The sequence below is a fragment of the Homarus americanus genome, unplaced genomic scaffold, assembly GCF_018991925.1.
Source record: "Homarus americanus isolate GMGI-L3 unplaced genomic scaffold, GMGI_Hamer_2.0 scaffold22960, whole genome shotgun sequence".
NCBI classification, from domain to species: Eukaryota; Metazoa; Arthropoda; class Malacostraca; order Decapoda; family Nephropidae; genus Homarus; species Homarus americanus.
This window is the reverse complement of record NW_024717471.1, coordinates 392900-464633: the sequence shown is the minus strand read 5'-3', so window position 1 is coordinate 464633 and position 71734 is coordinate 392900. Positions and strand designations below refer to the sequence as shown.

The 71734-nt window shown below is 40.1% G+C and overlaps 5 protein-coding genes across 6 annotated transcripts; all 5 read right to left on the bottom strand.

Moving 5' to 3' along the window:
* Positions 1–1585: 1585 nt before the first annotated feature.
* LOC121858889 (DNA-directed RNA polymerase I subunit RPA1-like) lies at positions 1586–7647 on the bottom strand. The gene is made up of 3 exons (XM_042355540.1): positions 7183–7647; positions 6483–6648; positions 1586–1824 (listed from the first exon to the last, which is right to left on the bottom strand). Exons 1-3 carry the CDS (start codon positions 7645–7647, stop codon positions 1586–1588), a joined length of 870 nt encoding a protein of 289 aa, XP_042211474.1.
* Positions 7648–9999: 2352 nt separating this feature from the next.
* Positions 10000–15893, bottom strand: LOC121858888 (DNA-directed RNA polymerase I subunit RPA1-like). The gene is made up of 3 exons (XM_042355538.1): positions 15429–15893; positions 14723–14888; positions 10000–10238 (listed from the first exon to the last, which is right to left on the bottom strand). Exons 1-3 carry the CDS (start codon positions 15891–15893, stop codon positions 10000–10002), a joined length of 870 nt encoding a protein of 289 aa, XP_042211472.1.
* Positions 15894–24039: 8146 nt separating this feature from the next.
* LOC121858896 (WD repeat-containing protein 43-like) lies at positions 24040–34638 on the bottom strand. 2 transcript variants are annotated; one of them, XM_042355549.1, is made up of 11 exons: positions 34571–34638; positions 31894–32067; positions 31448–31707; positions 30965–31201; positions 29998–30153; positions 29221–29386; positions 28652–28804; positions 28010–28162; positions 27653–27804; positions 26317–26564; positions 24040–24933 (listed from the first exon to the last, which is right to left on the bottom strand). In XM_042355549.1, exons 1-11 carry the CDS (start codon positions 34574–34576, stop codon positions 24674–24676), a joined length of 1965 nt encoding a protein of 654 aa, XP_042211483.1. In that variant the 5' UTR covers positions 34577–34638; the 3' UTR covers positions 24040–24673. The 2 variants fall into 2 exon arrangements, with proteins under 2 accessions (XP_042211483.1, XP_042211484.1); XM_042355550.1 differs by having other exon boundaries at positions 34473–34624.
* A 1714-nt stretch (positions 34639–36352) lies between these two features.
* Positions 36353–48198, bottom strand: LOC121858895 (glutamate-gated chloride channel alpha-like). Its single transcript, XM_042355548.1, has 10 exons — positions 46940–48198; positions 41300–41379; positions 40964–41034; positions 40200–40438; positions 39884–39966; positions 39569–39718; positions 39166–39364; positions 38911–39015; positions 37686–37719; positions 36353–37412 (listed from the first exon to the last, which is right to left on the bottom strand). The coding sequence occupies exons 1-10, from the start codon at positions 46969–46971 to the stop codon at positions 37188–37190; spliced, it is 1218 nt and encodes a 405-aa protein (XP_042211482.1). The 5' UTR covers positions 46972–48198; the 3' UTR covers positions 36353–37187.
* Positions 48199–49249: 1051 nt separating this feature from the next.
* Positions 49250–53863, bottom strand: LOC121858893 (angiopoietin-related protein 1-like). The gene is made up of 6 exons (XM_042355547.1): positions 53766–53863; positions 52685–52815; positions 51018–51648; positions 50543–50702; positions 50102–50424; positions 49250–49656 (listed from the first exon to the last, which is right to left on the bottom strand). Exons 2-6 carry the CDS (start codon positions 52797–52799, stop codon positions 49485–49487), a joined length of 1401 nt encoding a protein of 466 aa, XP_042211481.1. The 5' UTR covers positions 52800–52815; positions 53766–53863; the 3' UTR covers positions 49250–49484.
* Positions 53864–71734: the final 17871 nt, after the last annotated feature.

The following is a 71734-nucleotide window of genomic DNA, read 5'->3' as shown; positions in this document are numbered from 1 at the left end:
TTCTGAACAAGGCGTCGCGAGCCACCATCGCCATGATGACAGTCTCGGATGGGGTGGCTTTGTTGGTGAAGGAGGAAAAGACAAACCCCTCTGCTTGGGCACTTTTGTCTTCTTTCTGGAACTTGGGGAGGAGCCGCTCCCCATCTAGGTGTTTGGGGGGATATTTACCTTCAATATTTTGCTGCCCAACCCCTATACAAGTTTGAACTAATTTCTCGGGCCTTTTCTTGGAACCAGCTTTGAACATGGCCGCAACATTACTATCACGGGGGAGCTCATTTACGAGGATGGGCGCCATGTCTGCTAACACTTGTCGCAGTTACTTATTCCTTTCCTGTGGGTCTTCAATTGCACTTGCTTTGTCAACTAAGCAATGCATTTCATTTTCGAGTTTCGCCTAAAGCTCAGGATTGCATAACCAATCTTCATATTTGAAGGTATTTCCTGGTCCGCCGATTTATGAGACATATTGTTCGGCGATTTTTTGAAGATTTTCCAAAATTTTCAGAATTTGTGAATTGGGGCAGATCATCTTACAACAGTAAAGTATTTGGTCCTGACTACTGTTGTTAAAGTCTCCAGAGAGTATGGTACCATGGCGGATAATGAGCTAATCTAGCTGTACAGCCTTGAGTTTGGGGTCAATCACAAAGTTTTAAGGAAGGCCAAACGATAACAGCTATTTTCCTGTCCATAAGTGCTGGGGTTTTAATATTGCTGGCATGGGCACCCTATACCCGGGTGGCAAGATTCTTCGTACTTATTCTTCATTGAAGAATTTGTCCTTTAGGCAGAGGGTGTAGGCGCCCCTAAGAACGTCCTACTTTAGCTTCATTGCACACTTCCCATTTTTGCTAAAATATAAATTTTCTTCTGCCGACATTAGATAACCGGAAGAATTTTCGGTATTTGGTGCGAAAATGTTCATTTCGTCACCGTCACAATCGGCAGCATAGTTATCCGTCATTAGGATGCTAAGGCTGAGGGACCGGGTGTCGGTTATCTTAACTTTGTGTTAAATGATGTTAGATTTTGCGAGGGTTGGCTGACGATTTACCGCGACATAATCACCATCCATTACCTGTCGCTTGACGGTATCACCTAATTTTAGGGAAAATGTTAGGGGATTCCGGACTGTACTCAGTGAAATTCGAAGTTAATTCCTTGTGAGACTAATTACACAAGGATGCAATGGGTAGTTACCCGTTAACTGTTACAGGAATTCGAAATTCCTTTCTGTAACTGTTTCTGAGACGAAGAGTTCTTGGGCGATTTCCCTAGGCATGCCCACAACGCCCAGGGGCATAGTGTTATCTCCGCTAGTAAACACTGCTCGCCCACATTAATTCACACGTTTTCCAAGTAAATTTTAACGGATTAGCCCTTCCTTTGATTTGATTCGGACGACCATTGTCTCGGCAATTTCCGTTAGGAGCTTAGAAATTTTTAGAACAATTTGATTTTTCTGGGGGTACCACACAGACGCCCAAGTCTCGTTGCATTCGGCGGCCTTCTCGAAGGCGAGGAGCTCCTCAGCAGTTAGTTCCGGCTCTTTCTCCTCTTGTTCCTTGTCATTATCCTGAGCCTATTCTGGTACACTCTCTTTCGGATTTTTGTTCTGATTTTCTTCAAATTTGTCCAAATCTATTATGCCTGCTTCATTGACTTCTTTCTTCTCCTTGGGCTCAGCCACTTCCTCCTCACCGTCTGACCTGTGAGAGCGGTGCATGTCTGGAGAGGCTTCGTCGCCACTCCCGTTTTTGTTCTCGGGTTGTATTACCTCCTCTTCACAAGGCAATCCTGGGTCCTCGTCTTTCTTTTTTTCTTCAACAGCGATTTACTTCTCCTTTTTCCTTTTCTCTTTCTCAAGACAGAGATCTTTAACAGCTTTCTTAAGAGCGTTCACCTGATAAGGTAGCACCACCTCGTGTTACAACGCTCTTATAAGCGGAGAATTATATTTATATTGTTCGGGTGTAATTTTATTTTCTCTAAATTTTATTTGCTTGTTAATTTTTTCTAATTCTAGTTTGGCTTTAACGATTTCGTTATATTTTGTAGTTAACACGTTTTGACTCGTGTTATTATCGCATTTCTTCACAAGTCTCTGCGACTGTTCACAAACTTTGAGGTACCGCACAAAAATCTATTCTTGGGGATCATCAATCTTGAGGCGATTCCACGTCTTTTGTTTCACAGTTGAAAAGAACAGTTTTAGGACTGACGGAGTAAGGATTTAAGGTTTAGAGTCTTTATCTTAATAAGAAACCTCTATCAGTTGAACTCCACTAACTGTCTGGATGTTGTACTCTGGCTGTGGACATAAACAAAAGTCAGTCCTCAACTTTTTTTTCTTAGGTAAGTTCGCCATTTTAGTTTTTCTCACGCACTTTACTTCCCGTTTTAAGTTATTTAAATAATGGGCTGCGTTTTTCTTGCAGGGTTTGACCGGTCTAAAACAAAAGAAACAAAGTTTTTGCATAGTATTTATGCAAAAATGTTCTTGTCCCGGTACGAGGAAGTAGTCCCCCAGGTCAATAAAGCTAGTGTGTCCCCGACATTCTTTATTCAAACAGGTGACACACGTTATATTTTGACCCATGCTGGGGCCCAGTCGGGGGTCAGTGACTGATCCCCGTTGACCCGCCAGCCCCTCCCTGGTAATCTCCAAGACTGAATCTCTTACGGTTTCCCGGTCGGTTAGTGTGCCGATCTGTACACAATCTACGTATTCTACAGGTAATTCGGAAACACATTTAGCGTAAGGTAAATTTTCTGGGATATTATCTTTGGGTTTATCTTCAGCAAGTTCTTCGGGAGGAAGGACAGCTGACGGTGGTTTTCTGTTAGCCCATTCACCAACAACCACTTACACGATCTCAGTTCCTGGATCGTCCCCATTGAAATTATTGGGTGGGCTCTGATAGTCGTATTTCCTATCAGCTTTTTCTTTATTTTCACAATTACCGTGCCCATCTTTTACCGTATTCATTGGGTTTCCAGATGAATTTTACTTCTCGCTTACACCGAGTACCTCTAGAAATTGTTCGCGGTCTTCTTTATTTTCCAAGAAAGCATTTAACGAGCTGAACTCGGAATATTCCCGCCACACAGGACGCAGCTGGTGGTGGGAAACTTCCATGTTTTTCTCAAGCTCACGACATTTTCTTGCCGTGTTTTTTTTATATTCTTCAATTTTTTATCTTTTCGATTCGATAGACTTAATAGTGTCTACGATTTTACGCTTTCTTTCGAAGTTTTCCATTTTACTCATTTTGTTTTATCAACTTGATAATATTCATTTGATGTTCATGTACAGCACGATTTTTTTGAGGACTCCAGCATGTAGATTATAAAAAGATTGGAACTCAACATTTAACTAGTGCTGTAGTTATGTTGTACTAATGTTGTAGTGAACAAGTAGTACTCGTGTTGTAGTTATTATGTTGTACTAGTGTTGTAGTTGTAGTACTGGTGTTGTAGTTATGTTGTACTAGTGCTGTAGTTATGAAGTACTAGTGTTGTGGTCATGTTGTACGAGTGTTATAGTTATGTTGTACTCGTGTTGTAGTTATGTAGTACTAGTGTTGTAGTTATTATGTTGTACTGGTGCTGTAGTTATGTTGTACTAGTGTTGTACTAGTGTTGTAGTTATGTTGTACTGGTGTTGTAGTTATGTTGTACTAGTGTTGTAGTTATGTTGTATTGGTGTTGTAGTTATGTTGTACTGGTGTTATAGTTATGTTGTACTAGTTTTGTAGTCATGTTGTACTAGTGTTATAGTTATGTTGTACTAGTATTGTAGTTATTATGTTGTACTGGTGTTGTAGTTATGTTGTACTAGTGTTGTAGTCATGTTGTACAAGTGTTGTAGTCATGTTGTACTAGTGTTGTAGTCATGTTGTACTAGTGTTGTAGTTATGTTGTACTAGTGTTGTGGTGAACATGTTGTACTAGTGTTGTAGTTATGTAGTACTAGTGTTGTGGTGAACATGTTGTACTAGTGTTGTAGTCATGTTGTACAAGTGTTGTAGTCATGTTGTACTAGTGTTGTAGTCATGTTGTACAAGTGTTGTAGTCATGTTGTACTAGTGTTGAAGTCATGTTGTACTAGTGTTGTAGTTATGTTGTACTAGTGTTGTGGTGAACATGTTGTAATAGTGTTGTAGTTATGTAGTACTAGTGTTGTGGTGAACATGTTGTACTAGTGTTGTGGTGAATATGTAGTACTAGTGTTGTAGTTATTATGTTGTACTAGTGTTATAGTGACCATGTAGTACTAGTGTTATAGTGAACATGTAGTACTAGTGTTGTAGTTATTATGTTGTACTAGTGTTGTAGTGAACATGTAGTACTAGTGTTATAGTGAACATGTCGTACTAGTGTTGTAGTTATTATGTTGTACTAGTGTTATAGTGAACATGTAGTACTAGTGTTATAGTGAACATGTAGTATTAGTGTTGTAGTTATTATGTTGTACTAGTGTTATAGTGACCATGTAGTACTAGTGTTATAGTGAACATATTGTACTAGTGTTGTAGTTATTATGTTGTACTAGTGTTATAGTGACCATGTAGTACTAGTGTTATAGTGAACATGTAGTACTAGTGTTGTAGTTATTATGTTGTACTAGTGTTATAGTGACCATGTAGTACTAGTGTTGTAGTTATTATGTTGTACTAGTGTTATAGTGACCATGTAGTACTAGTGTTGTAGTTAATATGTTGTACTAGTGTTATAGTGACCATGTAGTACTAGTGTTATAGTGAACATGTAGTACTAGTGTTGTAGTTATTATGTTGTACTAGTGTTACAGTGACCATGTAGTACTAGTGTTATAGTGAACATGTAGTACTAGTGTTGTAGTTATTATGTTGTACTAGTGTTATAGTGACCATGTAGTACTAGTGTTGTAGTTATTATGTTGTACTAGTGTTATAGTGACCATGTAGTACTAGTGTTGTAGTTAATATGTTGTACTAGTGTTATAGTGACCATGTAGTACTAGTGTTGTAGTTATTATGTTGTACTAGTGTTATAGTGACCATGTAGTACTAGTGTTATAGTGAACATGTCGTACTAGTGTTGTAGTTAATATGTTGAACTAGTGTTGTAGTTATTATGTTGTACTAGTTTTATAGTGAACATGTAGTACTAGTGTTATAGTGAACATGTACTAGTGTTATAGTGAACATGTCGTACTAGTGTTATAGTGAACATGTCGTACTAGTGTTGTAGTTATTATGTTGTACTAGTGTTGTAGTTATTATGTTGTACTAGTGTTATAGTGACCATGTAGTACTAGTGTTATAGTGAACATGTCGTACTAGTGTTGTAGTTAATATGTTGTACTAGTGTTATATTGACCATGTAGTACTAGTGTTGTAGTTATTATGTTGTACTAGTGTTATAGTGACCATGTAGTGAGTGTTATAGTGAACATGTCGTACTAGTGTTGTAGTTAATATGTTGAACTAGTGTTGTAGTTATTATGTTGTACTAGTTTTATAGTGAACATGTAGTACTAGTGTTATAGTGAACATGTAGTACTAGTGTTGTAGTTATTATGTTGTACTAGTGTTATAGTGACCATGTAGTACTAGTGTTGTAGTTATTATGTTGTACTAGTGTTATAGTGACCATGTAGTACTAGTGTTATAGTGAACATTATCGTACTAGTGTTGTAGTTAATATGTTGAACTAGTGTTGTAGTTATTATGTTGTACTAGTTTTATAGTGACCATGTAGTACTAGTGTTATAGTGAACATGTACTAGTGTTATAGTGACCATGTAGTACTAGTGTTATAGTGAACATGTACTAGTGTTATAGTGAATATGTAGTACTAGTGTTGTAGTTATTATGTTGTACTAGTGTTGTAGTTATTATGTTGTACTAGTGTTATAGTGACCATGTAGTACTAGTGTTATAGTGAACATGTCGTACTAGTGTTGTAGTTAATATGTTGTACTAGTTTTATAGTGACCATGTAGTACTAGTGTTATAGTGAACATGTACTAGTGTTATAGTTACCATGTAGTACTAGTGTTATATTGAACATGTACTAGTGTTATAGTGAACATGTAGTACTAGTGTTGTAGTGAACATGTAGTACTAGTGTTATAGTGAACATGTAGTACTAGTGTTATAGTGAACATGTAGTACTAGTGTTATAGTGAACATGTAGTACTAGTGTTGTAGTTATTATGTTGTACTAGTGTTATAGTGAACATGTAGTACTAGTGTTGTAGTTATTATGTTGTACTAGTGTTATAGTGACCATGTAGTACTAGTGTTATAGTGACCATGTAGTACTAGTGTTATAGTGAACATGTAGTACTAGTGTTGTAGTTATTATGTTGTACTAGTGTTATAGTGAACATGTAGTACTAGTGTTGTAGTTATTATGTTGTACTAGTGTAGTTGACATGTATTAAGGTTGTAGTTTTGTACTGTGTTGTAAACATGCCGTGAAGTCATCACCAACTGCTATGATGTCATCATTAAATGCTGTGACGTCATCACCACCTGATGTCACATCATCACCAACTGCTGTGATGTCATCAAGTAGTGTATACAACTCATCCAATGGTAATCCTTGGTCCACATAGTCTGTGAATACTGTGTATGGAGATAGACTGCTCAGAAACTGTGGCGATGAAATAACATGTTCAAGCAAGTGTTGGTATCTGCCTCCCGAAGGATAAAACCTAAGATTGGTGTATGTACAATAATAATAATAATAATAATAATAATAATAATAATAATAATAGTAACAATAATAACAATAATAATAATAATAATAAAATAATAACATACAAAAATAATAATAATATAAACAATACGAAACTCCTAACACCTCGAATTTTTTCGCTAAAGTTCACTCGGTTTCTTATGGATTTCAGTTTTCCGGGCTTATTTTTATCTTCTTTTCACGAACTTCACTTTATTTTTCTGGACTCTCCGGACGCCGTTTAACACCCTGCGCCACTGGCTTCGCTTCATGGGAGTCTTATATGCATATTTTTTTACTTTCAGGCCGTGGAAGGTCTTCGTTTAATCTCTTGTTAGGCCTCTTGACGAGTTGGTGAGAGGGGTTGTGGGTTTGCAAACGCACATCGACGGAATCAAACACGCCGGGCCCCACACAGGCTGGTTTATTTAAGATAATGTTTTCGCTCACACCCCGCAGTCTATCAATTTTGTTTTTGGATCTGGCCACTTCCAGCACCTTAAGCGGTTGTTCAAACGCTGCTGACTTGAGAAAACTTTGGCTGTTATTTAATTGGTTACGGTTAAAGCCCTTGAGGTGACCATCTTTGAGCATGTAGTCGGCTACTAATTGGATATGGCGGCGATCTATCGTTTCACCGGCATTTTCGTAAATGCTGCTTATTTCTTGGATGATATATCTGCGGGTGTATGGAAGTCCCCTGAGACTATATTCGAAATTAAGATCCTTTGCTGTGCCATTTAATAGTTCTTTGAGTCGTGGGATAGTGTCATAATCGGAAGCCACGGAAGCTCTGTGGGCCGCATTTAGTGTCATTTGCATAAGTGGCTCGGCCAGGGCCTGAGCGGCGAGGGCTCCAACACTTTGGCCCACAGTAACCCGGCCGTCATAAAATTTATCTTCAACTATGTTCATTACGACCTCAAATTGTCTTTCTGTCAATTTATAGTATTTAGTGACGCAGAAAGAGTTAATCCACTACCGCAGATAACATTTAAACACAGCAAGGGTGTCTCCTCTCACCCGCAGTGCGGAGACATCATTTTCTAACTCATCTCCTGTAGCTTACAATTCCCGGTTATAATTTATGAGGGGCATTTTGGAGTGAGTTCTTGGAGGTGAATATGGTACATATCTATTTTTGGCTATGGCCTTTTGTGCCTTACGCTTGCGTTCTCTGAGATTGGTAATCATATCCTCTGGACGTTTTACTTCCTGCGGTTTTTCGATAAAATCGTCAAATTTTTTAAAAACTTTGCTGACGATACTGATAATTTTAGCAGGCGTTATTAGTGGTCCTGAGGCGGGCACATTTTAATGGACATATGACATGACGTAATCCATATTTATAGGGAAGTTTATCGTTACATTTTCTTATTTAAATTTGTGAGCCATCTCCTTTCTTTCCTGCTTTAGTTTTTTAAATTCTGACAGGATATCTTATTATTCGCCAAATGATGCGGCAAACTCCTTGTGTAATTCTTCTTCCTGTTCGGTGAAGGGTGTGGCCATCACAGTCACAGGCAGGCACTTCTCTGGCGCAAACCCGTCCACCCCGTATGACATTTGAATGATTTGGTTGGTGGCGTCCCTTACTGTGCCATCGTGCCTTACGGTGACGTCCTCCATATTTTTGGTAAGTTTTCTCTATATGTAACCGCTTTCCTCTGTAGCACAATGCTTTCTGAACAAGGCGTCGCGAGCCACCATCGCCATGATGACAGTCTCGGATGGGGTGGCTTTGTTGGTGAAGGAGGAAAAGACAAACCCCTCTGCTTGGGCACTTTTGTCTTCTTTCTGGAACTTGGGGAGGAGCCGCTCCCCATCTAGGTGTTTGGGGGGATATTTACCTTCAATATTTTGCTGCCCAACCCCTATACAAGTTTGAACTAATTTCTCGGGCCTTTTCTTGGAACCAGCTTTGAACATGGCCGCAACATTACTATCACGGGGGAGCTCATTTACGAGGATGGGCGCCATGTCTGCTAACACTTGTCGCAGTTACTTATTCCTTTCCTGTGGGTCTTCAATTGCACTTGCTTTGTCAACTAAGCAATGCATTTCATTTTCGAGTTTCGCCTAAAGCTCAGGATTGCATAACCAATCTTCATATTTGAAGGTATTTCCTGGTCCGCCGATTTATGAGACATATTGTTCGGCGATTTTTTGAAGATTTTCCAAAATTTTCAGAATTTGTGAATTGGGGCAGATCATCTTACAACAGTAAAGTATTTGGTCCTGACTACTGTTGTTAAAGTCTCCAGAGAGTATGGTACCATGGCGGATAATGAGCTAATCTAGCTGTACAGCCTTGAGTTTGGGGTCAATCACAAAGTTTTAAGGAAGGCCAAACGATAACAGCTATTTTCCTGTCCATAAGTGCTGGGGTTTTAATATTGCTGGCATGGGCACCCTATACCCGGGTGGCAAGATTCTTCGTACTTATTCTTCATTGAAGAATTTGTCCTTTAGGCAGAGGGTGTAGGCGCCCCTAAGAACGTCCTACTTTAGCTTCATTGCACACTTCCCATTTTTGCTAAAATATAAATTTTCTTCTGCCGACATTAGATAACCGGAAGAATTTTCGGTATTTGGTGCGAAAATGTTCATTTCGTCACCGTCACAATCGGCAGCATAGTTATCCGTCATTAGGATGCTAAGGCTGAGGGACCGGGTGTCGGTTATCTTAACTTTGTGTTAAATGATGTTAGATTTTGCGAGGGTTGGCTGACGATTTACCGCGACATAATCACCATCCATTACCTGTCGCTTGACGGTATCACCTAATTTTAGGGAAAATGTTAGGGGATTCCGGACTGTACTCAGTGAAATTCGAAGTTAATTCCTTGTGAGACTAATTACACAAGGATGCAATGGGTAGTTACCCGTTAACTGTTACAGGAATTCGAAATTCCTTTCTGTAACTGTTTCTGAGACGAAGAGTTCTTGGGCGATTTCCCTAGGCATGCCCACAACGCCCAGGGGCATAGTGTTATCTCCGCTAGTAAACACTGCTCGCCCACATTAATTCACACGTTTTCCAAGTAAATTTTAACGGATTAGCCCTTCCTTTGATTTGATTCGGACGACCATTGTCTCGGCAATTTCCGTTAGGAGCTTAGAAATTTTTAGAACAATTTGATTTTTCTGGGGGTACCACACAGACGCCCAAGTCTCGTTGCATTCGGCGGCCTTCTCGAAGGCGAGGAGCTCCTCAGCAGTTAGTTCCGGCTCTTTCTCCTCTTGTTCCTTGTCATTATCCTGAGCCTATTCTGGTACACTCTCTTTCGGATTTTTGTTCTGATTTTCTTCAAATTTGTCCAAATCTATTATGCCTGCTTCATTGACTTCTTTCTTCTCCTTGGGCTCAGCCACTTCCTCCTCACCGTCTGACCTGTGAGAGCGGTGCATGTCTGGAGAGGCTTCGTCGCCACTCCCGTTTTTGTTCTCGGGTTGTATTACCTCCTCTTCACAAGGCAATCCTGGGTCCTCGTCTTTCTTTTTTTCTTCAACAGCGATTTACTTCTCCTTTTTCCTTTTCTCTTTCTCAAGACAGAGATCTTTAACAGCTTTCTTAAGAGCGTTCACCTGATAAGGTAGCACCACCTCGTGTTACAACGCTCTTATAAGCGGAGAATTATATTTATATTGTTCGGGTGTAATTTTATTTTCTCTAAATTTTATTTGCTTGTTAATTTTTTCTAATTCTAGTTTGGCTTTAACGATTTCGTTATATTTTGTAGTTAACACGTTTTGACTCGTGTTATTATCGCATTTCTTCACAAGTCTCTGCGACTGTTCACAAACTTTGAGGTACCGCACAAAAATCTATTCTTGGGGATCATCAATCTTGAGGCGATTCCACGTCTTTTGTTTCACAGTTGAAAAGAACAGTTTTAGGACTGACGGAGTAAGGATTTAAGGTTTAGAGTCTTTATCTTAATAAGAAACCTCTATCAGTTGAACTCCACTAACTGTCTGGATGTTGTACTCTGGCTGTGGACATAAACAAAAGTCAGTCCTCAACTTTTTTTTCTTAGGTAAGTTCGCCATTTTAGTTTTTCTCACGCACTTTACTTCCCGTTTTAAGTTATTTAAATAATGGGCTGCGTTTTTCTTGCAGGGTTTGACCGGTCTAAAACAAAAGAAACAAAGTTTTTGCATAGTATTTATGCAAAAATGTTCTTGTCCCGGTACGAGGAAGTAGTCCCCCAGGTCAATAAAGCTAGTGTGTCCCCGACATTCTTTATTCAAACAGGTGACACACGTTATATTTTGACCCATGCTGGGGCCCAGTCGGGGGTCAGTGACTGATCCCCGTTGACCCGCCAGCCCCTCCCTGGTAATCTCCAAGACTGAATCTCTTACGGTTTCCCGGTCGGTTAGTGTGCCGATCTGTACACAATCTACGTATTCTACAGGTAATTCGGAAACACATTTAGCGTAAGGTAAATTTTCTGGGATATTATCTTTGGGTTTATCTTCAGCAAGTTCTTCGGGAGGAAGGACAGCTGACGGTGGTTTTCTGTTAGCCCATTCACCAACAACCACTTACACGATCTCAGTTCCTGGATCGTCCCCATTGAAATTATTGGGTGGGCTCTGATAGTCGTATTTCCTATCAGCTTTTTCTTTATTTTCACAATTACCGTGCCCATCTTTTACCGTATTCATTGGGTTTCCAGATGAATTTTACTTCTCGCTTACACCGAGTACCTCTAGAAATTGTTCGCGGTCTTCTTTATTTTCCAAGAAAGCATTTAACGAGCTGAACTCGGAATATTCCCGCCACACAGGACGCAGCTGGTGGTGGGAAACTTCCATGTTTTTCTCAAGCTCACGACATTTTCTTGCCGTGTTTTTTTTATATTCTTCAATTTTTTATCTTTTCGATTCGATAGACTTAATAGTGTCTACGATTTTACGCTTTCTTTCGAAGTTTTCCATTTTACTCATTTTGTTTTATCAACTTGATAATATTCATTTGATGTTCATGTACAGCACGATTTTTTTGAGGACTCCAGCATGTAGATTATAAAAAGATTGGAACTCAACATTTAACTAGTGCTGTAGTTATGTTGTACTAATGTTGTAGTGAACAAGTAGTACTCGTGTTGTAGTTATTATGTTGTACTAGTGTTGTAGTTGTAGTACTGGTGTTGTAGTTATGTTGTACTAGTGCTGTAGTTATGAAGTACTAGTGTTGTGGTCATGTTGTACGAGTGTTATAGTTATGTTGTACTCGTGTTGTAGTTATGTAGTACTAGTGTTGTAGTTATTATGTTGTACTGGTGCTGTAGTTATGTTGTACTAGTGTTGTACTAGTGTTGTAGTTATGTTGTACTGGTGTTGTAGTTATGTTGTACTAGTGTTGTAGTTATGTTGTATTGGTGTTGTAGTTATGTTGTACTGGTGTTATAGTTATGTTGTACTAGTTTTGTAGTCATGTTGTACTAGTGTTATAGTTATGTTGTACTAGTATTGTAGTTATTATGTTGTACTGGTGTTGTAGTTATGTTGTACTAGTGTTGTAGTCATGTTGTACAAGTGTTGTAGTCATGTTGTACTAGTGTTGTAGTCATGTTGTACTAGTGTTGTAGTTATGTTGTACTAGTGTTGTGGTGAACATGTTGTACTAGTGTTGTAGTTATGTAGTACTAGTGTTGTGGTGAACATGTTGTACTAGTGTTGTAGTCATGTTGTACAAGTGTTGTAGTCATGTTGTACTAGTGTTGTAGTCATGTTGTACAAGTGTTGTAGTCATGTTGTACTAGTGTTGAAGTCATGTTGTACTAGTGTTGTAGTTATGTTGTACTAGTGTTGTGGTGAACATGTTGTAATAGTGTTGTAGTTATGTAGTACTAGTGTTGTGGTGAACATGTTGTACTAGTGTTGTGGTGAATATGTAGTACTAGTGTTGTAGTTATTATGTTGTACTAGTGTTATAGTGACCATGTAGTACTAGTGTTATAGTGAACATGTAGTACTAGTGTTGTAGTTATTATGTTGTACTAGTGTTGTAGTGAACATGTAGTACTAGTGTTATAGTGAACATGTCGTACTAGTGTTGTAGTTATTATGTTGTACTAGTGTTATAGTGAACATGTAGTACTAGTGTTATAGTGAACATGTAGTATTAGTGTTGTAGTTATTATGTTGTACTAGTGTTATAGTGACATGTAGTACTAGTGTTATAGTGAACATATTGTACTAGTGTTGTAGTTATTATGTTGTACTAGAGTTATAGTGACCATGTAGTACTAGTGTTATAGTGAACATGTAGTACTAGTGTGTAGTTATTATGTTGTACTAGTGTTATAGTGACCATGTAGTACTAGTGTTATAGTGTTATAGTGACCATGTAGTACTAGTGTTATAGAACATGTCGTACTAGTGTTGTAGTTAATTATAGTTGTACTAGTGTTACAGTGATAGTGAACATGTACTAGTACTAGTGTTATAGTGAACATGTCGTACTAGTGTTGTAGTTATTATGTTGTACTAGTGTTATAGTGACCATGTAGTACTAGTGTTATAGTGAACATGTCGTACTAGTGTTGTAGTTAATATGTTGTGTTGTAGTTAATATGTTGTACTAGTGTTATAGTGACCATGTAGTACTAGTGTTGTAGTTATTATGTTGTACTAGTGTTATAGTGACCATGTAGTACTAGTGTTATAGTGAACATGTCGTACTAGTGTTGTAGTTAATATGTTGAACTAGTGTTGTAGTTATTATGTTGTACTAGTTTTATAGTGAACATGTAGTACTAGTGTTATAGTACTATGTTACAGTGTGTATAGTTAAATGTTGTAGTTATTATGTTGTACTAGTGTTGTAGTTATTATGTTGTACTAGTGTTATAGTGACCATGTAGTACTAGTGTTGTAACATGTCGTACTAGTGTTGTAGTTAATATGTTGTACTAGTGTTATATTGACCATGTAGTACTAGTGTAGTTATTATGTTGTACTAGTGTTATAGTGACCATGTAGTGTATAGTGAACATGTCGTACTAGTGTTGTACAATATGTGTTATAGTGTGACCATGTAGTACTAGTGTTGTAGTTATTATGTTGTACTAGTGTTATAGTGACCATGTAGTACTAGTGTTGTAGTTATTATGTTGTACTAGTGTTATAGTGACCATGTAGTACTAGTGTTATAGTGAACATTATCGTACTAGTGTTGTAGTTAATATGTTGAACTAGTGTTGTAGTTATTATGTTGTACTAGTTTTATAGTGACCATGTAGTACTAGTGTTATAGTGAACATGTACTAGTGTTATAGTGACCATGTAGTACTAGTGTTATAGTGAACATGTACTAGTGTTATAGTGAATATGTAGTACTAGTGTTGTAGTTATTATGTTGTACTAGTGTTGTAGTTATTATGTTGTACTAGTGTTATAGTGACCATGTAGTACTAGTGTTATAGTGAACATGTCGTACTAGTGTTGTAGTTAATATGTTGTACTAGTTTTATAGTGACCATGTAGTACTAGTGTTATAGTGAACATGTACTAGTGTTATAGTTACCATGTAGTACTAGTGTTATATTGAACATGTACTAGTGTTATAGTGAACATGTAGTACTAGTGTTGTAGTGAACATGTAGTACTAGTGTTATAGTGAACATGTAGTACTAGTGTTATAGTGAACATGTAGTACTAGTGTTATAGTGAACATGTAGTACTAGTGTTGTAGTTATTATGTTGTACTAGTGTTATAGTGAACATGTAGTACTAGTGTTGTAGTTATTATGTTGTACTAGTGTTATAGTGACCATGTAGTACTAGTGTTATAGTGACCATGTAGTACTAGTGTTATAGTGAACATGTAGTACTAGTGTTGTAGTTATTATGTTGTACTAGTGTTATAGTGAACATGTAGTACTAGTGTTGTAGTTATTATGTTGTACTAGTGTAGTTGACATGTATTAAGGTTGTAGTTTTGTACTGTGTTGTAAACATGCCGTGAAGTCATCACCAACTGCTATGATGTCATCATTAAATGCTGTGACGTCATCACCACCTGATGTCACATCATCACCAACTGCTGTGATGTCATCAAGTAGTGTATACAACTCATCCAATGGTAATCCTTGGTCCACATAGTCTGTGAATACTGTGTATGGAGATAGACTGCTCAGAAACTGTGGCGATGAAATAACATGTTCAAGCAAGTGTTGGTATCTGCCTCCCGAAGGATAAAACCTAAGATTGGTGTATGTACAATAATAATAATAATAATAATAATAATAATAATAATAATAATAATAATAGTAACAATAATAACAATAATAATAATAATAATAAAATAATAACATACAAAAATAATAATTATATAAACAATACGAAACTCCTAACACCTCGAATTTTTTCGCTAAAGTTCACTCGGTTTCTTATGGATTTCAGTTTTCCGGGCTTATTTTTATCTTCTTTTCACGAACTTCACTTTATTTTTCTGGACTCTCCGGACGCCGTTTAACACCCTGCGCCACTGGCTTCGCTTCATGGGAGTCTAATATGCATATTTTTTTACTTTCAGGCCGTGGAAGGTCTTCGTTTAATCTCTTGTTAGGCCTCTTGACGAGTTGGTGAGAGGGGTTGTGGGTTTCCAAATGCACATCGACGGAATCAAACACGCCGGGCCCCACACAGGCTGGTTTATTTAAGATAATGTTTTCGCTCACACCCCGCAGTCTATCAATTTTGTTTTGGGATCTGGCCACTTCCAGCACCTTAAGCGGTTGTTCAAACGCTGCTGACTTGAGAAAACTTTGGCTGTTATTTAATTGGTTACGGTTAAAGCCCTTGAGGTGACCATCTTTGAGCATGTAGTCGGCTACTAATTGGATATGGCGGCGATCTATCGTTTCACCGGCATTTTCGTAAATGCTGCTTATTTCTTGGATGATATATCTGCGGGTGTATGGAAGTCCCCTGAGACTATATTCGAAATTAAGATCCTTTGCTGTGCCATTTAATAGTTCTTTGAGTCGTGGGATAGTGTCATAATCGGAAGCCACGGAAGCTCTGTGGGCCGCATTTAGTGTCATTTGCATAAGTGGCTCGGCCAGGGCCTGAGCGGCGAGGGCTCCAACACTTTGGCCCACAGTAACCCGGCCGTCATAAAATTTATCTTCAACTATGTTCATTACGACCTCAAATTGTCTTTCTGTCAATTTATAGTATTTAGTGACGCAGAAAGAGTTAATCCACTACCGCAGATAACATTTAAACACAGCAAGGGTGTCTCCTCTCACCCGCAGTGCGGAGACATCATTTTCTAACTCATCTCCTGTAGCTTACAATTCCCGGTTATAATTTATGAGGGGCATTTTGGAGTGAGTTCTTGGAGGTGAATATGGTACATATCTATTTTTGGCTATGGCCTTTTGTGCCTTACGCTTGCGTTCTCTGAGATTGGTAATCATATCCTCTGGACGTTTTACTTCCTGCGGTTTTTCGATAAAATCGTCAAATTTTTTAAAAACTTTGCTGACGATACTGATAATTTTAGCAGGCGTTATTAGTGGTCCTGAGGCGGGCACATTTTAATGGACATATGACATGACGTAATCCATATTTATAGGGAAGTTTATCGTTACATTTTCTTATTTAAATTTGTGAGCCATCTCCTTTCTTTCCTGCTTTAGTTTTTTAAATTCTGACAGGATATCTTATTATTCGCCAAATGATGCGGCAAACTCCTTGTGTAATTCTTCTTCCTGTTCGGTGAAGGGTGTGGCCATCACAGTCACAGGCAGGCACTTCTCTGGCGCAAACCCGTCCACCCCGTATGACATTTGAATGATTTGGTTGGTGGCGTCCCTTACTGTGCCATCGTGCCTTACGGTGACGTCCTCCATATTTTTGGTAAGTTTTCTCTATATGTAACCGCTTTCCTCTGTAGCACAATGCTTTCTGAACAAGGCGTCGCGAGCCACCATCGCCATGATGACAGTCTCGGATGGGGTGGCTTTGTTGGTGAAGGAGGAAAAGACAAACCCCTCTGCTTGGGCACTTTTGTCTTCTTTCTGGAACTTGGGGAGGAGCCGCTCCCCATCTAGGTGTTTGGGGGGATATTTACCTTCAATATTTTGCTGCCCAACCCCTATACAAGTTTGAACTAATTTCTCGGGCCTTTTCTTGGAACCAGCTTTGAACATGGCCGCAACATTACTATCACGGGGGAGCTCATTTACGAGGATGGGCGCCATGTCTGCTAACACTTGTCGCAGTTACTTATTCCTTTCCTGTGGGTCTTCAATTGCACTTGCTTTGTCAACTAAGCAATGCATTTCATTTTCGAGTTTCGCCTAAAGCTCAGGATTGCATAACCAATCTTCATATTTGAAGGTATTTCCTGGTCCGCCGATTTATGAGACATATTGTTCGGCGATTTTTTGAAGATTTTCCAAAATTTTCAGAATTTGTGAATTGGGGCAGATCATCTTACAACAGTAAAGTATTTGGTCCTGACTACTGTTGTTAAAGTCTCCAGAGAGTATGGTACCATGGCGGATAATGAGCTAATCTAGCTGTACAGCCTTGAGTTTGGGGTCAATCACAAAGTTTTAAGGAAGGCCAAACGATAACAGCTATTTTCCTGTCCATAAGTGCTGGGGTTTTAATATTGCTGGCATGGGCACCCTATACCCGGGTGGCAAGATTCTTCGTACTTATTCTTCATTGAAGAATTTGTCCTTTAGGCAGAGGGTGTAGGCGCCCCTAAGAACGTCCTACTTTAGCTTCATTGCACACTTCCCATTTTTGCTAAAATATAAATTTTCTTCTGCCGACATTAGATAACCGGAAGAATTTTCGGTATTTGGTGCGAAAATGTTCATTTCGTCACCGTCACAATCGGCAGCATAGTTATCCGTCATTAGGATGCTAAGGCTGAGGGACCGGGTGTCGGTTATCTTAACTTTGTGTTAAATGATGTTAGATTTTGCGAGGGTTGGCTGACGATTTACCGCGACATAATCACCATCCATTACCTGTCGCTTGACGGTATCACCTAATTTTAGGGAAAATGTTAGGGGATTCCGGACTGTACTCAGTGAAATTCGAAGTTAATTCCTTGTGAGACTAATTACACAAGGATGCAATGGGTAGTTACCCGTTAACTGTTACAGGAATTCGAAATTCCTTTCTGTAACTGTTTCTGAGACGAAGAGTTCTTGGGCGATTTCCCTAGGCATGCCCACAACGCCCAGGGGCATAGTGTTATCTCCGCTAGTAAACACTGCTCGCCCACATTAATTCACACGTTTTCCAAGTAAATTTTAACGGATTAGCCCTTCCTTTGATTTGATTCGGACGACCATTGTCTCGGCAATTTCCGTTAGGAGCTTAGAAATTTTTAGAACAATTTGATTTTTCTGGGGGTACCACACAGACGCCCAAGTCTCGTTGCATTCGGCGGCCTTCTCGAAGGCGAGGAGCTCCTCAGCAGTTAGTTCCGGCTCTTTCTCCTCTTGTTCCTTGTCATTATCCTGAGCCTATTCTGGTACACTCTCTTTCGGATTTTTGTTCTGATTTTCTTCAAATTTGTCCAAATCTATTATGCCTGCTTCATTGACTTCTTTCTTCTCCTTGGGCTCAGCCACTTCCTCCTCACCGTCTGACCTGTGAGAGCGGTGCATGTCTGGAGAGGCTTCGTCGCCACTCCCGTTTTTGTTCTCGGGTTGTATTACCTCCTCTTCACAAGGCAATCCTGGGTCCTCGTCTTTCTTTTTTTCTTCAACAGCGATTTACTTCTCCTTTTTCCTTTTCTCTTTCTCAAGACAGAGATCTTTAACAGCTTTCTTAAGAGCGTTCACCTGATAAGGTAGCACCACCTCGTGTTACAACGCTCTTATAAGCGGAGAATTATATTTATATTGTTCGGGTGTAATTTTATTTTCTCTAAATTTTATTTGCTTGTTAATTTTTTCTAATTCTAGTTTGGCTTTAACGATTTCGTTATATTTTGTAGTTAACACGTTTTGACTCGTGTTATTATCGCATTTCTTCACAAGTCTCTGCGACTGTTCACAAACTTTGAGGTACCGCACAAAAATCTATTCTTGGGGATCATCAATCTTGAGGCGATTCCACGTCTTTTGTTTCACAGTTGAAAAGAACAGTTTTAGGACTGACGGAGTAAGGATTTAAGGTTTAGAGTCTTTATCTTAATAAGAAACCTCTATCAGTTGAACTCCACTAACTGTCTGGATGTTGTACTCTGGCTGTGGACATAAACAAAAGTCAGTCCTCAACTTTTTTTTCTTAGGTAAGTTCGCCATTTTAGTTTTTCTCACGCACTTTACTTCCCGTTTTAAGTTATTTAAATAATGGGCTGCGTTTTTCTTGCAGGGTTTGACCGGTCTAAAACAAAAGAAACAAAGTTTTTGCATAGTATTTATGCAAAAATGTTCTTGTCCCGGTACGAGGAAGTAGTCCCCCAGGTCAATAAAGCTAGTGTGTCCCCGACATTCTTTATTCAAACAGGTGACACACGTTATATTTTGACCCATGCTGGGGCCCAGTCGGGGGTCAGTGACTGATCCCCGTTGACCCGCCAGCCCCTCCCTGGTAATCTCCAAGACTGAATCTCTTACGGTTTCCCGGTCGGTTAGTGTGCCGATCTGTACACAATCTACGTATTCTACAGGTAATTCGGAAACACATTTAGCGTAAGGTAAATTTTGTGGGATATTATCTTTGGGTTTATCTTCAGCAAGTTCTTCGGGAGGAAGGACAGCTGACGGTGGTTTTCTGTTAGCCCATTCACCAACAACCACTTACACGATCTCAGTTCCTGGCTCGTCCCCATTGAAATTATTGGGTGGGCTCTGATAGTCGTATTTGCTATCAGCTTTTTCTTTATTTTCACAATTACCGTGCCCATCTTTTACCGTATTCATTGGGTTTCCAGATGAATTTTACTTCTCGCTTACACCGAGTACCTCTAGAAATTGTTCGCGGTCTTCTTTATTTTCCAAGAAAGCATTTAACGAGCTGAACTCGGAATATTCCCGCCACACAGGACGCAGCTGGTGGTGGGAAACTTCCATGTTTTTCTCAAGCTCACGACATTTTCTTGCCGTGTTTTTTTTATATTCTTCAATTTTTTATCTTTTCGATTCGATAGACTTAATAGTGTCTACGATTTTACGCTTTCTTTCGAAGTTTTCCATTTTACTCATTTTGTTTTATCAACTTGATAATATTCATTTGATGTTCATGTACAGCACGTTTTTTTGAGGACTCCAGCGTGTAGATTATAAAAAGATTGGAACTCAACATTTAACTAGTGCTGTAGTTATGTTGTACTAATGTTGTAGTGAACAAGTAGTACTCGTGTTGTAGTTATTATGTTGTACTAGTGTTGTAGTTGTAGTACTGGTGTTGTAGTTATGTTGTACTAGTGCTGTAGTTATGAAGTACTAGTGTTGTGGTCATGTTGTACGAGTGTTATAGTTATGTTGTACTAGTTATGTAGTACTAGTGTTGTAGTTATTATGTTGTACTGGTGCTGTAGTTATGTTGTACTAGTGTTGTACTAGTGTTGTAGTTATGTTGTACTGGTGTTGTAGTTATGTTGTACTAGTGTTGTAGTTATGTTGTACTATAGTTATGTTGTACTAGTTTTGTAGTCATGTTGTACTAGTGTTATAGTTATGTTGTACTAGTATTGTTGTACTAGTGTTGTACTAGTCATGTTGTACAAGTGTTGTAGTCATGTTGTACTAGTGTTGTAGTCATGTTGTACTAGTGTTGTAGTTATGTTGTACTAGTGTTGTGGTGAACATGTTGTAGTGTTGTAGTTATGTAGTACTAGTGTTGTGGTGAACATGTACTAGTGTTGTAGTCATGTTGTACAAGTGTTGTAGTCATGTTGTACTAGTGTTGTAGTCATGTTGTACAAGTGTTGTAGTCATGTTGTACTAGTGTTGTAGTCATGTTGTACTAGTGTTGTAGTTATGTTGTACTAGTGTTGTGGTGAACATGTTGTACTAGTGTTGTAGTTATGTAGTACTAGTGTTGTGGTGAACATGTTGTACTAGTGTTGTGGTGAACATGTTGTACTAGTGTTGTGGTGAACATGTTGTACTAGTGTTGTAGTTATGTAGTACTAGTGTTGTAGTTATGTTGTACTAGTGTTGTAGTTATTATGTTGTACTAGTGTTATAGTGACCATGTAGTACTAGTGTTATAGTGAACATGTAGTACTAGTGTTGTAGTTATTATGTTGTACTAGTGTTATAGTGAACATGTAGTACTAGTGTTATAGTGAACATGTAGTACGTACTAGTGTTGTAGTTATTATGTTGTACTAGTGTTATAGTGAACATGTAGTACTAGTGTTATAGTGAACATGTCGTACTAGTGTTGTAGTTATTATGTTGTACTAGTGTTATAGTGAACATGTAGTACTAGTGTTATAGTGAACATGTAGTACTAGTGTTGTAGTTATTATGTTGTACTAGTGTTATAGTGACCATATAGTACTAGTGTTATAGTGAACATGTTGTACTAGTGTTGTAGTTATTATGTTGTACTAGTGTTATAGTGACCATGTAGTACTAGTGTTATAGTGAACATGTAGTACTAGTGTTGTAGTTATTATGTAGTACTAGTGTTATAGTGACCATGTAGTACTAGTGTTGTAGTTATTATGTTGTACTAGTGTTATAGTGACCATGTAGTACTAGTGTTATAGTGAACATGTCGTACTAGTGTTGTAGTTAATATGTTGAACTAGTGTTGTAGTTATTATGTTGTACTAGTTTTATAGTGAACATGTAGTACTAGTGTTATAGTGAACATGTACTAGTGTTATAGTGAACATGTCGTACTAGTGTTATAGTGAACATGTCGTACTAGTGTTGTAGTTATTATGTTGTACTAGTGTTGTAGTTATTATGTTGTACTAGTGTTATAGTGACCATGTAGTACTAGTGTTATAGTGAACATGTCGTACTAGTGTTGTAGTTAATATGTTGTACTAGTGTTATAGTGACCATGTAGTACTAGTGTTATAGTGAACATGTAGTACTAGTGTTGTAGTTAGTTTGTAGTTATTATGTTGTACTAGTTTTATAGTGAACATGTAGTACTAGTGTTATAGTGAACATGTAGTACTAGTGTTGTAGTTATTATGTTGTACTAGTGTTATAGTGACCATGTAGTACTAGTGTTGTAGTTATTATGTTGTACTAGTGTTATAGTGACATGTAGTACTAGTGTTAGTAGTTGTACTAGTGTTATAGTGAACATGTAGTACTAGTGTTGTAGTTATTATGTTGTACTAGTGTTATAGTGACCATGTAGTACTAGTGTTATAGTGACCATGTAGTACTAGTGTTATAGTGAACATGTAGTACTAGTGTTGTAGTTATTATGTTGTACTAGTGTTATAGTGACCATGTAGTACTAGTGTTATAGTGAACATGTAGTACTAGTGTTATAGTGAACATGTAGTACTAGTGTTGTAGTTATTATGTTGTACTAGTGTTATAGTGAACATGTAGTACTAGTGTTGTAGTTATTATGTTGTACTAGTGTTATAGTGACCATGTAGTACTAGTGTTATAGTGAACATGTAGTACTAGTGTTATAGTGAACATGTAGTACTAGTGTTGTAGTTATTATGTTGTACTAGTGTTATAGTGAACATGTAGTACTAGTGTTGTAGTTATTATGTTGTACTAGTGTAGTTGACATGTATTAAGGTTGTAGTTTTGTACTGTGTTGTAAACATGCCGTGAAGTCATCACCAACTGCTATGATGTCATCATTAAATGCTGTGACGTCATCACCACCTGATGTCACATCATCACCAACTGCTGTGATGTCATCAAGTAGTGTGACATCACCAACTACTAGGATTTCATCACCAACTGCTGTGACATCAGGTTAAGTAGGTCAGGTCAGGTTAGGAAGGTTTAGGGTGGATGATGTGGGCAAGAGAAGCAAAGTCATATGGACTAAATAAGAGTCAAGTTCAAACAGATATTTGAGTGTGGTCGAACTCTTAAAACTCCTTCAAGAAACCTGCTTTATTCACACCTCCCCATGCCTTCCCCAGCCAGTGGTGTTGCCGCCCTCAACGTATCAACATAAGGAAGAGTAAACATTCACCATCTGCCTGTCAGGACCATACCAAGAAATTGCATCTTAGTGTTATAAAAAGATGTAGACTGGTGTATAGTGGAGCAGTGTGGTGTATAATGTAGTGTGGTGCTACTAAGTGTCGTACAGCATTGAGTGTCAAATATGGTTCCAAAGTGTACCGTACAAGGGTGTACAGGTAAAATTGTCACAGTCTCATAAAGGGTAAGGTGTCAATCATAGGTACAGTGTCATAAGTGTTGTTGTGGCCATGAGGTGTCAATAGATGTCAATAACTGCCATAAAAATATGTGAACTTTCAATAAATGTCATCAAGTGTCACAATGTGTTAAGGAGTCATCATCGCCAGAATTGTCAAGGTGTCGTAAAGTGTCACTTATGGTTTTGAAGTGTTGGAAATAGACAAAGTACCATAAAGTTTAATAAGTGTCAAAAAGCATCTTAGTGTAGACAGTGCCATAAGTGCTTAACCCCATGAGAATGATGACTTAACCCCATGAAGAGATGACTTAACCCCATGAGGATGATGACTTAACCCCATGAGAACGATGACTTAACCTCATGAGGATGATGACTTAACCCCATGAGGACGATGACTTGACCCCATGAGGACAATGACTTAACCCCATGAGGACGATGACTTAACCCCATGAGGACAATGACTTAACCCCATGAGGACGATGACTTAACCCCATGAGGACGATGACTTGACCCCATGAGGACGATGACTTAACCCCATGAGGACGATGACTTGACCCCATGAGGACGATGACTTAACCCCATGAGGACGATGACTTAACCCCATGAGGACGATGACTTAACCCCATGAGGACGATGACTTAACCCCATGAGGACGATGACTTGACCCCATGAGGAGAGAAACAGAGAAACAAATTCTCCCTCTAGTGGCTTAATAAATGTTAACTGCTAGTATGTGTTATCTGTCAAATTAGGCAATATTTAAAAAATCCTGTGAAAATGTTCCATTTCAGGTTATGTTCAGTGTGAAGTTCAATGAGATTATAAAAACCTTAGCTAGTTGAACAATCTAACCTAACCTAAACACAACATGAAATGGAACATTTTCACAGATTGCCCTGTAACACTTTCTTATGCTGATAAACATTACGTCAGCCATGCCTAATCATCCTAACAAGGCTTAACAAATACTGTTGCTTCAAAACCATATTTTCATTTGTAAATATACAAACATTGCTAAAATTGGCATAAAATATACATTATATAATATTCTGAAATTTCAATATTTGTTATTCAATTGTAATACATAAAAAGAAAAGCTCTTAAATAAGGTTTGGAGAAAATACAATTGAAATACAACAACTCTCACTACTTTTCCTGCCCCCCAAAAATTATCTGGTCAATAATCCAGTGACCTCAGTATTTTATCTTCTGAAGGGATTAAATTTTATGACATACCCTTGGAGATATTCTACATTATTAAATTCCATTAAGGTATGATTATTCAAAATCAGATAGTTAACTTTATTTGCAAATTTTGTTTATTAATGCTTTTTATTTTTGCACATACGTACATTTTCAACATAATGTAGAATGTTTTGGTTAAAATGTCAAGTCCCGACTACCTGATTTTGGACACCAGTAACAAAGGATAAGAAAACCTGACATTGGTATTAAATTTGTATGACTTTTTTTAAAACAGTAGCAATGCACAATGCTTAACTCAAAGCAATGATAAAAATGTATGTGAACATCTTTGTACAGTCTCACCACAACATAGCCTGCTGCATCTTCTTGACACTTCACATTAACTTTACCCTCTTCCACAAACTCATTCACTATCACCCTCATCATCACAAATTACCAGGTCACAATCACTATTTTCCTCATCATTCTCTTCTTCTGTCTGTTCTTCCTCATCCTCTTCTTCCATTCTTCTTTTAACTGAACTAATTTGTTGATCCACCTCCATATCTGAGTCCTCATCTGTGTGACCATTTATCTCCCCAATATCTGACAATTCGTCCCAGTTGTCCTCAGACTCAGAGACTCCCAGAGTGGCTTCCAACATATCATCTTCATCTGACGATTCTGAAAATTAAGGCCGGAAATATGAAAAGCAACCAATGCCTTGCCCGACTGCATTCCCTACAGCTTGTACAAATTATGCTGGTTAACAATAATCCAGGGTATATATATATATATATATGTCTTTCTCATCCTGTCGGGGATAGCTGTTGCCACATCCACCAGCTGATGCCATGGGTTGCTCCACCGATGATTACGGATTGGGCAGTGAGTAATCATTACAGTCCTCCCGTATATAAAAACATGAGTGACCACCTTTTAACCACACATGATAGTAGGTGTCTTGCCAAAAATAATGTAAAGGGATCTACAAATATCCTTTATATGACTGTAGCCCCCAAAAAGTTTATCTGGAAATCAAGGTTTTTTTCCCTCACACACAGTAGAGGGTGGAGATCAGGATATGCTTCCATTTATTTTGGTCCTTATGTATACTGGATGAGGTTGGAATGTATTCACATCTCATCCTGAATGTTGGAAGATGGTTTATACATTATGTATATTTTGCGAGGGCCGTCCATTCCTATCTCAGAAGTATCGAAAAGTTTTGTGAACAAAAATTCTAAAAACCATAATACTTTATTAAATGTGGAGCTTCAAAGTTTGTCATCAAAGCCATCACATGAGTTCAGCCAAAAGGTACACACAGAGGTCATGATCTTTGGGGCTGTATGTGTCCTATGGATTTCCTGAGGGGTATGGCCATCATTTCTATCCAGCAAAGAGGTGCCTGGTCCTTGGGTCCATTCTTGAGCCATTCTAAACTCAAAAACTACTCTGATGGAATGTGTAGAGTTGGGAAGTATAAAATGCTATCATTTTCCCATACAAGTGGGGTTTAACTTCACTTTTGGCTACAATATCACTTCTGCAATTTGATCTTTCACTCCTCAAAAGTGTCTTCCTCTCATGGGCTATTGTGAAAGTCTGCCAGGGATGAATGGGTATAGAGCCAACCCAAAGACAGGAAAGCATACATAGTTGCTACTGCGATATCAATAACTGTCTGACTTCCTTTCACTACAACGAGGTTAAAAGTCCTTCCTTCCAAATATAAGTACCTGTATCCCTCCATTACTTAGTGATTCAAAACAAAGGAGACTCAAAAGTTAGTGACTAAGCGACCATTCAATTGCCCACATGCTGATAGATGGCAGGGCCTGTTCATCTTTCTCAAACTCTCTCCTCATGTCAGATGATGCCACTTTTTCCCAAGTAAGCTAATTTCTATATTTTCCCCATAGTACAGTTACTTTTTTTTTATATAAGTTATCAATAAGTGTATAAAGGAAAGAAAATCAGCAACCATGAGACAGACCCCTATGTTCTTTGCATATGAGGACAATCCAGTAACCTAAAAAATTATCAAGACACACACATACATACCTTCTCTGTATATAAGGATAGCTTCTGGTTCTACAGCAGTCTGCTTGCTCTCTTGGTGCCTAGTTGCCACGTGCGTCAGCATGAGATCCAGTCGTGCATGCAGTTGAGTCACCTGCTGGAGAGTGGACATTCTTGAAACACAGGCCGAGTAGAATGGCTGCATCAACTCCTCTCGGTCAGGAAGGGTTGACAGGTGACTCATGTGGTAGTATAACACTGACCTCACCCATCTCACAGTGGCAAAATTTCTGATAGAAGAAAAAATCTTTGATCAGTACATATATAAGTGACATCTTTTAAGGCCCTGCTCACAATGGGACATGGACAGACTAATGGCAAGGTTAGTCTATGCTACACTTATGTTAAGGTTCCTGTTTCCTAACTCCAAAATCCATGGTTGGTACATCACTTGAGTCAACAAGCTGAAGGCATTACTTCATAAAAATACATATATTTTATCAAGATTTAACCCACAAATTTTATTAGCTTGTAATGGAATTTGTGGAATGAAAATAAGACTATTAAACATCAGATTCACCTAAAATGATAAACCAAATTAACTATGAATGGCTGAAGGTACCTGGAGTGTACCCCTGTAGAAAACAATGATGTCCATTCATGTTTATGACTGGTGATCCTACACAGCTTACTCTTTTATTTTCAAGTCAAATTACTAATTACATATTGTATTCTTTTTCTATAATTGAATGTTATATTAATTAATCATGATGAATCCTACACCCCTAGAGGCTCAACATACAAGAATATAATAATGAATTAATAAATAAACCTGATGAATGAGCCAACGCCCGATGAAGCCCCCCCCCCCCACCTGTTTACACACACAGTATCTTAGCTCTTGTTAGGCCTACAGCAAAACTGATAAGACCACTGTACAGAATTCAGTGAGCAAGTGTTGTTCTTTTCATTAGTTTTTAATCTTACCCATTCCTTAAAATACATACTGTATTCTACATAATTGTACCCAATTCTTAAAACCCTCAAGTATCCCTGTTAAAGTTACTAAGTACGCCAGAAAAAGTTCACATAAATGAGTGCAGGTAGCAAGGTGCGACACACTGATACCATACATATGAAGACAGGAATCAGACTGAAACACGTGCCACATGACACCCATGCACACACGTTCAACTGCACCTACGAACACACTAACTGTCCTGACTGATGCTATATTTTCCATACCTTTAAAATATTATTCTGGTGAACAGAGGGGTGGTCCGAAGCATCCCGGAGTTCGAAAAAAGCGAATTACGGTGTATAGACGTTCAACTGTACTAACCAATCAACACATGTGAAAAAATGTCTAAATACTAACTTGTGTCCCTTGCCCATAATAAGTATCTGTAAATGCTTTAATAGAGGCACAACAGCAGTCGCAGGAAGTCTTCGGACTGTGTTGCTGATGGTCTGCTCGTCACCATGATCAAAAACACTATGGAGGATTCGTTGATCCTTGCTGGTTAGGCCCTGGAAGTTAAAAGCTAAATTAGATCAAATAGTTGCAATGGAAGGTTGTGCTGCCAGAGACACACATGAAAAAATGTAGGTGGATAAAGCAAAAAGATGGTCTCAATAACTAATACAGTATTGTATGGTAGTATAGGAAATAACTACATATCTGAATCATAGTCTTAATGGGTATGCAAATGACAAATCATATCCTATGCATTACCTGTAGCAAAAGGTGTACCAAGTTATTGGCTTTGGGCGGCTCGGTACCATACTGTGTCGTCGTCTTATCTAGTGCCAGAGCATTAAGCCTTTCTTCCATTGGCAGAGATGCTACACCATCTTCATCGTTGAATTTTCTCTTCAATTTACTGTCCTGAAAGATCAAAATTACAATTTAATATTTATCATTACACAGTATGTAATCTATCATTATACATTACACAATCAATCATTATACAATACAAAATCTATCATTAAACAGTACACATAGGCTATAATGTCTAATAATGAATCAAGCGGCATTTACTGAGTGGCAATGACCTCCATCCTAAAATATTCCAGAAAAAAAAAAGTTCCCTTCCACAACAAGACAGAGAGCCAATGGATCTGTAGTTCTTTTAGTCATAACATTATTAACAAAATAATAAGATGGTCTTAATTCCTGAAAATATCAAAAGATCCCAATGAGCAGCATTTGACATCTCTCCAAAAATTTTGTTTTCCAGTACTTCAAAAAAACTCTCAGTCAGGTAGCTCCTATAATACTAGCTGCTTAATGGGAAGACAACCCAACAGAATATATACCAAGGTTTAACTGTTCAGAGAGAAGAGTCTGCTTTATGGAGGTTTCACTGTAACTTACGGTGGACTCATTGCAGCAGCCCAGACCTTTTATTGTGGCGTCTCTGGTAACTTTGGGTGTTAGAGTCTTGACCAGAGCAGTTTTCTGGTTCAGGACAGCTGCAGAAGGGTTTGATCGAACCAACTGTGTGTGTTTTGCTATGTCTGCTATAGCCTGTTAATAAAATAAGGATGATTAAGCAAACCACTGAACTGATACATGCCAAGGATAAATAATTACTCTCCAGGACTGAATACCACTATGGAACATTAAAACAGGATGGCATACTTATAATAATGACCAAATGAGTATTATCAGCATGTTACATCACACTAAGAAGCTATAATACAGTATGTCTATAAAAGAACCAACTCTTCACCAAACTTGAAAATACACAGTATACTCATGTAGAAAGACTAAAAAATAAAATAAAAAATATATACAGCACTGTAGATACATATACCAATATGTATTCAGTGAGACAATTCTTATAATTCACTGTCAGTCTGATGTCTGAGTACATGTACCTGTAAATTTGTACCGTCCTGTATTTCCAAGTTATGATAATAAAAAACGTACTCTTCACTTACTATTCTTTCAAATTTGAAGACGGGTGAATATCCATACACAACAATGATACTAGAGGCACTATCATTACAGAAGAAGGAGAAGACGATTGGAATAGTCTGTTTGCTAGTGGAATCCGTGACTATTCGTAGCTTTCCTGTGTGTTTGACTGCCGCGCTGTGTCTGTTCCTGAAGAAGTACTTATCATGAGGTTAAAGATATTACCAACACACCACAACTGTAAACACTGATAATACCTACCTAAACTAAGCATTGCTAACATATTTCACCAAAAGATCTTATCCATATAAAGGTTCACAATAAACATGAAATTCAACCCTAAAAACCCAAATCACATAAGACGACAGAATGCATCACTCTTTCCCACATATTTGCCGTCAGTTTTCAGTATGACCAAATGTTCAAGATCATTACACCTGACCTTTTCTCCACCCACAAACACACAAGATCCTTCCATTAAACAGATCTTCTCTATCCTGTTCAACTTTGTATTATTATATGAATAAATGCAGTGCAACCTTAACTTTTGGAAACTATATTATTATATGAATAAATGCAGTGCAACCTTAACTTTTGGAAACTATTTCCAAGTGTTTACCTTAACCCCTCGTGTACGGGGTCACCTCTGAGCTGATAAATATCATCTGATGTTAGCTAAATAATATACAGTATTAAAAGTGGCATACCCATAATGATGGGGGTTAAAATAAATCAACCTTTAAGAACTGTGCATGTAAATTCTTGTACTATGTATTTAAAACCTCAAGGGTGATACCTACCCATTTAGGTGTTGTGTGAAGAGGATGAGAGTGCCAGTTCGTACTGTGACAGCAAGCGTCACAGTGCTGTCTTTCAACTCGGCCACAGCCATCGACTGAACGACATCTTTCACCATAAAACTGACAGCGGGGTCCCCAGTCTCGCACTGCGTATCCCTAGAAAGATTATAGGATATAACATTTTTCTTTCAGTGAATATAAAGCTGTTAATACAGTTATACAAAGCCAATTAATGTGATCCTGGAAAACAAAAAGCAGCAGCAGCCATCAATGAAAAACCAGATTCTTCCAATGGCTGTACAAAAGCAAACAGCATTACAGTACTTTATCCTGACAGTATCCAGGATCAAACACGAACCATTTAAGAAGGTAAGCAAAATCAAATACTGTATCCTAACATCCAATACTTAAACTCTTCTTCTCTATATTACATGTTCTGTTCTCAATGAGTTCTTGCATAAATCTGGATAACATTTGATGATCGGATGACACCCTTAACATATTGGATAAGGTAATCTAATTATCGCTGTCTCTATGCTGCTCCTTTGATTGACTTAAGTAAATCCTAGAATCACAGTAGATAGTGGTGGTCACAATAAACCTTATGCATGCAAGCAGCTTTGTAGTGGAATTAGCTGCAGGTTAGGCACTACAGATTTTTCACCTGAAGATTACTCACCCTAATGCTACCTGTGGGAGTTAGGTTAGGATGGTTGATCTTAAGGTGAAATAAGCTGGAGTGTCTAATCCTTAGATTAAATAGACTGGTGTGTCTATGCTTCAAGTGAAATAAACTGGGGTGCCCAATCCTTTGGTCAAGTTAGCTAAGATGACTAATCCTCAGGTGAAATAAGCTGGGGTGCCTAATCCTAAGTTTATTTTAACTGGGGTGCCTAATTTTCATAAGGTTCTTGTGGCATATATAACATACAGTCCTCCATTGTACTGAAAGACTACAAGAACTTACCAAGCATACACAAATGTGTCATCTTGAGCCGAAGACAAGAAGTATTTCACATGTCCATCATTAGAAACAAGGGGTACAAGTTGTGTCACTGATGAGGTGTGACCTGTGAACGTTCTTATCACCTTCAAATCGTCACCATTTACCCGTTTAGATAGATACTCAATACTACGATTTGCTAGACATATTTTTTTCTGAGAAAACACCAGGAAAGTGCTGCCACCACTCACTTCCATAGGCCTGGAAAACAGAGACACCACACATTAATAATATAATAATAATATCATGGTACCTGTATTAGTATAGTATAGTATTGTATTTCAAGTCACACTCCTCTCATCCCATTTTTTTCATCTTATTGTCCTGAATACATGAAAAACTTTACAGCGACAACTTCATCCTAATTCAGTGTTACATCGTGTTTCTAAATGAATATGAGTCCCCGGAGACTGAAAGCCAATGCCCCACATGCTAAAGCCGACTCACCGGAGGGAAGTTTTTGTATTTACATGCCACTCCATAATGGTATTGTTTGTTGATAAGGAGAACAATACAGACGTCTTGTTTTTTTTTGTGCTCCAATAAACGTCTAAGATCGCTTGAGATGGAGAATGTTCCAGGGTGGCAATGACTGCTCTCCTCTCGGGGCAATAGATGTGAATGGTGCCGGCTAGTGTTCCCATGGCTATGAGACAATTACCTTCGTTTGTAGGTTTTTTCTTGGCCGTTTCCTGTAATCTTTTTCTCTGTGTGGATAAAACAAATAATTGTATGATTCCAACAGATGCCCCTACCCCACCCTATTGCAAATTTATGATGAAGGGACATTACCATACTGCACAATATAATGATAAGCTTCAATTATCACAATTGCCGACAGTTATATATTCAGATTATTATAGCAACGAAAATCAATAACTTCTTGACAGTACCGTGGAACAATATCTGATACATGATGTGGTGGCTGTGAGGTGCTCTGCAGGCTGGAACTGATGCTCCAGGAGTCCAGAAGTTGTGTTCCAGATTCTCAAGATTCCATCTGGACCACTGTGTGCTAACTTCTCCCCACTTGGTGAGAAGCTCAGGAGCTTTGTTGATAACATTTCCTGTAAAATAATATTGCTTGTGATAACCAGGCTAACTGTACAGACACAGCAGTCACAACCAAACTTCGCCAAGTTACCTCTCATTAGCAAAGGATAACATAACATGAGCAATTTCTCAGTCATCGAGAGATTTGTTTGTACGATTAACCGCAGCCACTACATCTTATTATTACATTACACAGAATTATTATTTGTTTTAGTTAAGACAAACCAACAAGCCCTACCTAACCAACCTATCCTAGAATGCAAGTTAAGTACGTTATGTTTTATTAGGGGTGAAGGCAGACATCTTAAGCTATGGGAAAAACTAGGGACAAAACCTTATCACAAAATGTGCTATTCCTTCACCTGATTTGCCTTAATCTTGAGGAAATTAAAAAGTCGTCTTCTATGGATATTTTTTGTTAGGTGGCTGGATTACCCTAACCCTTGTCCTTAAGTTTTACCCACAGTTGTTCTTCATCTTACAACAACAACAGTAAATGTATATGATCAAAGCCTGTTTTGTTTTTTATAGTTAATTTTATATCTTTCTAATGTAACTATGTGCTTTAAGAATTTCCAAGCTTCATTTCTTTAATAAATAATTCAAAACTGAAAAAAGCTCTAACCTAACCTTGATTATCTTACCTTAAATTACGTGGAATTGATAAAAGAAAATTAACAAAAAAAAATCGGTAATCTTTAATTTAATGGTTGTAAAATCACGAGCTCTTGTGTTGACATTCGGCAAGACTGAGAACTTTCCCAGGTACAATAAGTATATATTACATATGTCATTCATAATAGGCAGTGGATATTTTGCCATGACCGGCTAAGTTCCTACTAACGGTATTTTACCGTGAGTGTGCTCTAATTGGCTAATTATCCATCACCGGCGAACAAGACGAGAACGATATGCGACCGTGACTCTGGCGGCATTTGGCATTTATTTCGCCGTGTCAATCATTGTGTAGCTATAAACATAACCTAACCAGAAGGAGTTGTTGATTTTGGTCATTTTTTCTGCAGATGTTCTTATCATTATAAAGCAGCGACATTTACACTGAAATATTACACGACTGTTAGCAGAGGCGGGAAATATGACTGCAAACGACTTCATATTTTTCCCGCTTCTGCTAACGGGCGTGTAATATTTCAATGCGATTCTGATCTTTTAAAATGTAAGTTTTTGCACAATGTAATATTACTGACATGTAAATTGTCTTAATATGCCTTATTGTGGGTACAAATAAGTATATATTAAATACGTCCTCCGAAAGAGCGAATTTGCTACCAGAGTTTAACAGTTAATTCATGTATAATACTTCCATTAAACTTCCTTCGTGCTCATGTTTGAAATACTGAATGTAAATATTCTTTATAATTTAGCTAAATATCTTTCTCTTGAGGAGGGGGCGGGGCATCTCTTCTGAGCTGAGAAGAACAAACTATAGAACCTAATAAAATCTGACCTAACTTACAACCAAAGAAACCTAACCTAACCTTACCTAACCTTACCTAACCTAACCTACCTAACCTTACCTAACTTCCTAGCTGGAGGCCACCCCTGGTCATATTAAACAGAAAGTACTTAACCAATCAGAGCACCCACGGTAAAATAGCATTAGTAGGAACTTAACCGGTCATGGTAAAATATCCACTAAGTTCATAGACTGACCCACACTAACATATCTTACCTAACCCACCACTCTAAACTTGAGCTTCACATAAACAGAGACATGAAGCAATATCTAATACTTCAGAAAGTTCCCAGTTTTGCCATCAGTAAAAAAAAATAAGGTGCCTGTGATTTTATGCACATTATGTATAAACAAGTTAGGCTGTATTCATTTTAACCCAAAATACATATAAAAACTCCCTAATTTTATAATACACCAAAAATCGGTAAAAATCTTAGTTTTGGTCATCCCTGTATTTAACCAACCTAATCTAACCTAAAATAAACTAACCGATTCCCCCAATTACTTTCAATTTACTTATGACATAGAAAGTAAATCAATCCTTAAATGGAGTCAAACATTGAAGCCAATCTAGTGAACACCAACCCATGGGTGAACCACTAAGCTTTGTATTGTTCCTCCTACAAGACCTAGTTAGCTCTTAATCAAACATACAAAGTTAATATAACATAAAAAACACCATGAGGCAACATATTCTACAGGCTACAATATGTGGTATCATGTGGTATATACAGAGTCATTAACTATCAACCGGGTGCTTCTAATTAACATCCATTCCTGACAATTACCCAACTATCTAATTCTTACACATAAAACAGTTATTAGGGTTTAGTAAATCATTTCTACTCATATTATTAGTTAAAAATTATAAAGACATCAGGTATTTCCACTACATGACTCAAGACTCCATATACATCTATCATCCATATATAAACTACGTACCTTAATTAACAACTATCTCCGTTATATCACTATCCTCGTACAGTAGACGAATAAGATGATTAATTCCCAAAATAATCTTAAAAAACAAGTTAATTTACTGTCATTGTTGGTCCACTACGCGTGTCGGTATCCTCCACGCGGTGTGTTGTTCCTCCATAAGGTAAACAAGGATTCGACCCCATTAACAAAAGACCATCACACCATCACCCAACATAGTATCTAACTCTATATAGATGCTAGTATTATCTCCTTGTGTTTATTTATTTCCTATTATTAACTCACCCAACATAGTATCTAACTCTATATAGATGCTAGTATTATCTCCTTGTGTTTATTTATTTCCTATTATTAATAACTATGGTGAGATTGCCATTGAAATTACAGGATAAAATTAATTAATTGTGTCTTATTATATTTTATTACAGGGAACATATATTGGAGGGTGTTCAGGAAATGTGTCTCACTTAATTTGCTCTGAGACCTTAGTTTGGCCCGTCATCTAGTGGCCAGCCGTAGCCAAAAAGGAAGACGGTTTTCTTTATCTTTTACGGAAATACTATGATAGATAATTAATATTTAGCAACCCACATCAGGGCCCGTGGAGCGAGGAAAAAAAATACAGAAATGGAAAACAGGAGAAACAATTGAGACCCTGCAATTGTGTGTAAATGAGGCAGAAAGTCAGATCACCAACCTGGGACTCATATGACTCAATATTTTTCCTTTAGATTTATTTATTGTATTTTAATTATTATTGTACACAAGAGCATAGACCCTGGAGGATGCCTCCCCCTATAATTATGTTGTGGGATTTCCTATATGTTCATCCCCCCTTACAATTCCTGTACGTCTGTTAAGGTCAACCTGTTTGTGATCAAAAACAGCCACAGGAAATAAGTACAATATGTCTTTGTTATGATTATGTTCAAAGGCACATTTCTACGGGTCTCAAAGTCTTCAATCACAACATATCTCTGTTTTTGGATTGGATTTGTACACACACCTACACACAGTGGCGGCTCGTGCAGTCCCCCCCCCAGACACTCACTGCCAGGCGTATGATTCCTTTAGAGAGACAGCTCAATAATACACTACCAACAAATATATCATTTTATATGTTATTTAATTATTTTCAATACGTTGCTAAGTGAATTTTCATTAAAATCAGACCAAAATTTAAGTTACTTTCATAGTTACTGTCAATGCTGTACGATTGATGTTTGTTATTAATTGGCGCCGCTCAGTCTCGTACGTGTTTACATTGCGTGTGGACGGTGTGGTTAACTCGTGCTTTCTTTAATTACCCTTTGACCATGGAAAATCGAGTGAAGTATTTGCAAAACATCAACTTTTCCCAGCTGACATTAAATGAAAAGACTGAAATCAAAGCAAGAGGAAGACCTACACCAGTTTTATCCATTGAACAGAACAGTACAAGCAGGAACAAAGAATATACACGCCAGTTTAACATCAGTGAATGACAGACTGTCTGCTTTAGCAGTGATATCCATTGAAAATAAAATGATAACAGAAATAAAGGATTTTAATGAAATATTAATAAACAATTTTGCTACATCGAAGAGCAGACACGCGGACTTTATTTTCAAGTAATACTGGTCCATCACCACCAACACTACTACCATGCCCTGGGAATTCGTGGACATCAACTACAACTCATACCTGAGGTAGGTCAAATTTGTGTATCCTACTGTTGTGTGAGGCTTGCAGTCCCTCCATTTTATTTTTCACGAGCCGCCACTGCCTACATACTATATTATCATGGGTATTTTATTCATGGAAGGATTAATTGAAGAAAAACTTTTATTATGTTGTTTATAATTATTTTATTTAAGTTTACAAATTGTCTTACAACCTACAAAACACTTTATTTTTCTTAAATGTGCTACATGCTGCACAGTAATTGATTGCATTAAATTGAATAGCTATGCTACTTTTACTAACAATTACATTTACTTGTTATATATTTTTTATCAGTTCAGGCAGAAAATGTAAGAACAATTTACAGAGAATATGAACATCTTGTAATTAAAAAGGCCTACTGTACAGTCAACCAAAAAATTATCGCGCCCAGTCACTCCTGGTATGGGACTGTGCCAAAGTCTGTGATATACGGCACATTATTACATTAGCGTATATCCAGTCTTCTATTGGCGCTAAAAGTCAACGGTTGACTGCTCTGTAGTATTTGATTAATAGATGAATAGGGAAGGATTGTTGACACTGAAACAGAAGGGCTACCATTTTCTGTGTTAAAGAAGAAAAACCAACAAGATGGAAAGACTAACTGAAATAATTTAAGAATATGTAGTATTTCCCGACCACCACCTTTTGATGGTTTAATATTTCACAACTCTATTCTTACGAAACGGATATTCCTGTATACCGTTCTCCCCTATCTTGATTTACACATAAAGATGTCAGTTAAGTAATTCCATATATAATCGAGTTGTTATTATTTACGCACACACACACACCCAACATGTAAATAAACATATGAAAAGTTCAAAACTATTTTTCTAGTTTTTAACATTTCTCTAAGTCATTTGGTGCAATTAAAAAAAAAACTGTGCTGGTTATATGAAATCCAGGAAATGGGAATATCATTTATATATGGGGTACCTTTATTATAATAGCTTGAGTTACTGTACATGAATGAGTTACTACAGATAAATGACCTCGTTCAGAAGGACACCCTCACTCATAAATGTCTTCCTCGATGTGGTTGTGATCGGTACTGACGAGGAAGTAAGGCCAGTAGATGATATTGAACAGGAGGAAGATAATAGGTAGGAGGATTTTAGAGGCGAGCTCAGTGATGGCCTCCCACCTTTGTGCTCTGGACAGGTGAGCATCATTCTGAGCACTCCTAGACGCCACCAACGCAGCAGTTCCACCAATCATCGATTTCGACTTACCCGTCTGTCAGTAGCCAAAGAAAATAAACTTAATATATAACTCGTGTCCTTAACTTCCCCTAGACGAAAACAAAAATGAAAAAATTAAAGATTGCTCAATTAATTTCCACATCTACTTGGAAAAATATATAAATAATTTCATATATATTAATTCAGGTGTGTTGGGGGATTTTGTGTACAAGTTCAAGGTGGAACGACACTGATTATTGACTCATAAACACTAAATAAAAGTCTTCTACACACACGAGAGAGAGAGAGAGAGAGAGAGGGGACTCACCTCAGGCGTTACGGCCTTCTGTCGTCGCCTCAGCCTGTGGACAAGAGTGACAGTATGTTAGTTGTCTGTACCTGTGTCTGTCTGACTGTCTTTGTTTACTTCTGTCAAATTATCTGTCTCTTTCTGTCTTTTTTGTATGGTATTCCTCCTCGTTGTTGTCTAGGCAGAGTGATTCTAGAGTTAGGAATTACAGGAATATTTAGTTTTAAAATATTCATATGATAATTGCCATAAGTGTGAGCCTCTGATACACACACACACACACACACACACACACACATCAATTCTTAAACGTAATTTTCTTTGAACATGTTTCGTTTAGCGTAAGCTTCAATTAACATAAGCTTTAATGAACGGCCCTTAACATTCACACATGCATTCTGACACACTCGCCTCTGATAACATTCTTCAGACTCCAGTTATTTACGTGTGTTTAGTTTTGTCAAGTCATAAATTTTAGAAAGTGTCTCCAAGAAAATCGATGTGTGAATGTTAGAAAACGTTCTACGAAACTCTCACATTGTGTTTACGGTGTGTGTGTGTGTGTGTGTGTGTGTGTGTGTGTGTGTGTGTGTGTGTGTGTCCACTTATCATGAGAGACCAACAAGATTCACGTGAAACTGAACTAAATTGTGGCATCTTTTTCTCGGTAAACATAAAGTACTGAACAGGTTAATGGACAGATCGCTCGCGTGTGTGTAAGAGAATATATTATGGAGCGAGTAAGAAAGAGTGTATAACTAAGTGTTTAAGCAAGAAGGTGTTTCTATGAAGTGTGTGTGAGTGAGAGTGTGTAAGAGTGTGTTATGAAGTACGTGAATGAGTGTGTTACAGTACAAGGCATATGAGGTGCAGTAATATCGACTCACCTAAGATTATGAGAAAGGTATTTTATAATATGTAATCAGTAAGTAATAACTGATAATAGATATAGTCTAATCAATCAATCAATCTAAGTTATTAATCAACAAATCAAGCTTTAAATTCTTGTATCAACGAGTATAGAGAACGGATACACCCAACACTGCATACATACCCTCAAAAAAAATATCTTTACCATTATTTTATCAGGTAATTATGACACAACGGACGAAGGATTTTGACAACCCTACCGAGACAACAGGAGTCACAGTGTTCATTTGGTAATTTATCGATCACCCCCTCCGTGATGATACTATTTTTGACGGTGCGTACATGTAAACAGAAGATTGTAGGGGTGACTCACGTAATGATGACTGCGAACTGAAAGAGGCAGAAGACATTGAGGCACAAACACACGAAGAACCACACGTCAATGGCCTTCACGTAATCCGTCTCGGGGCTTGACTGTCTGTAAACGAAACCCACCTGTAACTGATGCCTTAAAGAATATAAGACTCCTGTGCTACTGAGAGTCGTTCTACTACAAAAAATAAGAGACAAAGAGTTTCAGGAAAGGAATTTAGCACACCAACCCACCATCTCGTCCTGTTTTATATACCTGGCGGCGACGAAGGTGGAGACGAGGGTAAGGAGGGCGGTGATCACTAGTGCAGTCCGACCAGGTAAGGGCTCGGGCGGCCAGAAGAATGATACCCAAGCCACAGCCACGAGCAGTGAGGAAGGCACGTACACCGCTAGCAGGTAGGCGGAGAAATGGCGCTTCAGACGCAAGACAGACGTAGCGGCGGATGAGGGTTCTGAAGGGGAGGTGTTGGTTGATGTTGACATGTGGTTCCTTATTCTCTTATTTCCTGTTTTCCTTTAACGTGTCTATTTCCCTTTAACTGCATCTCCCTTTGTCTTTTTCTCTTTAACTATCTCTCTCTCTCTCTTTAACTATCTCTCTTTCTCACCTGTTTTGCTACCTGTCACACCCAACAAGGACACTTCTCGTGACTCACCTAGTAAACAGTTGCGGCACCAGTGGTGTTTGGTGAGGTTAGTAGGTAGGACGTCCAGCGTGTAGCCCGGGAGGTGAGAGTGGACGCGGTGGGAGGTGGTGACGCCCTCTGGCAGCCAGTACAGGAGGAGCTCTTCGGCGTTGTACTCGTCTGGAGAGGTGACCGTGTTATACCTGAGTCATGGGTGTCTCTTTCTCTCTCTTTCCTCCCTAAATCTTTCCTACCTACCTACCTCTCTCTCTCTCTCTCTCTGTTTCCTCCATCCCCCCTCTCTCTCCTTCCTCCCTCTCTCTCTCAGATACAAGACATACTTACAGGAGGTAAGGGTCATTGTGCAGTGCTGGACATCGAAGGGATAAGACCCAAAATGCATAGGGCAGTCCTGGGTAATCTTGACCCTGTGTAGAAGGTAAACACAGGTATTCATTAATATTTTTGAGGGGGACAGGTAAACCATATCACCTGAAGAGTAGACCCCTTATGCTTATTTCACCTGATGATTAATTAAACCCTTATAAATGTTACCTGGAGGGTTAGGTTAGGTTAGATGAAGTTATATTAGCTTTTGATTAAGTTAGATTAGATTATGTTAGGCAAGAGTAACACAAAATAAGAGAGGTTAATCACATACAGGAAAGAAAAATAGATGGTATTATTCTTCATGAGCCAGACACCAGCAACATCCTCGACCATGGAGAACCTCTTAATATCGACAGTGTCCAGGTAGAAGAGATCAGGTTTCCAGATCTTAGGCAGGAACCCAAGATCAAGGGGCAACAGCTTCTCGTGGTCACCCGTATGGCTCTCACCGTTGTAAATCATCCGAGACTCCATCCAGGCTATTCCTACCCGCACAGTCATCGTCACCGTCTACAGAAGGAAGGTAGTGTGGATTCCTTCAGGTAGGTACTTGATGGAGAGGTATTCATTGGGGGCGGTGAAATAATGTTAAAGTAAAAATGTATTTGTTTTTAATGTTATTGTTATTATTTACTTGTTGATGTTTAGCTTTCGTTATTTAGCCCTCATTCACCATTCACCACCCAGCCCTCACCCCTCGCCTCTCACCCCTCACCACTCACCCCTCACCCCTCACCACTCACCTCTCTCCCCTCACCCCTCATCTCTCACCCCTCACCACTCACCTCTCTCCCCTCACCCCTCATCTCTCACCCCTCACCACTCACCTCTCTCCCCTCACCCCTCATCTCTCACCCCTCACCACTCACCTCTCTCACCTCATCTCACCACCACTCACCTCACCACTCACCTCACCTCACCACCACCTCACCACCTCATCTCACCCAACCCCTCACCACTCACCTCACCTCACCATCACCCCCTCACCTCTCTCACCTCATCTTCACCCCTCACCTCTCACCCCTCATTACTCACCATATCGTTGATGTTGACTTCATGAATTCTACCCACGTGCCACCCGACCCCTACCCTCAGCGGTCCACCTCCTAGAACATAGATAGATAGATAGATAGACAGACAGACAGACAGACTGACGGATAGATAGATATATAGATAGAATGAGAGAGAGAATAATAACACAATTAAACATTAAATAATCTACAGCGTAATAGACATAAAAATAACAACACATCACACATAACCTAACCTAACCTAACCTAACCTAACCTAACCTAATCTAACCTGAACACGTTGGCTACACACACACACACACACACACACACGCACACACACAGGACCTGATACCCTCACCTTCTCCATCTGGTTCAGGACGAATATGTTTCTGATAGTTGTCTGGGAGTAAGCTGGAGTCTGCCCACACTCCTCCAGTCCTGTTGGGAGTAAGACACAGCTGTAGTAAAGAGTAGGAGAGAGAGAGAGAGAGAGAGAGAGAGAGAGAGAGTGTGTTTAAGCTGGGTTCGTGTTGTCGAGAGTTGTGATCATTGATTAGAAGGAGGTACTGAAGAGGGACTAAGTGGAGAGGGGGGGGGGTCAAGGCTCAGGTGAGGGAGGGGGGTCAGGGTTCAAAGGGTCAGGGGTCAGGGGGGTGTTGGGACTCAGGGGTTAGGGGGGAGGGGGTTACACTATCAAGGTAAGGGGAAGTCAAGAGGTATTTTTCTTTATTAAGATTGGTATATGTGCGTGTGTGTGTGTGTGTGTGTGTTTCTATATGTGTGTTTGAGAGATACACTTTACACTTACACTATATACTTAACACTTCTTACAACTTTACCATGAGAAACTTTTCACCATACTTACCCAACAATACTTCCCCTCACCAACACAAGATTCTTATACGAGAAACACATTCCTCTTCAGATAATCTATACCTTGCCATCCCTTCACCCTTTAGTATTCTACCCCTTAGCACACACACACACACCAAAAAAAAAAATATATCATAATTCTTTCCATTCCTGTGTCTTTAATTATGTATATTTCAACTCCAAATTTATACCAGTTATAGTTTGAGTCATGGTTAATACACATACCAAATTTAAATATCGTAGCTGTATCCATTCATGAGTTACATACATTAATATACAAACATCCAGTACAGACGCCTGACACGAAGACCCACTGGCCCCCCCTACTCACGCACCAAGAAATCTAATGTCATAATAAAAACGGAAATTATACCTCATATATACTAAACGATATAAAAATGAATATATACCCACACAAACATTCTTATATCCACACAATAACATACAGTGCCACATACCGCATACCACATACGAGCACTACATATAGATTTATTTGTTACAAGAAGTAGAACGCGTTACAAAAAACAGCTTTGGGTATTCTGCATTCTGTAGTTCATCTGTAGTTTTGGGATTGATTCGTCTGTAACATAACTAAAGATTAATTCAGTCTATCCTGTAACATGCTATTTAGTCTATCCTGTAACATGCTATTTAGATCAATCATGCAACTCTCACTGTTCATAAGTCACACACACACACACACACACACACACTGTCATGCAAAAGATTGACATGCATGACAGATAAAATTGACAGACAGACGAACAGACGAACATGATGTCACGGATAGGAGGAGGATGAGAGAGATGGATAAGGGGATATAAGGCGAGGGAATGAGGAGATAGATGAATAGATGAATGGATAGATGGGTAGATATAGATGGATTGAAAGAGAGAGAGAGAGAGAGAGAGAGAGAGAGAGAGGCTAAGTGAGACAGACAGACAGACAGACAGAAACAGACAGAAACAAACAAACAGACACAGACAGACAGACAGAGCGTGTAAGTAAGTAAGTAAGCGTGCGTGTGAGTGAACTACTAAGTGAGACAGACAGACAGACATTTACACCTCATGGCTCAGTTTAGTGTTACCCGTCTCGCCATTGTCCCTGTCCGTTTCAGTGTCAGTCCGTCTCAGTGTTAGTCCGTCTCAGTGTCAGTCCGTCTCAGTGTCAGTCCCTCTCAGTGTCAGTCCGTCTCAGTGCCAGTCCGTCTCAGTGTCAGTCCATCTCAGTGTCAGTCCCTCTCAGTGTCAGTCCGTCTCAGTGTCAGTCCGTCTCAGTGTCAGTCCGTCTCAGTGTCAGTCCAGTGTCAGTCCGTCTCAGTGTTAGTCCGTCTCAGTGTCAGTCCGTCTCAGTGTCAGTCCCTCTCAGTGTCAGTCCGTCTCAGTGCCAGTCCGTCTCAGTGTCAGTCCATCTCAGTGTCAGTCCCTCTCAGTGTCAGTCCGTCTCAGTGTCAGTCCGTCTCAGTGTCAGTCCGTCTCAGTGCCAGTCCGTCTCAGTGTTTACGACTAACATAGAGTAAACCGTAAATAAAACATAACCTTAATATTATATGAGATACGGTGAAAACCTCCATATAACGCACGTCTCTTCTATATAGTCCGTTAAATGGAGGTTTTACATCTAATGAACCCTCGATATAACGGACTTTTATCCCTTATATGGAGATTTTACATCTAATGAACCCTCGATATAACGGACTTTTATCCCTTATATGGAGGTTTTACATGTAATGAACCCTCGATATAACGGACTTTTATCCCTTATATGGAGGTTTTACATGTAATGAACCCTCGATTTAACGGACTTTTATCCCTGTAGTATTCGTTAAATGGGGGTTTCACTAAATAGAGGTCGACTCAATAAGTATTAATAATTCCAAACACTTATATAGCAGGACAGTAAATCGCGTTCATTTTATATCTGTATTTATATATCAAGAACTCTATGTGCCATGTCCGCTGTGCCATGTCAGCTGTGCCATGTCCGCTGTGCCATGTCAACTGTGCCATGTCAGCTGTGCCATGTCCGCTGTGCCATGTCAGCTGTGCCATGTCCGCTGTGCCATGTCCGCTGTGCTATGTCAGCTGTGCCATGTCAGCTGTGCCATGTCAGCTGTGCCATGTCCGCTGTGCCATGTCCGCTGTGCTATGTCAGCTGTGCCATGTCAGCTGTGCCATGTCAGCTGTGCCATGTCAGCTGTGCCATGTCCGCTGTGCCATGTCCGCTGTGCCATGTCAGCTGTGCCATGTCCGCTGTGCCATGTCCGCTGTGCCATGTCCGCTGGGTTGGGGTTAAGGTAGGTTAGGTTAGGTTAGGTTAGGTTAGGTTAACTCTCATAAAGTCGCTGGTGTGTAGCAACGCTGATAAACAACATAAATATTATTTATCATCGGCAACACGCACACTAACTACATTTAGGCAGACACTTAGAAATGCATTCATGGACAGACAGGCAGACAGACAGACAGACAGACAGGCAGACAGACAGACAGACAGACAGACAGACAGACAGACAGGCAGACAGACAGACAGGCAGACAGACAGGCAGACAGGCAGACAGACAGGCAGACAGACAGACAGACAGGCAGACAGACAGACAGGCAGACAGACAGACAGACAGACACTAAGACATATCCATGTATCCATCTGTTTTTATCTATCTATCTATCCAACCTCTCTCTCTCTCTCTCTCTCTCTCTCTCTCTATCTATCTATCTATCTATCTCATACTGTAAACCGTAAATAATCTTGACATCAACAACATAAACAGTAAGGCTCAATAGACGCCAATATACCTGTCAGGTAACTTCAGGACTCAGTGTATACCAAAGGCTTCAGGTAACTCCCCAAAAACACCCCTAAAATTACCCTAAAACTTCCCTACAAGTTCCCTAAAAACTCTCTTAAATTTCCCAAACTTCCCTAAAACCTTCCCCAAATTTTCGTAAAAGCTTCTAAAAAAAATAAAAACCTCCCTAAAAAAAATTAAAACCTACCCAAACTCCCTAAAAAAAACCTTAAACCTCCTTAAAAACCTAAAATCTCCTCACTTAAACCTTCCCTCAATTAAATATTCTCTAAAAAGATAAAATGGGAAAAAAGATCGACAACACGATATCAAAATATAACGTAGTGATATTTTTTTTGGCATGACATATTTTTCCGATATATTTGAGTATATTTACGGTTTTATGTGATGTATGAGAGAGAGGGAGGTAGACAGACAGAGAGATAGACAGAGAGAGAGAGACAGAGACAGACAGAATTTTAATATCTAACTCACTTTCCTGTCAAGATATCTCCACTGTCTCCTTGTACATTATCTCTCTTAGTTAATATTATCTCTCTTACTGACCACCTCTCTCACGCTCTCCCTTGTTTAACTAACTGTTAAGGCAAGAAGAATTATTTGACTTGAATAATCCTCTGAATTTGGGAGCTCTGGTTAGGTTAGGTTGGGTTAAGTTAAGTTAAAAAAAATAATAATAATTCCGTCCATAACATCACCAAAATACAACTAAAAGTATTAGAAGTATAACCAAACTCTATGTCCATATCTCGTTATCCTGAATCCTCACTGGAAATTATATCCGAGTCTTGCCTGGGAGGATAACATGTCTACACGGCACAGTTCCTTAGTTCCTCTGTTTATGGATACGCTTGGAGGTCCGACACAGTTTTTTACATTGCCGCTAAGATTATAATTTGTTCCCCTTTAGAATTTAGTGTTAAATATAAGGTGTGCGTGTGTTAATATAGTTTGGTATGTGAGTGAGTTCCCTTTGGATTCAGGTACGTGTTGGTATAAATGAATATTTACTCTTCACTCTTCCTCACATTTTCCCCTTCCTCCTAACTCTCAAACTAGATCTGTTTCTAGAACTGATATCATTACTTCTATCAACGCGGATCTGTGCAGCATCTCTGAATGGGGAGATACAAACTTGGTTAAGTTCAATAGTAACAAAACTCAATATTTACCAATTACACTTTGTAAAGTAGACGATCTCCCACCAATTACATTTCAGGACGCTATCATCCCCCCAAATTCTGAAATAAATATGTTAGGCCTCACCATTTCCTCCAATATGTCCTGGAAATCACACATCCTTAGTATAACTAAAGCTGCCTCCCGAAAGTTGGGAATGCTGTACAGATGCCGCAGCTACTTCACTCCTGAGCAGTTGCTCCAAGTATATAAGGGATTCATTCGTCCTAACTTGGAGTACTGCTCTCATATCTGGGGTGGCTCTTCTTCTGTCCAACTATTAGATAGGGTGGAATCAAAGGCATTTCGTCTTATTAACTCTCCTCCTTTAGTCGACAATCTCTCTCCCCTTTCTCTTCGCCGCAATGTTGCTTCACTCTCTCTCTTTTACAGGTACTTTAACGGGCAATGTTCAGGGGATTTGGCATCCTGTGTACCGCCGGTAAGGCCGTGGGTTCGTAACACACGTCTTGCCCGCGGTGCCCACCATTTCTCTGTTGATATCGGTCACACGAGAATAACCCGTTATAGTACCTCCTTCTTTCCTCACACAGCCAAACTGTGGAATGCTTTGCCTTCTTCTGTGTTTCCATGCTCTTACAATCTGTCTCACTTTAAAAAGCTGGTTTTCCGGCATCTTCGTGGTGTAGATTAATACAGTATAACCTTTTTTTCTATATTTTCAATTTCTTTCCGTTCTTTTTTTTCGCCCCCCAGGCTCCGTTGTGGGTCGTTTGACCTGTGCCCGGGTTGGCTAATTCCCGTAAAAAAAAGAAAAAAAAAGGTACGTGTTGGTATAAATGAATATTTACACACACACATAAACTAAAATAGCGATCACACACTCGCTCAATCACTCGAAATACATATCTAAATAAAATATCATTTTTAACTCAAATCCCTAAGTATTTTTTGTTGTGTATTCTGCAATATAAAAAACTAATCTACTCCAAGGGTACGAGTACATAGCAAAAGTTAGTTTATAATTCATGGAAAAAAAAAACATTCCTTCGTTTTTGTCAATCTGGATTTCAATGTCGTACGATAGTTTGGGATGACTGGCACTACTGGCGGACATATGATAAACACAAGCAAAACACACCTTAAAACTTAATAAACTTGAAGTGTACTTACAAGAATACTATAACAAACACGTGGAACATCATCGTGACGTTATATCTCTTGGTGTTAGCTCTCCTGGCGATAATTTCTCCAAAGTCAAAAAATTTCCTAGTCACTGGGTTTGTTTACCTCTGGTACTCTCCGGCCACGGTGTTCTAGGTTACGCCGCGACACAGTGAGCTTAGTTCACGGTGAGGAGGGGTACTGGTGAAACGTTTGTCCAGCTGTTAGGTGAGACACATTACTCAGCCATGTACTAGACCCAAACAACGGCTGTTCCAGTTACTTAACGTTATTTCGGGAGTACCTCAGGGTAACATCTTGGGACCACTTTTGTTTTTAACCTATATTTCTATGTCCCGAAGTAGCCTTAACTCGAGTGATGTACACACACTGATGATGCTACCTTGTATCTCTCACACTTCATGTTACCATTACTGATAATAATAACCTCGCTGCTCCCTGGGTGTTAGGTGTCTACCCTACAAAATTCCTACAAACTCCAAGTCTCCCGAGTCTCGTTATTCCTCTGGTGCTCCTCAAGGTGGTCTTCTGTCGCATTAGTACGTCCTTGAGGCTGGTACCGTTATCTTGTAGTAGAAGTTCAGATGTTTTCTCCTGACGGCGATGATGTTATGGTACTTCAACCTGATCATTGCTTCCTGACCACATCTCTTAGGTCTTCATAGTTAGTCACTTAACTATGGTTGTATTTTCTGATAAACTTTTTTTTTAACGAGTGAATTGTTATGTTAAGTACTACTGTTGTATTATTTTTTGCTGTTGTTGTTGTAGGCAATTTATTGTATTTGGTTTTATGTTGTATTTCACTTGTTTTTAGTGGAGTGTCTCCAGAGATCCTTCACTAATGCTTGAACAATAATGGTATAAACTTAGCTAATATTTCCCACCTGTGTACTCAAACCAGGTAACGTTTGTCCACCTGTGTACTAGAAGCAGCCAACGTTTGTCCACCTGTGTACTAGAACCAGGTAACGTTTGTCCACCTGTGTACTCGAAGCAGCCAACGTTTATCCACCTGTGTACTAGAACCAGGTAACGTTTATCCACCTGTGTACAAGATCCAGGTAACGTTTGTCCACCTGTGTACTAGAAGCAGCCAACGTTTGTCCAGTTAGGTGCGGATGTAGTGAAGGAAGGAGGGAGAGCAGGACAAGGAGGTGTAGTCTGTAACAGTTCTGGATACTGACTGAAGCTAAAGCGAGTCGGAAGCGATACTCAGTCACCTTCACAACGCTTCACCACCACCACGACGCTACACCATGACCACCACCACCACGCTACTCCACCACCACCACCACAACGCTCCACCACCACCACCACGCTCCACCACCACCACAACGCTACACCACGACCACCACCACCATCACAGTGCACAGGGTCTAACAGCTTTGACGAGGGAGGGAAGAAGGAGGGGCCATAGCATTGAAGGGGGAGAAGGAAGGAAGGAAGGAAGGAAGGAAGAGTTCAGTGAATTCTGTTATTGGAGTTTTTTCTTGGCCAGGTTACTGCCCTTTCACCGGTAGAGAAAATACTGTAGGAGCTGAGATACAATTGAGACCTTTATCCTGAAAGTTTGTAATGGGATTGGATGGTGTGTGTGTGTGTGTGTGTGTGTGTGTGTGTGTGTGTGTGTGTTAGGTAATATCAACACCAATTGTTTTTGTTTTTTGTTTTTTTTTTTAGCTTCATGAAAATACCAGGAGTTACAAACAGTGACACTATCCAGGGTTACACACACACACACACACACACACACACACACACACACACACACACACACACACACACACACACACACACTTAACACTTGACCTTCCCTTGAGTTATATAGACTCAAGTTAATTGGTCTTTCTAGATTATTAAAAAATATTGGATTATTATGACACAAAGGTCGTATTATTATCCCCCGTAGGAACCATAACACAATTGTCTTTATCTGTCTGTTATCCAAAATAGTATTAATAAAGGACTGGGATTGATAGTGATGTTACCTATGTGTTAATTAGTTCCACAGGTGAAAGGTTAATTATATCTCATGTGAAATTTATATATCAATGAGGGTTAGGATTCACTTTTAATGTAACAGTTTATGTTTTTGAGAGAGAGAGAGAGAGAGAGAGAGAGAGAGAGTAATACATATATATATATATATATATATATATATATATATATATATATATATATATATATATATATATATATATATATATATATATATATATATATAACAACATACAGTAATGATAACATGTCAAAATTTATCATAAAAAACAGACTTTATATTCAATTGGGCCAACCTAACCTAACCTAACCTACATATAGTTGGAGGTCGTGTCCCATGGCCCAAACGTCCCATGGCCCAAACGTCCATCAACCCTTAAATACAAGTCACTGTAAGTCATCAACTCTCTTCATCACCACTAGAGGCACTGCTGTACTGTATCTTCCTCCTGAAGGGGCGGATCTTCACCTCCTTCCTCCTGACGGGGCGGATCTTCACCTACTTCCTCTTCCTGACGGGGCAGATCTTCACCTACTTCGTCCTCCTGATGGGGCGAACCTTCATCTCCGTGCTCCTGATAGGGGTAATTCCTTCCCACATGCTCCACACAATGTACTGGCCACTCTGCTCACCGTAACGACCCGCTCGTAGGCCGTTCAAGTTGGTGTAGTGGCAGTTCCTGTACCACCAGCCTCCCTTGAACCTGGGGGAGTGAGGGAGTCATTGAGGGAGTGATAGAGGGAAGGGGAGTGATGGAGGGAGGCGAGTGATGGAGGGGGAGTGAGGGAGTCATTGAGGGAGTGAAGAAGGGAGTGATAGAGGGAAGGGTAGTGATGGAGGGAGGGGAGTGATGGAGGGGGAGTGAGGGAGTCAGTGAGGGAGTGAGGAAGGGAGTGAGAGAGGGAGGGGAGTGAGGTGAGTAAATCTGGGTTATGAGGAAGGAACTACAATGAAGAACTTTAAGTTGACTGAACAAAGCTGAGACAACACCTGAACAGACTCCATTGAAGAACAAAAGAAGAACAGAAGAACACTCACATACCTCAAGTTATTACCAGTTAAAAAAATCTTTGTTCTAGCTCTCTCTCTCTCTCTCTCTCTCTCTCTCTCTCCCTTTGCTCTCTCTCTCTCTCTCTCTCTCAACTTACGATATCGCACAGTTCTGTCCCCAAGTATCGTGATCCTTATCCATCGTGGTGAACCTGGCGCCATTGTGATAGGCCAAGCCATCTCCTGCCACTCCAGAGTAGTCCTTAACCCATAGCCTGTAGTCCGTGTCCTTGTTCTTGACCTTGAACACACCGTACTTAACCCAACCAGTCTTGTTCTTGAAATTCTCGAGGTCGACGCGGAGTTCAGTGGGAGTTTGGGAGGTAAGGTCATGGATATTTTCAAGACCTAGCCAGAATTCTTGACTCAGGTTGCCGAAGCCTTTGACATAATCGTCCCAGAGGCGGTAGAAGTTCTCCTCCTGTAGGTGATAGAGGTAAAGATGAGGTAGTGGTGGGGGTGGTGGTCAGGAGAGGTTAGGTTAAGGTTAGGTTTGATTTATTCAATTTTTTCATTATTTTATAAAGTGTATATTTTACCTGACAGAATTTATGGTCCCGTCTCTGTATGACTGTCCATCCTCCCCCGTCATTGTCCATATCACAGTAGACGGTAAAGCCTAAAGAATGAGACGGGTACACGGTGTAGACGCCACTCTGTGTGTACCCCGCCTCCTGTACCTCCAGACAGTTCCTGAATCTGACGGGGATGAGACAGGAGATGAAAGAGATGGACTAAATCTTAGAGTATAATAATTGTTGCGGATCTGTTTATCTAGGATGATGAAACAGATAGACAGACTGAGACAGAGACAGACAGAGATAGATGCAAACAAAAACAGACAGAGATACACAGACTGACAGAAACAGAGAGAGAAATAGAGATAAACACAGAACAAAAAAACAAGTAGACAGACAGACAGACAGACAGAAAACAGGAAAACAAGAAAAGGGAGGCTGAGAGAGAGAGAGAGAGAGAGAGAGAGAGAGCACACAAACCCTCCCAAGTACTCACCTTCTCCTGACGTTGTTGTTGACGAGGTCTTTGGTGAGGTCCTCAGGAAGAGTCACATCAGAACTAACTTCCAGGGCACCAAAGACCCTCATATGAGCAGCTCTTTCAGCATTGGTGTTAGCAGGAGGAATTTCTTCTTCAATTTTCCAGCTGGTGATGATTTCCCCAGAGTCAATGTCCTCAGAAGGTATTTCCCCAGAGCCAGTGTCCTCAGAAGGTATTTCCCCAGAGCCAGTGTCCTCAGAAGGTATTTCCCTAGTGCCAGTGTCCTCAGAAGGTATTTCCCCTGAGCCAATGTCCTCAGAAGGTATTTCCCAAGTGCGAGTGTCCTCAGCAGGTATTTCCACAGAGTCAATATCCCAAGCAGGAATTTCGCCAGATCCAATGTCCTCAGCGGCAATGATTCCAAAACCAGTCTCTTCAGCACCACTCATGACCTTTCTTGGCCTCTGAGTGACCTTAAACACCTGAAGGTCAAGATTCGGACAGGTAGAGTTGACCTTTTTTAATAGCCTGAGGTCATCCTTCTGTTTCTGTACTGATGATTCCTCCAATATCAACAGAACAGCGTTGACCTCAGCCTCTGGGTCAAGGTTCAAGCTGATTTGGTCACCATGCTTGATGACTGAAACTGAACAGAAATTAGGTCAACTTCACATCATGTCTGTGTTAAGTTGTGAACAAAATTACCTGGCGAGAGGAGGGGGAAGGAGAGGGGAGGAGGGGGAAGGAGGAGGAAGGGGAGAGGAGGAGGGGGAAGGGACACAATCTGGCATTACTATTTTTGTTAATTTAAAAGCCAGGTATTATTAAAAGTGTCCAGAAAGTTTTGACCACACCTGTACATCTTTATTGTTTACAGTCTACCATACACATTAAACTTATCTAATTTATTTTATGATTTTACATGAAGAACAATTTAGCTGAAGTTATATTTGTATATTATGCATAAAAAATAAATATTATACGGATGAAATATAACCAAATCCCGTTTTCTATTCATCAAAATATAATCAGAGGCCGTGTTCTATGACGATAATTAAACCCCTAAATCTATTTTCTACGAATCAAATTATTTCCACTCTAACAAGCCAATTATCACAGGGCATTGGACCCACCACCACCAATCACGTTACGAGTCTCAGTAATGGTTACATGAAGCTCAAATTAAGTCTTATTAGTCTTAATATGATAATTAAGAGTGGTGTGGGAGCCTAATTACTGAGCATGCGAGCCGAACCACTGTTAATCAAGTTCACGTTTGAGTCTACTGTACATTCACCCACAACATTCCTGTCGCTTCTCTTCGAACCCCGAACCCCAGACCCGAACCCCGAACCCCAGACCCGAACCCCAGACCCGAACCCCGAACCCGTGAATCCGAAGCAGTAGACTGATAACATTATTCTGGCCATGAATGCTCCGGGTTCATGAGTCTTAATCTCGAGGGTTCGTGATTCAGGACAATAAGCGACAAGATTTTTGAGGGTGACTGTACTGTACTTATTGCAATTATGTATTTTTCAAGTATACACATGATTGAAGTATGACCCTGTATGCTTAAGAGTTATAACTTGATGAGGAAGACAAGAGGACAATGAGTTATAACTTGATGAGGAACACAAAGGAGGACAATGAGGAAAACACCATACCAAAACTTAACTCACGAGCAAGAGGGCGTGGTTGTAGTGGTGATGCCTCTGACTGACTCACCAACACCGGAAGAGTCACCATCATCATCATCACCGTCATCATCATCATCGCTGTCATCACGCAAAACATCCTCTCATTTAAGTTCCTAGAAAGACAGTTTTAAGAATTGACAAATAAGTGTTCGTGTGTGGTGGTTGTGTTGCCTTGGGGTGGAAGTTCAGATACAGTTCATGTGTAGCTCTGAACACACATAAATAAGGACCTCACGTTAAGATCCAGCACACGTACAGGTTTGAACACACATAAATAAGGACCTCACGTTAAGATCCAGCACACGTACAGCTCTGAACACACATAAATAAGGACCTCACGTTTAGATCCAGCACACGTACAGCTCTGAACACACATAAATAAGGACCTCACGTTTAGATCCATCACACGTACAGCTCTGAACACACATAAATAAGGACCTCACGTTAAGATCCAGCACACGTACAGCTCTGAACACACATAAATAAGGACCTCACGTTAAGATCCACCACACGTACAGCTTTGAACACACATAAATAAGGACCTCACGTTTAGATCCAGCACACGTACAGCTTTGAACACACATAAATAAGGACCTCACGTTTAGATCCAGCACACGTACAGCTTTGAACACACATAAATAAGGACCTCACGTTAAGATCCAGCACACGTACAGCTCTGAACACACATAAATAAGGACCTCATGTTCAGATCTAACACACGTACAGCTTCAAACACACAAACAGAAACTCCACGTTCAGATCTAGCACACGTGTAGCTCTGAACATCTGTGATATGACATAACTTTCAACACAATAGCAGAAAAGAGGTTTATCTGTAGACCCACTGCCTATGTATCTCCAGTTATCTATCAGTAATTCTTCTGGCACTGGACGGAGTTGCCAGCACAAACCACTTTACTGTTGATTGTAAAATATGGTGAAAAGGTGTAGGGAAGAACTGTTTTGTTTTGTGTTTTAGTGTGTGTGTGTGTGTGTGTGTGTGTGTGTGTGTATGTATGTAGTATGTAAGTAGTGTGTGTGTATGTATGTATGTATGTCTTACCGTACTATCTCCGGGTTCCTTCTTGCCTCCACCACCACCTCAATGAGACTGACTTAACCCCGTGTGTTTGTGTACAAGTCAGCCCCCAGTCCTCTCATGTCTTGAAGGTGAATTATAAGACTGCCAGTGTTCATGGTGTGGAGTGCATATGGTGCGGAGTATTCATGGTGTGGAGTATTCATGGTGTGGAGTATCCATGGTGTGGAGTATTCATGGTGGATAAAATTAATGGTAACCAACAGTCATGGTAGCCAACAGTCATGGTAGGCAACAGTCATGGTAGCCAACAGTCATGGTAGCCAACAGTCATGGTAGCCAACAGTCATGGTAGCCAAGTCATGGTAGGCAACAGTCATGGTAGCCAACAGTCATGGTAGCCAACAGTCATGGTAGCCAACAGTCATGGTAACCAACAGTCATGGTAGCCAAGTCATGGTAGGCAACACTCTGAAAATCGTCTCTCTCTCGTATATATTAAGTGAATAAACTTTAATTGCTCAAGTCAATTGCCCTGTGCGTGTGTGTGTGTGTGTGCGTGTGTGTGTGTGCAACTGAGGTAAACTTTTTTGTCTTTCATACACACACTAGTGAAGTTTGTTGTTGTCACCTCACCTCACCTCACCTCCGAGACACTGAGTAATGAGTAACATACCTCACACTTCACCTTTGTCCCACTAGAGGTGCGTGTTAGAAGAGGACGAAAGGGTGCGTGTTATACTCAGGCCAATATAGCATATCTTGCGTGGTATATGAGTACAATAGGTGCGTGTTATACTGTAGTTAAACAAATACGGTATAATGGGTAGTTAGAACTCACAGACATGCTACAATAAATAAAAAGTCCTGTCTAGTGTAGTTCCCCGTCTTTTCGTATAAGTTTCTGTCTATCCGTAAGTGTTCAAGTGAGTTTAGTTCTTTGGAGAATTTATAAGTTTTACTGAGTCATCACCAGACACTTAAACTAACACAAAATCAGACAAAATCGGACAGAATCGGATAAAATAAGAAAAAATCGGGCAAAATTCCAAGAGGGAAGAGGAATTACATATTGCCTCCCTCCTGCAGCCCCTCCCAGCGGTCGGTCGTGATGTGGGATATGAAATATTTCCCTGAACTGCAGAGAATTCCCACCAACCCCCACCCCTCCCTCTCACCTCCGGCTCACCTCACCCTACCCCCCCCCTCCACCCACCACTCGTCCCCCACCTCCACCCCTCCCTCTGTGGTGGTGGTTGTTGTTGATGGGAGGTTGTCACATGTCAGCAGGAGCCTTCACCAACACCTTCCATCCTTCCTTCCTTCCTTCCTTTTTCCTTCTTCTGGTGGATGACAAATACAACGGTTATGTATTAATCTCACTGTAGTATCGTCATGGCAACGTCGACGTATAAAAACACATAAAAAAAAATAAAAAAAAAGAGGTGTTGCTTTGTGATGATGAACTAGAGTCACAAACGATAAAGAAATATCACCTGTTAATTATATACAGGTTATCACGTTTTTAATATCAAGTAAACACAACTTTTATACGCTGGGGGGACATAGTAAGTTCGTTGTCGTTTACACCTGATACATCAAATCCCACTCGTTCTTTACTTTAGTCACACCACGAAAGCCCTGTCGCCTACCCTCCCGAACCCACGAACCTGAACCCCGAACCCACGAACCTAAACCCCGAACCCACGAACCTGAACCCTGAACCCCGAGATTCAGACTTATGATCCCGAAGTATTTATGGACAAAATAATGTATCAATCTACTGCTTCGGGTTCACAAGTCTGAATCTCGGGCTTCGTGGCTCAGGGTTCGTGGTTCGAGGTTCGTGGTCCATGAGTTCGTGTTTCAGGGTTCGTGACTCGGGGTTCGTGATGACAACAGGATATTTCTGGGTGACTTTACACAAGACGTGGAGATAATATATAACACATATATCAAGGTTCTATTAACTGTGAAATGTCATGTTGATTTACACATTTTTTTTTACATATTTTTTTACCTCAACATCAAAGTCTTCCAGCTTCATATATGACCCTGGTTCAACTCATTCACTAGTCAATGTTACAAAAGACTTAACATTTTATAGACAGATCATATATAGTTCTGATAAATAAAGAGGAATTTTATAAACGTATGTGACATTAAGAGAATTGGATCACCTGAAGATTAAACCTCTCAGATTATATTACTTTAGATTTAATCACCGTAACCTAACCTAACTAACCTTAAACTGTCCCTCACTCACTCAGCGTCACTCACTCACTCTGCGTCCCTCACTCACTCTGCGTCCCTCACTCACTGCTGCGTCCCTCACTGCTGCGTCCCTCACTGCTGCGTCCCTCACTGCTGCGTCCCTCACTGCTGCGTCCCTCACTGGTATAAAGAGAAGGTATAAATAAATGGTCTTGTTGTCCCATCACTGCTGACGCTGTATGTCTGTGTATGTCTGTGTATGTCTTGAGTCAGTGTGAACCTGTACAAAGATTTTATTGAATAAATACGGTATCTATCTATTTATTTTTCTATCTATCTAAACGTCTTTCTATCTATCTATCTAAACGTCTTTCTATCTATCTATCTTATCTATCAGTCTTTCTGTCTGTATCTATCTATCTAGCATCTGTCTGTCTGTCTGTCTATTTTATTTAAGTAAACTAAAGTTACTTATACAGTATAAGTATGATGAAGTACCAAAAGGTTTCATGGCTTATGTGACTCGGTTACTTTGGTGATTCGGAGCCTCGGTGATTCGAAGCCTCGGTGATTCGGAGCCTCGGTGAGTCGGAGGTTCGGAGATTCGGGGGTCAAAAGTTCGAGGATTCATAAATTTGGAGGTCCAAGGCTCTCGGGGGTTTAAGAGATTCGGGGTTTCGGAAGTTCGGAGATTCGAGAGTTTAGCGATTCGGGGATTCAATGGTTCGGAGATTCGAGGGTTTAGCGATTCGGGGATTCAATGGTTCGGAGATTAAAAAATTCATGGATTCCGAGGTTGACACAATTTTTTTTCTATAACCGTAAAACAACCAACTAAAAAACGAGTAACAAATATATATATATAGAGAGAGAGAGAGTTAGGTGACCCGCCATTAATTACAGTCGACACATAAACTAAAATAATACCGGGTTACAAAAACACTATATACACGTTCCCTGCTGTAAAAGGCTGTGCAGAGGAAAATGCTAAAAGTTGTGGCAATAAACTATGTATATAAACTATCTAGTGAAGTTAAATTATGACTTTAAACAACATACAATTGTTTTGTTATTATTATTAGTAGTAGTAGTAGTATAAGTAGTAGTAGTAGTAGTAGTAATAGTAGTATTGCTGTAGATGTTGTTGCTAGTAGTAATAGATTTTAATATTAAAAGAAGAAGGTATTATTGACTGAGGATCACCTGAAGAAACTCCACCCCAGCTTATTTCACCTAAACGTAAACCTAACCTAACCTAACCTAACCCCACAACATAAAAGACTTAGGTTAGTTTCCCCTCACATTATATCGTTTTCTAATTGATATTCCTCCTTTAATCTTGAAGGTAAACGGGAGTAATTATAGATGCAATTAATAAGGTGATTAGTATAGCTGATTGATGAATATATAGTTCATATAGGTAATATTTTATAGCTCAGGTGGGGAGTATTCTAATCAACGGGCCTCAGTGTAGCGTCTTGAATGAGCTTTGAGATGACGAGATTTATTATTATTATTATTATTATTATTATTATTATTATTATTATTATTATTAGTGTTGTTGTTGTTATTATTAGTGTAGTTGTTGTTGTTGTTATTATTAGTGTTGTTGTATAAGTTTTCAATACAGCCACTCACTAAGCGTACAACCTTCCCTTGTCACCCCCTTGATTGAGAGTCAGCAGGAGGCAGGAGACGTGTCCCAACATTAATGCACTGATCTTTATATCAACAAACACTCACGTCACCTCATCATCAAACACCTGGTGCATCAAGGAAGTGGTGTGGGGTAAAGGGGAAGAAATCACATATCCAGTATGTTTGAGAAGACTTATTTAAAGATAACTGAATATGTATTAACTCTCTCTCTCTCTCTCTTTCTCTCTCTCTCTCTCTCTCTCTCTCTCTCTCTCTCTCTCTCTCTTTAAAAAATATGATTGAATTCGAAAGGGAGAAAATTATTTAAAGGAGATTAGATAAATGACCATGGAGAGAGAGAGAGAGAGAGAGAGAGAGAGAGAGAGAGAGCAGTAGCAGCAACAGTAGCAGCATCACACAGTAGCCTCGTCGTCTCAGTAAACAAACTACAGAGGAGATGCAGATTCCTTGTTGACTCAGGAGTTTGAGGAGGCGGCGAAGTTCTCCTCCGCCGCTGGTGGGTGGCTGATGGCTGGTGGGTGGCTGGTGGCTGGTGGGTGGCTGGTGGGTGTGTAGTCAAATCTTGTTACGTTAAGTCCACACACACACACACACACACACACACACACACACACACACACACATTGTAAAAATTATCAATAACATGTAATAAATCAGTGTATTCACTCCCAGTAAACACTGCTCCCTACACTGTCACTATGTTGAAATGAACTGTAGTTTAAGCTTTTCCCCATCTAAGTTACTATATGTCTTATTTGTGTCACTTATGTCACTTGTATATTATTTGTAATTCGTAACCCATTCCCCAAATATGTAACTGTATATTTTCAGCCTTCTGGCTGCCAAGCTCTTTCAATAAACCGTTAATTATTATTATTATTATTATTACACACACACACACACACACACACACAAACACACACACACACACCACCCGCATCACGACGACCCTTCTGTGTACGACGTATTCAACTGTGTGTGTGTGTGTGTGTCTGTCATGTGTGTGTGTGTGTGTGTGTGTGTGTGTGTGTGTGTGTTTGTCATAATCGAAGACCTGCAGTGGCTTGTACACGACCTTGGGAGGGGGAGGGGAGGGGGCTGGGAGGTGTGGCGGGGTGGCAGGTATACAACAAACCGGGTATATGGGACACCAATTCTCCCAGGAAATAACCCTTAACTTCGCTTACGTGGTCGATATAGGCGAACATTTATCTAAGAATCCCAGAAGAAAACTCAGTAAGGAAGCCATGACAGACATTATAAAATATGACTTAAAATTAAAAAGTAAATCTCTACAGTGACGTCATAATCTCTGTAGTGACGTCATCATCTCTTCAGTGACGTCATCATCTCTGCAGTGGCGTCATCATCTCTGTAGTGACGTCATCATCTCTTCAGTGACGTCATCATCTCTGTAATGACATCATCATATCTACAGTGGCGTCATAATCTCTGTAGTGACGTCATCATCTCTTCAGTGATGTCATATAGATCATTAATAAGACATAGGATCACCTGTAAATTAGACACCCTATCTTATCTCACCTGAGGATGACCCACCCTAACCTAACCTAACCTAACCTTAACCTTAACCTAACCTAACCCCCTAAATAGAGCCTGGGTGTCTAATCTTCAGGTGATGGTTCCAAGTATAAGGTATAAGGTGGTAAAAAATTTCCTTGATAATACCTCGAGTGACGTCATCAATCACCTGGGCGCTTGATGCAACAATTTAAACTTTAACAAAAAATTACGAAAAATTGTCTACATATTTTTTTATTTTATTTTTATTACGAAATGTCATTGATGATTTGACCTGTTAGGGGGGGGGGCTGCTTACCACATCCACCACCATCACCACTACCCTCCACCACTGCCACTACCACTCACCACCATCACCACTACCCTCCACCACTACCACTACCACTCACCACCATCACCACTACCATCCACCACTACCCACTACCACACACCACCATCTACCACTACCCTCCACCACTACCACTCACCACTCACCACCCTCTCCTACCCTCACCACCCACCCTGTAGTCACACAACAAGTCACATCACCCTCATAACAACGCGCATATGTAGTGCAGGGGGGGTGGAGAAAGGAAAAGATATTGACACTGCTATTAGTTCTGTGTCGACCCATCCGATCACGGCAGAGACTGTGTCGTAATACCGACGCAACAGGAGGTTATGAACTAGGGGTCGATATTAACACACACACACACACACACACACACACACACACACACACACACACACACATCACACTATTCTTTACTTCCTGCTAGGTCTCTCTCTCTCTCTCTCTCTCTCTCTCTCTCATTCTAATCTGTATGAAGTTAGAACCTTTTATGATTTTTACCAACCAACGTCACTTTGAAAAATTAATTGTTGTTTGTGTTTCATTTCCTTCAGCCAAAGTCACGTGTGGTAAAAGTCAACACACACACACACACACCTCTCACGTACACTGTCATCTTGTGTGTACATCACTCGTCATGTGCACCTCCTCCACCTTATGTGTATTTCCTACCTCTTGTAAACATCATTACCTTGAGTGCTCTTATTCACGACCTCATATGTGCACCACCCCCCATGTGCACCACCCACCATGTGCACCACCCACCATGTGCACCACCTCATGTGTACCACCCATCATGTGTACCACCCACCATGTACACTACCTACCATGTGCACCACCCCCATGTGCACCACCCCCCTGTGCACCAGCCTCACGTGTGCACCATGTGTGTGTTAACTAAGACACCGTCATCCATCAGAGAGAGGTTAAACTAATATCATTTGTAGCACAGACTTTCAGTGACATATACACTCCCCCCTTGGTCTGATGTTGTTATGTTGTCTGTCTCTGTATGTCTGTCTACATGTATGTCTGTCTGTCTATTTTATCTGTATGTCTGTCTGTCTATCACTTAGTTAGCTTCATATTCTCTCTCTCTCTCTCTCTCTCTCTCTCTCTCTCTCTCTCTCTCTCTCTCTCTCTCTCACATACATACATGCATCACGATTGTCTGAGCTCGGGTTAATGACATGAGCGATGATAATGGTGGTAGTGTTGGTAATTGTGTTAGGTTAGGTTAGGTTAGGTTAGGTTAGGTTAGGGGTACATATTTCACGCTCCCTGGGTTTACATATCTCAAGTCACATTACAAGATATACTACACTAGAGGGTATATATTTCACGGTACTAGGACACGTGTCTCTCCCAGATGATGAGAAAATATATTGGTATTTATTCTCAGCGTATAGATGTATTTCATGCTCTCAGGGCACATACCCGTCTCTGTCAGAAATTAATGTGTTCAATCTCTACGACGCTCAAAGGGATTATTATTTCATGTTGTTGTTCTTTTAGTAGTAGTAGTAGTAGTAGTAGTAGTAGTAGTAGTAGTAGTAGTAGTAGTAGTAGTAATACTCCTCTAGTGCTCACAACCTCTGGTGGGATGGGACCAAGTGCAAGATGCTTCTACGCCAGACTCGCAGAGGTGCTATCCGAACAGAAGCAGTAGCCCAGAAGTTATGTTACAGCCTAGATGAGATGTCGACAGTCCTTCTCTCTCCTTAGGTCGGCTTTGATCTGCCTCAGGGGAACGAGAGCTTCTGCCCCTACTCCGACAACTGCTGCATATATTGACTATGAGGCTACTGTCACTGAATGCCGCATAGATCTGCGGCTCAACTAACTCAACACAGATAGGATAGCTACTTATGTATTAGGATATTTAATATTAAGGTAATAAAATGGTGGCGAAGGTGTGGCTATTGGGGGAGGCTGGAGGCCATTAAAAAAAAGTAGTAGTAGTAGTAGTAGTAGTAGTAGTAGTAGTAGTTGTTGTTATTGTTATCATTACCCAGCTCAGGGTGGCACCATAACACAGACTGATCACTGCACCTGATACAAGCTTTACTTTCTCTCTCACCTTTCCTTCCTCCTCCTCTTGAAAACAAACACATTGCTAAGACATACATACATACATACATACATACATACATACATACATACATACATACATACATACATACATACATACACCCGTGGAGTACGGTGAATGACTGTGTGTATGATTCTCTGCAATGTCACTCGTTTGGGCTCGTTTAAGAGGCTAGGTGGTGTGTGTGTGTGTGTGTGTGTGTGTGTGTGTGTGTTATGTGACGACAGACCCATCCCCGTGATGAACAAGCCTTTATAGACCTGTCAATATCTCACACTATATCATACCCACTCTAAAAAATATCCCACAAAAGCAGCGAGATACGGGTCAGTGTGTGTCCAGTCAGTCAGTCATGTTTACCTCGACCACAAGTCCTTCACACACAAAAAATAATAAAAAAAACAAAAATACAAAATTAAAAAAAAAACTCCAATAAAAATAAAAATGAAACAAACTAAAAAAATAAAAATAAACCAAACAAACTTTAAAAAAAATAATAAAAAAAAAAAAACCACAAAAATAAACTTAAAATTAAAATAAACAAATAAAATAAATTAAAAACGCTATTAATATTTTCCTTACTGAATTATTATCATTTATATATTTGGTAAGTTTGATATCTCTTAAGAGTATATGGTAATTAACTAGAGCGCCCCCTCCATGTCCAGGTAAGACGAGGTGAACAGGTGGTGGTGAATGAGAGGGAGTGAGAGGCTGGAGAGGGTCGGTAGGGATTAATTAAATGTTGTTGTTGTTGTTGTTTGTTGTTCTTGTTTTAGTTATAGAGTCCTTGGTGCACATGTGAATTTCTGTACGTGTGTGTGTGTGTGTGTGTGTGTGTGTGTTGATAGACAGAAAAATACGTAAATACACTTAAGGGGATATTGACGGGTGATAGACAGGAACAGCCAGATAGACAGACAGGCGTACAGACAAATTTATGAAAAATCCACATACTTGGCCATTACGTACAGACAAACACATGCATACATATACACACACAAACACACATACATAGACATTCATAGACAGACAGACAGACAGACAGACAGACAGACAGACAAATCCACTATCCTTGGCGAATTTTTTATACTAAGTAAGTGATACAATTTGCTGGGGGAAAATCGTCTGTCTGTCTCTCTCTCTCTCTCTCTCTCTCTCTCTCTCTCTCTCTCTCTCTCTCTCTCTCTCTCTCCCTCTTTTACTCTTCTGATTTAATTGAGTTCAAGATTTTTGTGATTTTTTCCTTCCGTCTCTCCCCTTCCTCTTTTTCTGTCTCTTAGTTGTGAGTGGTGGAGAGAGAGTGAGAGAGAGAGAGAGAGAGAGAGAGAGAGAGATAGAGAGACAGAGAGAGAGAGATAGAGAGATTACACACACACACACATATTTTTTCATCCTCTTTCTGTTTACACATCAAAAATCCACTTCCCCCCTCCTTCCCACCCATCCCTCTCCTCCCTCCCCCTTCCACACCCCACCACCTCTCTCCCTTGCCCCCCCTCCCCTGCCTCCACCCCCCTCCCTACCCTCCACCCCCCTCCCTACCCTCCCACCCCCTCCCTACCCCTCCCCACACCCCTCCCTACCCTCACACACCCCCCCTTGCAAAATACAATCTTGCTCGTCTCTCTCTCTTTAAAATACTTTCCTTCCTTCTTCGATCTTTCCTCCGGAGTTTTCATTCACACAGACAAGACAGAATTGACGGGGGAGACAAAAGCCTGGGCTTACGATGTTGATTATACCCCGTGTGATGCTATCTTATTGTGTCATGGAGGAGGAGGAGGAAGAGGAAGAAAGAAGGAGGAGGAGGAGAAAGAGAGAAGAAGAGGAGGGAGGAAAGAAGAGGAGGAGGAGGAAGAAGAGGAGGAGGAGGAGGAAGACAGATTTTGTGATGTCGAGTAAGTGAGCGAAGATGATAAGAAGAGACAGACAGACAGACAGAGATAAATTGACAGATAGCCAACGAGAGACAGACAGTGAATGGGACAGAGAAAGAGAGAGACAAACAAACAAACAGTCAGAGAAAGACAGACACACACACACACACACACACACGAAGGGACTGAAAAAAAACACAGAAAAAAATATCAAATCAGATAAAAAAATAATAATAATCTTTTTAAACGTCAATAAAAAAAAGATGATTAAAATTATTGAAATTAATTATATTGTAATTTAATATTTTGTGTTAGAGTATAAATTTATATTGCAACGGGGAGGTAGGTTTATTGTAAGAGTATTATGAACGTCAGTGTGTGTGTGTGTGTGTGGTGTAGTGAGTCGAGACAGTCATGGTTCAGGTTCGGGGTAGTGTGGTGAGGCGAGGTCAGGCAGGATCCAGGAATGACCGTGGGGGTTCAGAGAGGGGGTGGGGGAGGGGGTGGACGGGGGTGTGGGGGGGAGTTGGGAGGGTGGACAGGGGGTGTGGGGGTTGGGGGAGGGAGGGGGGTTGGGAGGGGTGGGGTTGGGGGAGAGGGGTGGACGGGGGTGTGGGGGGGGGGAGGGAGGAGATGGACAGAAGAGTGTGGGGGTTGGGGAGGAAGGAGGTGTAAATAAAGGTAGCTAAACCTGCACTGAATGCCTAAAACCTTGGCCAGGACGTGACCCACCGACGGTATCAGTCCACAGCGGTCATAAATATTCACGCGGGAAAAAATTTCATCAACGCTGGAAACTAGTTTATGGCGAACAGTTAAAGAGGTGAACGAGGAGAGTTAAGAATGTTCATGTTTCGAAGCAAGTGGTCGAAATTATGACTACTGTTTCAAAATATCAGTGGAAATTAGGACCCTTTGCTTCAGATTAACGATTGAATTTGAGTCTCTGTTTCGAAATAACGATCGACTTGAAACGGGAAATGTGAGTTACAGAGGTTCACTATACTTCAGGTAAAAATAAGTCGAAATTAATACTCAATCCCTTCAAAAACTCGTTGAAAGAGGCACCATTATACCCGAAACACCATCACCAAAGCTTCGAAACTGTGTCCGAATCACGATTAAAACTTCGAGACAGTTTCGAAGCGTGAGTGAATTCAGAAATAATCTTAAAGTTTTCTCTCTCTCTCTCTCTCTCTCTCTCTCTCTCTCTCTCTCTCTCTCTTGAATCAAAGGACACATTTCCGAATCATCACACAAATCGCCACCAAAAAGTTTCGAGACTGCTTCGGGGCGTGAATGAGCGAGTATCGACCTTTCCACTGAGTCATGAACCAAAGGAATTAAAACCCTCATCTCCGTTTTCTACTGATACTTATTTACAAACAGAGTCTTCCGAGGTAATCTTGTCTCTCTGTGGAATTTTCATCGGCGTTCCAAAAAATTCCCTGGACACGGCAAAACTGACGCTATAAATTAGTACAGAAAAGAGATGGGGAAATAAAATCGCAATATAAGAATTAAATATTGTCCTACGCTGTTGAGTGGATGGAGAGAAGAGGAGGAGAAGAAGGGGGAAGAGGAAGAAGGGAAAGACGAAGAAGAAGAGGAGGAGGAGAGGTTAGACAAGACACATGCTAAAGGGAGGTAGATGGTAATACAGATACAGAATAATGTTATAATTCTTTACCCAATCTCTCCCTCTTTCTCTCCCTCTTTCTCTCTCTATCTCTCTCCCCTCGTCCATCCCCCTGCCACTAGAGGCGCGTCGGAACAGCTGCTGCAGTAGTTAATCACAACAGATGTGGCTGTTACGCTTAGCTTTTCTCAGTTAAGTTGTTTGCTCATGCAGATGGGCGTCGCTCGTTTATGCAGATGACGTCATTCTTGTCCTGATGACGTCATTCTTGTCCTGATGACGTTATTCTTGTCCTGAACACCCAGTAATTTGCTGTGGCTAATTACTCCTTACCAACGAGTTAATTAAGGAAGGTAGTCATACTTAAAGGTAATTGATGTTATGTTCCAGTACTTAAACACCTACAAGGGGACAAATATTATGAAGACAAATGAAGATAATTAAATTGGGTTAAATCAGTAATGAGGAGTTGAATGAATTAGTGTGATGAAATGGGTAAGTTTACTAATGACCAGATGAATTAGTACCAAAAATAAACAAAGAGTGTGTGTGTGTGTGTGTGCGTGTGTGTGTGTGTGTGTGTTGTGCGTCGAGGTGTGTACGTACGTGTACATGTGTGTGTGTTTTATTCTCTATATTAACCATGCATATATAAACCACACAGACACACACACACACACACACACACACACACACACACACACACACACACAGCTGATCTGACAAAGCTCCAGTACACACCAGAGAGTACGCAGGGGTGATAAAGGGGGTCGAGGAGAGAAAAGAAAAAGAAAAGAGACACCGGACCTGTCTGCCTGCGAGAGATACATATTGTCATTTTATTTCTGCAGAGGGAAAATATTTAACTCTGTCGTATTCAAAACAAGAACACGGGATACCCTCCACTCCAGGGTCTGTGCTTTTGTTGTTTGTGTTTTGTAGAAGATGGTGTAGAGACAGAAGGGGTGTGTGTGTGTGTGTGTGTGTGTGTGTGTGTGTGTGTGTGTGTGTGTGTGTGTGTGTGTGTGTGTGTGTGTGTGTGTGTGTGTGTGTAACCTGGAATAAAATGCAGCCAGACGTCTGAAGTGTTCGGTGATGTCAACAAAACACTTCACCAAAGATCCTAACCTAACCTAACCTAACCAAACCTAACCAAACCTAACCTAACCAAACCTAACCTAACTAAACGTAACTGAAATCTCTATTAAAACCATATCTTTTATCATTAACAGAAGATTCATTACTCTAATTAATTAAAAATAATATATCAATTACATTAATGATGGTTAAAGACTCTTACCTGAGAGTTTTCAAGAGGCTACAGTGGTACATAACAGACCTGAGGGTGGGGGGGGGGAGGATCTGTTGGGAGGTGTGTGTGTGTGTGTGTGTGTGTGTGTGTGTGTGTGTGTGTGATGGACCACCTGAAGATCCACCACCACCACCACTACCACCACCACCACCACTGACACAACCCTTGGAAAGCCGACGCCAGCCAGCACCCACAGTCAGTCTCGCTTCTCACACGGACGAGGACAGACGTGTTGTCCCGACCCCCCCAACACCTACCTCGTCATCCCAGAGTCACACAATGTAAACAAACTTTGCCCAGGGTTTCAGTGTTGACTAAGCCACTTCAGGGAGTTTGTACTTTCATAATCAAACAGACTTAAGGTACAGATGAAGAACAAATTGACGATGAAGTTTGGGAAAGTTTACCTGCAATAACGCCAATTAACTTAAGGTAAGAAGGTGTGTTATTGTAGTGATTTTAGGGTTATTGGTGGTTTATATTAAGTTGTGGTTGTTTTTTTAATTGTTATTTATTATTACTTTTGGGGTTATTCTCTGTTTTATTGAATTTTCTTTTTATCTTATTTGTTTACGTACGGAAATAGTGTGTTGGCTATATCAATTATCCTCTGTCTGTCTGTCTGTGTGTCTGTCTGTCTGTCTGTCTGTCTCTTATATATGTATACCTGTATGTATATCCACCTATGTATACAGTATTAAGAACAGATCACCAGTTAAGATGATCCTGACTCCACCCACTTCCTAACTCCACTCACTTCCTAACTCCACCCACTTCCTAACTCCACCCACTTCCTAACTCCACCCACTTCCTAACTCCACCCACTTCCTAACTCCACCCACTTCCTAACTCCACCCACTTCCTAACTCCACCTACTTCCTAACTCCACCCACTTCCTAACTCCACCCACTTCCTCACTCCACCCACTTCCTAACTCCACCCACTTCCTAACTCCACCCTCCTCCTCCACCCACCTCCTCACTCACCCACCTCCCTCCCTCCCACCCCCCTCCTCCCTCCACCCCACCTCCTCCACCCACCTCCTCCTCCACCCACCTCCCTCACTCCACCCCACCTCACTCACTCCACCCACCTCACTCCACCCCACCTCCTCCACTCCACCCCACCTCACTCCCACCCCTTCCCTAACTCCACCCACCTCCTCACTCCACCCCACCTCCTCCTCCACCCACCTCCCTCCCACTCCACCCACCTCCTCACTCCCACCCTCCCTCCACCCCTCCTCCACCCACCTCCTCCACCCACCTCCCTCCTCCACCCCACCTCCCTCCCACCCACCTCCTCCACCCACCTCCCTCCCTCCACCCCACTTTCCTGACTCCACCCACCCCCCTCTCCAGCCCCCCCCCCCTCACCAGCCCCACTCTACCATTATTAGAAAAATGAAAGATGTTTGTATACCTGATAAAAAAACACAGTATATTATGTATACTCCGCACATTATGTATATTACGAATACTAAGAATCAGATGAGAACTCTACAGCCACACAGTATGAAAGAAAAGTATACATATTCAGTGTATATGAGTCAAAGACGTTTATATACATTAGAGAAAAGTATACATAATCAGTATGAATCGAAGAAATTTGTATACATGAAGAAAAACCCCCCCCCATACATATTCGAAGAGATTTGTATACACGAGAAGAAAAAAGCATACATATCCAGACTATGTATATGTATCATCCATTGAGAAAAAGTTAACCCATAACTTCTGTACACGGAGACTGGAAGTGTAGGCTTTTACTGGACAAATTTTCTCAAGTTTTATCAACACGTAGGAGAAGAGGAAGGTTGGATTGTCTAGTCGTGACTTTGTTTTAAGACTGTGTGGGTAGGTGTGGGTGGTGTGGGTGGTGTGGGTAGGTGTGGGTAGGTGTGTGTGTGTGTGTAATGTGTGTATATATGTGTATGTGTGATATATAGGTATTTTCTTATGACGACAATGACTAAAAATCTAAACAAAATCTGTTTCCAATGGCGTTATCATTATATTTCCACTCTAGCGAACTATATAGCGATGCAAGTCCGTTATATCCAGTGTCCGTTATATATGAGATCCCATCTAACGAACTACATGGAGAGAGAGAGAGTAGTTCGTTATATTGAGGTCTCACTAAATGTAAACAGTCCTACGTGACAGTATGAACGAGGGAAGGATTTTCAAAAGCTCTTTGGTATTAGGTAGAATGACGTGTTTTGCCTCGTATCTTCAGGTGTAAGAATGATAAGAATGATTCACTCTCTGGAGGTGTAAGAATGATAAGAATGATTTACTCTCTGGAGGTGTAAGAATGATAAGAATGATTCACTCTCTGGAGGTGTAAGAATGATAAGAATGATTCACTCTCTGGAGGTGTAAGAATGATAAGAATGATTCACTCTCTGGAGGTGTAAGAATGATAAGAATGATTCACTCTCTGGAGGTGTAAGAATGATAAGAATGATTCACTCTCTGGAGGTGTAAGAATGATAAGAATGATTCACTCTCTGGAGGTGTAAGAATGATAAGAATGATTCACTCTCTTCAGGTGTAAGAATGATTCACTCTCTGGAGGTGTAAGAATGATAAGAATGATTCCTCGTGACTGGTGACGTAAGAATGATTTACTGTAACTGAAGATTGGTTACAGAGCGGCAAGGTAGGTTACAGGGCACTATGGTAGGTTACAGGACCTTATGGTAGATTACAGGACGTTATGGTAGGTTACAGGACCTTATGGTAGATTACAGGATCTTGTGGTTGTATCCTAAATGGTACCAAGTTAATGTAGTATTCAGTTAAGGTCGAGTCTCCGTGTAATATAAGTGCCATTTACTGTCTTAATGGACACTTTAAGAGGAAGCAATTGGTGTGTGTGTGTGTGTGTGTGTGAGAGAGAGAGAGAGAGAGAGAGAGAGAGAGAGAGAGAGAGAGAATTAATCGTGGGAAGAGCTAAGGTGTGTGTGTGTGTGTGTGTGTGTTTTCTCAGGTAAATTCCTAGGTATGTAACGCATCTCACCCTCACCTCCTCCTCCTACACAGTTACATCTCTCCCTCAGAACACCTGGCAATAGTCTAAACACACAACACACACACACACCTGTTCTACACCTGACAATATCCTAACTACACACCTGTCCTACATCTGGTAATATCCTAATTACACACACCTGTCCTACACCTGACAATATCCTAACTACACACCTGTCCTACACCTGACAATATCCTAACTACACACCTGTCCTACATCTGGTAATATCCTAATTACACACACCTGTCCTATGTTGCACGATCAATTAACACGTAATACTTTCTTCTTTCTAGGGTTTTGCCACATAATTCTTGCAACATACTCAAGTCTCTCAACACTGTATTTCAATATTGCATGCAACGCTCTGCCATTGGCTTGTCAGACACTATACATCTTCCCTTACATCATTGCATTGGTGTTATCTTTGCAATATTCTCTCAACAGTTAAAGATTACATTGTTGTTTTCATTGTATAGGGGTGTATGTATGTTTGTATGTATGTATGTATGTATGTATGTATGTATGTATGTATGTATGTATGATCAACATTATTTACTCTACGTTTAACAAATGCAACACAGCATATATTTTTTCTCTTACAAAACTGCAGTCGTATATTTCACGCAACTTTCTTCGGGTAATGCAATATCCCATGCAACATTCTTAAGGTAGTGTCATATTCCGTGCAACATTCTTAGTGCCATACTTCATGCAACATTCTGAAGGTGGTACAAAATTCCACGCAACACCAGTCTTAGTGTAGTGTCATATTGCATCTAACATTTTACCCCCAATATGAAACACATCGCTATATTGCATACATTTTCCCCTTAATTCAGTGTCATATTGCATGCAACATCATCATTTTGCAGAGACCATTATTTCTTTTCTACGTTTGTCCATATTGCAGCTGGGAATAATCTGTCACCCCAGAGCCAAAGTTATAGAGCCTGAGTTACAGAGCTAGAGTTATAGAGCCAGAGTTACAGAGCCACAGTTACAGAGCCACAGTTACAGAGCCACAGTTACAGAGCCACAGTTACAGAGCCACAGTTATAGAGCTCAAAATATTCACTCTCGCCCTGCCGTTCCTTCTTACATAATCATTTCTCTCCCACAACTCTCCCTTATTGCACACAATTTCTGAAGGCTGCCATATTGCATACACAAATTTTCTCTCTCTATTTATCTCTCTCTCTCTCTCTCTATTTATCTTATCTCTATGTGTGTGTGTGTGTGTGTGTGTGTGTGTGTGTGTGTGTGTGTGTGTGTGTGTGTCTGTGTGTGTGTGTCTATCTTGTCTGATGGTGGCCTCCCCCCACCCCCACCCCCTCACCCCATTAAAACAAAAACAATCAATCAAGTAAATAAAAATCACACCAACAACGACAATAACAGCGACAAACACATTAAATATCATTAAAAATCCTAAAATTGGTATAAATTTAACGAGAGACAGTTCTATGTTATATCATTGTGACTTGTGAAGGTTTGTACATAATGAGATGAAAACACACACACACACACACACACGTCAGTTATTGTCAGCAGTGCACTAAGAGGGGTCAGAGAGGCGATACAGTTCACTAATGTCAGCAATATACACATTGTCAGCAGGGTACACAGTGTCAACAGGGAACACATTGTCAGCAGGGTACACAGTGTCAACAGGGAACACAGTGTCAGCAGGGAACACAGTGTCAACAGGGTACACAGTGTCAACAGGGAACACAGTGTCAGCAGGGAACACAGTGTCAACAGGGTACACAGTGTCAACAGGGAACACAGTGTCAGCAGGGAACACAGTGTCAACAGGGTACACAGTGTCAGCAGGGTACACAGTGTCAGCAGGGAACACAGTGTCAACAGGGTACACAGTGTCAGCAGGGAACACAGTGTCAGCAGGGAACACAGTGTCAGCAGGGTACGCCCATCACCCATCATCCATCACGCCACCGTCAGCCAAAATGTATAATAATTAATGACTTATGATCAGCAGGCGTTAGCTGGGCGGCTCCCACGATGAAGCAGTGACTGTCAGTATGTCTGTCTGGGCAATTATGTCTGAGAGAAGGAAAAATATGTGTGTGATAATGGGACTTCAAAGAGCAATGATTGTGTCGTGGTGGTGGTTAGTAGTGGTGGGTGGTGGTTAGTAGTAGTGATCCGAGTTACCACTCTCACCCACATCTCTCTCTCTCTCTCTCTCTCTCTCTCTGTGTGTGTGTGTGTGTGTGTGTGTGTGAGGCAGGTACCAGAACCACTACCAAGACTTCAGCCAGAACTCA

Bases quoted from the DNA above. Each gene is read 5' to 3' on its own strand.
- LOC121858889 (XM_042355540.1), bottom strand. From the start codon at position 7,647: ATGAACATAGTTGAAGATAAATTTTATGACGGCCGGGTTACTGTGGGC. The intron at 6,649-7,182 runs GTGAGCGAAAAC...TCATCGCCACAG, and splicing joins AAATTGATAGACTGCGGGGT to TTTCTGAGCAGTCTATCTCC. The intron at 1,825-6,482 runs GTGATGACTTCA...TCGCTGTTGAAG, and splicing joins TGATGACATCATAGCAGTTG to AAAAAAAGAAAGACGAGGAC.
- LOC121858888 (XM_042355538.1), bottom strand. From the start codon at position 15,893: ATGAACATAGTTGAAGATAAATTTTATGACGGCCGGGTTACTGTGGGC. The intron at 14,889-15,428 runs GTGAGCGAAAAC...TCATCGCCACAG, and splicing joins AAATTGATAGACTGCGGGGT to TTTCTGAGCAGTCTATCTCC. The intron at 10,239-14,722 runs GTGATGACTTCA...TCGCTGTTGAAG, and splicing joins TGATGACATCATAGCAGTTG to AAAAAAAGAAAGACGAGGAC.
- LOC121858896 (XM_042355549.1), bottom strand. The intron at 31,708-31,893 runs GTACTGTCAAGA...TTATCCACACAG, and splicing joins GTATCAGATATTGTTCCACG to AGAAAAAGATTACAGGAAAC. The intron at 29,387-29,997 runs GTAGGTATCACC...GTACTTCTTCAG, and splicing joins TTCACACAACACCTAAATGG to GAACAGACACAGCGCGGCAG.
- LOC121858895 (XM_042355548.1), bottom strand. From the start codon at position 46,971: ATGATGTTCCACGTGTTTGTTATAGTATTCTT. The intron at 39,365-39,568 runs GTGAGTCACGAG...CCTCCCCTTCAG, and splicing joins GTGCCGCAACTGTTTACTAG to AACCCTCATCCGCCGCTACG. The intron at 37,720-38,910 runs GTGAGTCACCCC...TCTTGTCCACAG, and splicing joins CAGTTCGCAGTCATCATTAC to GCTGAGGCGACGACAGAAGG.
- LOC121858893 (XM_042355547.1), bottom strand. From the start codon at position 52,799: ATGTTTTGCGTGATGACAGCGATGATGATGATGACGGTGATGATGATG. The intron at 50,425-50,542 runs GTAAAATATACA...TATCACCTACAG, and splicing joins GGGACCATAAATTCTGTCAG to GAGGAGAACTTCTACCGCCT. The intron at 49,657-50,101 runs GTAAGTTGAGAG...TCACTCCCCCAG, and splicing joins GGACAGAACTGTGCGATATC to GTTCAAGGGAGGCTGGTGGT.